Below are 72,089 nucleotides of genomic sequence, written 5' to 3' on the forward strand. Positions count from 1 at the left end.
CGAAATAATGGATCGTGAGGTTAAGAGACTTAAACAAAACAAGATACCGATTGTTAAGGTTCGATGGAATGCTCGTAGAGGACCCGAGTTCACCTGGGAGCGTGAATATCAGATGAAGAAGAAATACCCGCATTTATTTCCAGAAGATACGTCAACACCTCCAACTGCTTAAAATTTCGGGACGAAATTTATTTAACGGGTAGGTACTGTAGTGACCCGAACTTTTCCATGTTTATATATATATATATATTAAATGAAATTGTTATTTACATGATTAAGTGTTTCCAATATGTTAAGAAATCAAACTTGTTAAGACTTGATTAATTGAAATAGGTTTCATATAGACAATTGACCACCCAAGTTGACTGGTGATTCACGAACGTTAAAACTTGTAATAACTATACGATGACATATATATGATTATATATATAGTTAACATGATTTTATTATAAGTATGTATCTCATTAGGTATTTTAACAATGAGTTATATACATAAAAATGAGACTATTAATTTAAGAAACTCGAAAACGATATATATAACGATTATCGTTATAACAACGTCTTACTAGGTACATATGAATCATATTAAGATATTGATACACTTGGTTAATTTTGTTAAATGATAAGTAAATATATTATTAAGTGTATTAACAATGAAATACATATGTAAAAATAAGACTACTAACTTAATGATTTCGAAACGAGACATATATGTAACGATTATCGTTGTAATGACATTTAACTGTATATACATCATACTAAGATATATTATATATCATAATATCATGATAATATAACAATTTAACATCTCATTTGTTATAATAAACAATGGGTTAACAACATTCAACAAGATCGTTAACCTAAAGGTTTCAAAACAACATTTACATGTAACGACTAACGATGACTTAACGACTCAGTTAAAATGTATATACATGTAGTGTTTTAATATGTATTCATACACTTTTGAAAGACTTCAAGACACTTATCAAAATACTTCTACTTAACAAAAATGCTTACAATTACATCCTCGTTCAGTTTCATCAACAATTCTACTCGTATGCACCCGTATTCGTACTCGTACAATACACAGCTTTTAGATGTATGTACTATTGGTATATACACTCCAATGATCAGCTCTTAGCAGCCCATGTGAGTCACCTAACACATGTGGGAACCATCATTTGGCAACTAGCATGAAATATCTCATAAAAACACAAAAAATATGAGTAATCATTCATGACTTATTTACATGAAAACAAAATTACATATCCTTTATATCTAATCCATACACCAACGACCAAAAACACCTACAAACACTTTCATTCTTCAATTTTCTTCATCTAATTGATCTCTCTCAAGTTCTATCTTCAAGTTCTAAGTGTTCTTCATAAATTCCAAAAGTTCTAGTTTCATAAAATCAAGAACACTTCCAAGATTGCAAGTTTACTTCCAAGTTTTCTAAATCCATTCCAAGTAATCATTCAAGATCAAGAAACCTTTGTTACTTACAGTAGGTTATCTTTCTAATACAAGGTAATAATGATATTCAAACTTTAATTCAATTTCTATAACTATAACAATCTTATTTCGAGTGGAAATCTTACTTGAAATTGTTTTCGTGTCATGATTCTGCTTCAAGAACTTTCAAGCCATCTAAGGATCCTTTGAAGCTAGATCTATTTTTCTCATATCCAGTAGGTTTATCCAAGGAACTTGAGGTAGTAATGATGTTCATAACATCATTCGATTCATACATATAAAGCTATCTTATTCGAAGGTTTAAACTTGTAATCACTAGAACATAGTTTAGTTAATTCTAAACTTGTTCGCAAATAAAAGTTAATCCTTCTAACTTGACTTTTAAAATCAACTAAACACATGTTCTATATCTATATGATATGCTAACTTAATGATTTAAAACCTGGAAACACGAAAAACACCGTAAAACCGGATTTACGCCGTCGTAGTAACACCGCGGGCTGTTTTGGGTTAGGTAATTAAAAACTATGATAAACTTTGATTTAAAAGTTGTTATTCTGAGAAAATGATTTTTATTATGAACATGAAACTATATCCAAAAATTATGGTTAAACTCAAAGTGGAAGTATGTTTTCTAAAATGGTCATCTAGACGTCGTTCTTTCGACTTAAATGACTACCTTTACAAAAACAACTTGTAACTTATTTTTTTGACTATAACCCTATACTTTTTCTGTTTAGATTCATAAAATAGAGTTCAATATGAAACCATAGCAATTTGATTCACTCAAAACGGATTTAAAATGAAGAAGTTATGGGTAAAACAAGATTGGATAATTTTTCTCATTTTAGCTACGTGAAAATTGGTAACAAATCTATTCCAACCATAACTTAATCAACTTGTATTGTATATTATGTAATCTTGAGATACCATAGACACGTATACAATGTTTCGACCTATCATATCGACACATCTATATATATTTCGGAACAACCATAGACACTCTATATGTGAATGTTGGAGTTAGCTATACAGGGTTGAGGTTGATTCCAAAATATATATAGTTTGAGTTGTGATCAATACTGAGATACGTATACATTGGGTCGTGGATTGATTCAAGATAATATTTATCGATTTATTTCTGTACATCTAACTATGGACAACTAGTTGTAGGTTACTAACGAGGACAGCTGACTTAATAAACTTAAAACATCAAAATATATTAAAAGTGTTGTAAATATATTTTGAACATACTTTGATATATATGTATATATTGTTATAGGTTCGTGAATCAACCAGTGGCCAAGTCTTACTTCCCGACGAAGTAAAAATCTGTGAAAGTGAGTTTCATTATTCCCTTTTTAAATGCTTTCGCAATATATATTTTTGGGACTGAGAATACATGCGCTGCTTTATAAATGTTTGACGAAATAGACACAAGTACTTAAAACTACATTCTATGGTTGAATTATTAAACCGAATATGCCCCTTTTTAGTCTGGTAATCTAAGAATTAGGGAACAGACACCCTAATTGACGCGAATCCTAAAGATAGATCTATCGGGCCCAACAAGCCCCATCCAAAGTACCGGATGCTTTAGTACTTCGAAATTTATATCATATCCGAAGGGTGTCCCGGAATGATGGGGATATTCTTATATATGCATCTTGTTAATGTCGGTTACCAGGTGTTCACCATATGAATGATTTTTATCTCTATGTATGGGATGTGTATTGAAATATGAAATCTTGTGGTCTATTGTTACGATTTGATATATATAGGTTAAACCTATAACTCACCAACATTTTTGTTGACGTTTAAAGCATGTTTATTCTCAGGTGAATACTAAGAGCTTCCGCTGTTGCATACTAAAATAAGGACAAGATTTGGAGTCCATGCTTGTATGATATTGTGTAAAAACTGCATTCAAGAAACTGATTTCGATGTAACATATTTGTATTGTAAACCATTATGTAATGGTCGTGTGTAAACAGGATATTTTAGATTATCATTATTTGATAATCTACGTAAAGCTTTTTAAACCTTTATTTATGAAATAAAGGTTATGGTTTGTTTTAAAAATGAATGCAGTCTTTGAAAAACGTCTCATATAGAGGTCAAAACCTCGCAACGAAATCCATTAATATGGAACGTTTTTAATCAATAAGAACGGGACATTTCAGAAAAAAGCTCGAAGAAGTAATATATAACAATTATCGTGTTTTTCGAGCGTATGTTGAGGTTTTAGATATTAGGGTTTATATATTAGGGTTTAGAACTTTAGGGTTTAGGGTTTAGATTTATGTTTAGATTTAGGATTTAGATTGAGTTTTTAACAAGAACGGTTTAGAGTTTAGGGTTTAGGGTTTGGTGTTTTGGGTTTACGGAATAAACCCAAAACACCAAACCCTAAACCCTAAACTCTAAATTGGGCTAAATTTTACTTCACAAAATATGAATAAAAAACGTTCACATTCTTCACGAACAATATTATCTTGAATGTTATTTTTGTCAATCGTTTTCCCGCCTAAATAATAACATTCATCACGAAGTGTCTTTTCTAAATGTTCATATTTTCGTGTGATCTTGATGCCAAAAAAAAAATCCAAAAAAAAACAAAACAAAAAAAAATTTGCTTCCCCCGATTGATTACTTCCCCATTGATCCTGCCTATATATATATATATATATATATATATATATATATATATATATATATATATATATATATATATACATATTTGAGAAGATCTTTAAGTGACATATTTACCAATATAACTAATAGACAAAATTTGTCTTATTTGTTATAAATAGTACTATTTAGTTTTTCACTTTTTACAAATCTAACCTCTAACTTTCATTAAAATACAAATCAAACTCCACACTTTATACTTATATTCTAAATTATTATTTATCTCAATTCTAACACCAAAAATAATGAATAATAACACCCACCATGCTTTACCGGCTTGTACACTGCGCTCAAATTGTAGGACACACATAGGCCAAGACTAGGCTATTTTTTTATTTTATTTTTTGGGTCCAACGATAAAAGAAGCAACTTTCTTAAAAGGAACAACCCTTCAATGCTACCAAAAGATGTCGAAAAACATTCTTTTTTTACAAAATAGATCAACTAACTTTAACGCTAAAAGAAGCAACTTTCACAAAAGGAACAACCCTTCAATGTTAGATGTCGAAATGTTTTATTTTTTTACAAAATAGATCAAGACTTTTTTATTTTTAACTCGCATTCAAAACGGAGCCCCCGGCGCTAAGCGAGGGCTCCATAACTAGTTATAAATTAATGGACTAAATTGATAAATAAATTATTTGTCGAGAGATCATAGATGAAAATTGACACACACACACACACACTTGTTGTAGGTTAGCAGGTTTGGATGACATCACTCCTTGTTTGATACTCTTTGGAAGACCATCCATATAGAGTTCAACCCTTTGAGATTCGGGGTTCACGAGGTTGGGACACATTAAGGATAGCTCGGCGTATCGTTGATTGTAGGCCTTGAGATCGTTTCCGACCGCCTTTAAAGTCCTTAGCTCTTGTTCGAGCTTTCGGGTTTCTTCACGAGGGAAAAATTCGACGATCATTCTCTCTCTCAAATCGGCCCAAGAGAGGGCGTGAGCTTCATCGGTACCCACCGATTGTACATACGTGTTCCACCACGTGAGGGCGATACCGGCAAAGGTGTGGGTGGAATATTTGACCTTGTCTTGGTCTCGACAACCGCTTATGCTAAAGACGGCTTCCGTTTGCTCAAACCATCGGGTGAGCACGACCGGTCCCCCGGTTCCATCAAAAGTGTGAGGTTTGTACCCCATGAAGGATTTGTAGGAGCACCCTTCGTTTGAGTTACCGGCTCCATTGTTGTTGTTGTTGTGGTTGTTGTTATTGTTGGAGGAGTGATCGGCCATGGCCGCTTCCACGGCGGTGGCTATCATTCGTTGTAGAGCTTGTTCGGGAGTCTCATGGCGTGGCACACGACGAGGAGGCATTGTTCCTTCAAAACACAAGAATACCGTTGATTAGTATTCTTAATAATACTAACCGTGATATGGAATAAGGATAGAGAAAAATTTTCCTTGACTCGCCTTAAATTCTTTATGTCATAATGTCGGAATGTTCATATGAGTCACCGTAATATAATCCCGGAAATTATATTACCCTAATTCATATGTGCATTCGACACTAATTCATATAGTCAAGGTGGCACATCAATTAAATTAAGTAACGTGAGATTAAGATTGAATAAGAATTTGATGTGATAGACGAGTTCGAGTAAAATGCACAAGTAGTCAAGTAATTCCTACTTCAAGTCTATATGCCGGTTGTAGTCTAGACTCACCAATGTACCCTATGACTCGGGGTTGACACCAATGAACTCTAAATCCCTACAACCAACGCTCTGATACCATCTGTAGCGACCCGACCAAATCATGTTTGACGGCGCCGACTACTTCGGTCCCGTAGCGTGGTCATAAGTCTTTATCATGACGTTTGACCAAAATATGTCGCATCTATTTCATAAGTAAAAGGATGTTTCAAGTTTACAAATGTAGTTCAAAGACTAGTTACATTACAATGTTTAACGTACGAATGAAACCTATGCGACACAATTTAAAGTAGTCAAATGACGCTCCAACTATGCATGTATACTCGACATCCAAGCAAGTATCAAAAAGAGTGCGGAAGCATGTATCAAGTAGCTTTCAAGGACCTGAGAAAACATATAGAAAACTGTCAACGAAAACGTTGGTGAAATCATAGGTGTTTTAGTAAACGTTGCATTTGAACCACAAGATTTAATATAATATGATTATCAAAATCATTTGCATTCCAAAGTTGTTATATTGTTTCGCGGGCACCCAATTATCAAACTTAACTGTTTTGCACCCTTTGCGTAGTGTTAGAACATACACTAGACCCGAAAATATATTTCATCCGCTAACGGTAGGGAACCGTCCGAATGAGGCTCGTCAAGCCCATGTGATCACATAATATAAGTTCACGTTTACACCCTGCAAGTGTAACTAATGATAATTGAATTGAGGCTTTTTGTTCAAACCCGTACGTGGAATGTTCGTTTTCGTACTTGTGTTTAATGTATAAAAGTATGATACGTATATGTTTCTCATCCCATAGTTTAAAGCATAAAAGTTGTTTGAAAGATGGGACTATGATCTCACCTTGAGTGCACGTATGAAAAGTACTTCACAAAGTAACGTGTGCGAAGGATAGTGCTAGTCTTGACCTAAACAAATAGGTTGTATCAATAACGGTAAACACGATAGGTCAAAGATGTTCAATTAGTCCTACGGCTCGTTACGACTCGATTATGTAGCATGTGAAATCAAATTGTCAAGTTTCATGCAAGATACAAGTATAGAAACAAGTTAGGAAGGTTGCATAATCATTTGGTTAAGTTTGACAAAAAGTCAAACTTTGGTCGGTCAAAGTCAACGAAAAAGTCAACACGTTCGGGTCGGGTCCCGAACTATTTTTCTGAGGTTTTTAATCATGTATGAGCATGTTAGAACAAGTTACATGTGAATCGGAGGTGCGTAGCATAGCAAACATTATTCAAAAATTGACAAAGTTGGACAGACCACTTTGGCGCGCCGCGCGGGTATATGGCTTGCCGCGCCATTACCTGTGCAGAGAATTCTGGCAGTTTTTAAGTTTTATGCACGAACCTAACTTCAACCAATCACCATTTATGACTCGCAAACAACCAAAGTATGTATCTTATATCATCGGAAAGGTATTTTGACAAGGAAAACAACTAAATACATTTCATCCATCACATTTACTTTTATAACAACCAAAACCACATTCAAAGCTCCTCATTAAATGCACTCAAGTTCATAAATGAAATTCGATGATTCGGCAACCAATTTACATGAATGATATGCCGTTTCGAAGGTGATCAAGCATACAATACAACCTAACACTTACAAATAACATTTCATGTCATTCAAAGCATCAAAAGTTCATTTCAAGTTCATCAAACCCTAACCCAAATCCACCAAAACCAATAATCAAGTTTATGAAGTTTTCTAAAACAACCTACACATCAAATTGAAGCTAGTGCTACTAGTAACACATTTAATACTTGCACTTTACCATAACAACAACATTTAAGCAACCAAATTACCAAATCAAACACGCCAAAGTTTATGTTCATGCTAGTTACTTCAAATAACGAAATCGAGCATATAAATCATATAATCATGTTAGACTTGAGCCATAGACACTAATTAACAACTTTATAAGTTAAAAACATCAAGAATACAAAATCTAGTGATTTTAGAAAGTTACCCAAACTTGATGAAATCGGTATGGAATCGAAGAGGAAGATGAGAGGATTCCGTATATGCAATTTGTTTAGATGGATGCTTGCTCGATTTGATTTGGATGATGAATCCTTGAAGTGGTGTTTGAGAGATTTGGTGAAAGTATTAGAGAAAATGGAAAAAGAAAAGGAAATAAATGAATGGATGAGAGTGAAGGGTTGACTAGTTGACCTAGTCACCTCTTTGCTCTCTTGGCAACAATGGTCCCTCTAGTTCGGTTGCGGGTGCGTGAATTACCTAAACGAGATATTTTAAAACGCGTATTAACGAGGGATGTCATAATCATATAACGGACTTTAAATAGTTAAACGGAAAAGTAAACGGAAAAAGGCGGGATGTTACATTACCTACTCCTTAAAAGAAATTTCGTCCCGAAATTTAAGTAGGCGTAGCAGTCGTTGTTTCTTCCTCGGGATCTTGCGTTTCCGGAGCCAGGAATAAATGAGGGTATTTCTTTTGCATTTGATCTTGCCTTTCCCAAGTAAACTCGGGTCCCCTTTTGGCGTTCCAACGGACTTTAACAATCGAGATTCGGCTTTGTTTCAATGTCTTGACGGAGGTGTCCACAATTTCAACCGGTTCCTCCACAAAATGAAGTTTGTCATCAATAGTAAGTTCCTCGAGAGGGATGACGATATCGGGTTCGGCAAGACACTTTTTCAAGTTAGATACATGGAAGGTAGGATGAACGGAGTTTAATTGAGGCGGAAGATCTAAACGATAAGCAACGGTTCCAATACGCTCCAAGATTTCGAAAGGACCAATATACCGCGGATTTAGCTTCCCGCGTTTCCCAAAACGGATTACACCTTTCCAAGGTGCGAATTTTAGCATGACGCGGTCACCGACTTGAAATTCAAGGTCGTTGCGTCTTTTGTCGGTATAGCACTTTTGACGACTCCGGGCCGTCCGAAGCCTATCTCGGATTTGAACGATCTTTTCGGTGGTTTCTTGAATGAGTTCGGGTCCGGTGATTTGTACGTCGCCTACTTCGGCCCAAAAAAGAGGAGAACGGCATTTTCGGCCATATAATGCTTCTAATGGGGCGGCTTTTATACTCGCGTGATAACTATTGTTGTAAGAGAACTCGGCGAGAGGTAAGTGCTTGTCCCAAGCTTTTCCAAAATCAACCACGCAAGCTCGTAACATGTCCTCTAAGGTTTGAATTGTACGTTCGCTTTGTCCATCGGTTTGAGGATGATATGCGGTGCTCATGTCTAAACGCGTTCCCAACGCTTCTTGCAAGGTACGCCAAAATCTAGAAACAAAACGGCCATCTCGGTCGGAGATAATCGATAAAGGTACACCGTGTCGGGCTACGATCTCCTTGATATAAAGTCGTGCAAGTTTCTCCATTTTGTCGGTCTCCTTCATGGCGAGAAAGTGTGCGGATTTGGTGAGACGGTCAACAATAACCCAGATGGTATCATAACCGCCCGTTGTTTTTGGTAGTTTGGTGATAAAATCCATTGTTATTCTTTCCCACTTCCATTGCGGGATTTCGGGTTGTTGAAGTAATCCGGACGGTCTTTGGTGTTCGGCTTTGACTTTGGAACATGTCAAACACTTGGAAACATAAGTAGCTACGTCCCTTTTGATGTTCGGCCACCAATATAGTTGTTTAAGGTCGTGGTACATCTTATTGGCACCGGGGTGAATCGAGTATCGTGACTTATGGGCTTCATCTAAAATAAGGCTTCGTAGGTCCCCATAACTAGGCACCCAAATCCTTCCGGCGTAATATCGGAGTCCGGTCTCCCTAATTTCGAATCGAGAGACGAGAATGTTCAAGAGCTCGTGTGAAAGGTTTTCATCCTTGAGAGCCTCATCTTGGGCTACCCGAATTTGGCTATTAAGGTTTGTGTGGATGGTGATGTTTAAGGCTCGGACACGAAGAGGCACCGCTCTTTCTTTTCGACTTAAGGCATCGGCTACTACATTTGCCTTCCCGGGATGGTAACGAAGCTCGCAATCATAATCGTTTAAGGTTTCAATCCACCTTCGTTGTCTCATGTTTAGTTGCTTTTGGTCGAAGATGTGTTGGAGACTTTTGTGATCGGTAAAGATAGTACTCTTGGTTCCATAAAGATAGTGTCTCCACATTTTAAGTGCAAAGACAACGGCTCCGAGTTCAAGATCATGTGTCGTGTAGTTTCGTTCATGAATTTTGAGTTGTCGAGAAGCATAAGAAATGACTTTCGTTCATTGCATCAACACACACCCAAAACCATGTTTCGAGGCGTCGCAATACACAACAAAATCGTCATTGCCTTCGGGAAGTGACAAGATAGGAGCGGTGGTTAGCTTTGTTTTCAAGATTTGAAATGCGGATTCTTGTTCGGTCGCCCAATTGAATTTCTTTCCCTTGTGAGTTAAAGCGGTTAGAGGACGAGCAACCAAAGAAAAATCCTTGATGAATCTACGGTAGTATCCGGCGAGACCCAAGAATTGACGAATGTGAGTAGGAGTAGTGGGAGTCTCTCATTTACTAATGGCTTCGATTTTCGTTGGATCGACTTTAATACCTTGGTCACTTACAACATGACCAAGAAATTGAACTTCCTTTAACCAAAATTCACACTTGGAGAATTTGGCATAGAGTTGTTCTTGTCTTAAAAGTTCAAGCACAAGTCGGAGGTGTTCCTCGTGTTCTTCTTCGCTTTTTGAATAGACTAAAATATCATCGATGAACACGATAACGAATTTGTCAAGATACGGTTTGCACACGTGGTTCATAAGATCCATGAACACCGCCGGTGCGTTAGTGAGACCAAATGGCATTACAAGAAATTCATAACTACCATAACGAGTTCGGAAAGCGGTTTTGGAGACATCTTCCCCCTTAACCCTCAATTGATGATAACCCGAGCGGAGATTGATTTTTGAATATACACAAGACCCTTGTAGTTGATTAAAGAGGTCATCGATGCGAGGAAGAGGATATCGGTTTTTAACCGTCAATTTGTTTAGTTCACGATAATCAATGCACATTCGTAGGGATCCGTCTTTCTTTTTAACAAACAAAATCGGAGCGCCCCAAGGTGAATGGTTAGGTTGGATAAAACCACGATCAAGTAGTTCTTAGATTTGACTTTGCAATTCTTGCATTTCGGATGGAGCGAGCCTATATGGTGCACGTGCTACGGGTGTGGCTCCCGGAATAAGATCGATTTGGAATTCAACCAGTCGATGAGGTGGAAGACCCGGCAATTCGTCGGGAAATACATCGGAATAGTCACTAACAATTGGCACATCATCGATGTGCTTCTCATCGGACTCGACTTTCTTAACGTGAGCAAGGATCGCAAAACAACCCTTATAGAGTAGTTTTCTAACTTTAATGCATGAAATAGGTTGAGTCCGGTGCAACTCTTATCGCCATAGACGATCAAGGTTCACCATTCTCGATAGGAATTCGAATTGCGTTAAGATCACAAAGGATGTGAGATTTCGTTTTGGCTAGCCAATTCATACCGATTATTACATCGAAACTTCCTAGTTCCATGGGTATCAAGTCAATTTTAAACTCATTACCCAAAATGTTTAACGTACACCCCCGATAATATGTGTCGGCACTCAATAGTTTTTCGTTGGCCACTTCAATGGTATAAGTGGTATCTAGTGGAAGTGGTGGAGTATTAAAAGAATGAGTCAAAGTCTTGGATACAAAACTCTTATCGGCACCCGAATCGAATAAACAAGTAACATAAGTGTTGTGGAGGAGAAACGTACCCGTGACTAATTCATTGTCATCTCGGGCTTCCTCGGTGTTGATGTTGAAAGCTCGTCCGCGTGTGTTGGTGTTGGTTTTCTTCTTCGGACACGCATTTCTAAAATGACCCGTTTGGCCACATTCATAACAAGTACCCGATTTTGGTGCATTGGGCACCTTTTGAGCGACGGGGGCGGCACTTCTACAATCGTTGGCCACATGACCACCCCTTTGGCACCGGTGGCAAAATAGATTGCTACATTCACCATAGTGGTGTTTGTGGCATTTGTTGCAAAATGGTTTGTTTCCGCCATAACTTTTCTTGGCGTCGGAGGTGAAAGGCTTTTTGGTGAAGTTGTTGTAGTTGTTGCTTGATTGGGGGGCTTCCCATTTTCTTTTGTTGCCGCCCGATTTATCCTCGGCCTTAGGTGCCGGAACTATGATTTCGTCAACCGTTTCGATCAATTGGCGGGCCATGTTCAAAGCTTGTTGTAGGTTAGCGGGTTTGGATGACATCACTCCTTGTTTGATACTCTTTGGAAGACCATCCATATAGAGTTCAACCCTTTGAGATTCGGGGTTCATGAGGTTGGGACACATTAAGGATAGCTCGGCGTATCGTTGATTGTAGGCCTTGAGATCGTTTCCGACCGCCTTTAAAGTCCTTAGCTCTTGTTCGAGCTTTCGGGTTTCTTCACGAGGGAAAAATTCGACGATCATTCTCTCTCTCAAATCGGCCCAAGAGAGGGCGTGAGCTTCATCGGTACCCACCGATTGTACATACGTGTTCCACCACGTGAGGGTGATACCGGCAAAGGTGTGGGTGGAATATTTGACCTTGTCTTGGTCTCGACAACCGCTTATGCTAAAGACGGCTTCCGTTTGCTCAAACCATCGGGTGAGCACGACCGGTCCCCCGGTTCCATCAAAAGTGTGAGGTTTGCACCCCATGAAGGATTTGTAGGAGCACCCTTCGTTTGAGTTACCGGCTCCATTGTTGTTGTTGTTGTGGTTGTTGTTATTGTTGGAGGAGTGATCGGCCATGGCCGCTTCCACGGCGGTGGCTATCATTCGTTGTAGAGCTTGTTCGGGAGTCTCATGGCGTGGCACACGACGAGGAGGTATTGTTCCTTCAAAACACAAGAATACCGTTGATTAGTATTCTTAATAATACTAACCGTGATATGGAATAAGGATAGAGAAAAATTTTCCTTGACTCGCCTTAAATTCTTTATGTCATAATGTCGGAATGTTCATATGAGTCACCGTAATATAATCCCGGAAATTATATTACCCTAATTCATATGTGCATTCGACACTAATTCATATAGTCAAGGTGGCGCATCAATTAAATTAAGTAACGTGAGATTAAGATTGAATAAGAATTTGATGTGATAGACGAGTTCGAGTAAAATGCACAAGTAGTCAAGTAATTCCTACTTCAAGTCTATATGCCGGTTATAGTCTAGACTCACCAATGTACCCTATGACTCGGGGTTGACACCAATGAACTCTAAATCCCTACAACCAACGCTCTGATACCATCTGTAGCGACCCGACCAAATCATGTTTGACGGCGCCGACTACTTCGGTCCCGTAGCGTGGTCATAAGTCTTTATCATGACGTTTGACCAAAATATGTCGCATCTATTTCATAAGTAAAAGGATGTTTCAAGTTTACAAATGTAGTTCAAAGACTAGTTACATTACAATGTTTAACGTACGAATGAAACCTATGCGACACAATTTAAAGTAGTCAAAAGACGCTCCAACTATGCATGTATACTCGACATCCAAGCAAGTATCAAAAAGAGTGCGGAAGCATGTATCAAGTAGCTTTCAAGGACCTGAGAAAACATATAGAAAACTGTCAACGAAAACGTTGGTGAAATCATAGGTGTTTTAGTAAACGTTGCATTTGAACCACAAGATTTAATATAATATGATTATCAAAATCATTTGCATTCCAAAGTTGTTATATTGTTTCGCGGGCACCCAATTATCAAACTTAACTGTTTTGCACCCTTTGCGTAGTGTTAGAACATACACTAGACCCGAAAATATATTTCATCCGCTAACGGTAGCGAACCGTCCGAATGAGGCTCGTCAAGCCCATGTGATCACATAATATAAGTTCACGTTTACACCCTGCAAGTGTAACTAATGATAATTGAATTGAGGCTTTTTGTTCAAACCCGTACGTGGAATGTTCGTTTTCGTACTTATGTTCAATGTATAAAAGTATGATACGTATATGTTTCTCATCCCATAGTTTAAAGCATAAAAGTTGTTTGAAAGATGGGACTATGATCTCACCTTGAGTGCACGTATGAAAAGTACTTCACAAAGTAACGTGTGCGAAAGATAGTGCTAGTCTTGACCTAAACAAATAGGTCGTATCAATAACGGTAAACACGATAGGTCAAAGATGTTCAATTAGTCCTACGGCTCGTTACGACTCGATTATGTAGCATGTGAAATCAAATTGTCAAGTTTCATGCAAGATATAAGTATAGAAACAAGTTAGGAAGGTTGCATAATCATTTGGTTAAGTTTGACAAAAAGTCAAACTTTGGTCGGTCAAAGTCAACGAAAAAGTCAACACGTTCGGGTCGGGTCCCGAACTATTTTTCTGAGGTTTTTAATCATGTATGAGCATGTTAGAACAAGTTACGTGTGAATCGGAGGTGCGTAGCATAGCAAACATTATTCAAAAATTGACAAAGTTGGACAGACCACTTTGGCGCGCCGCGCGGGTATATGGCTTGCCGCGCCATTACCTGTGCAGAGAATTCTGGCAGTTTTTATGTTTTATGCACGAACCTAACTTCAACCAATCACCATTTATGACTCGCAAACAACCAAAGTATGTATCTTATATCATCGAAAAGGTATTTTGACAAGGAAAACAACTAAATACATTTCATCCATCACATTTACTTTTACAACAACCAAAACCACATTCAAAGCTCCTCATTAAATGCACTCAAGTTCATAAATGAAATTCGATGATTCGGCAACCAATTTACATGAATGATATGCCGTTTCGAAGGTGATCAAGCATACAATACAACCTAACACTTACAAATAACATTTCATGTCATTCAAAGCATCAAAAGTTCATTTCAAGTTCATCAAACCCTAACCCAAATCCACCAAAACCAATAATCAAGTTTATGAAGTTTTCTAAAACAACCTACACATCAAATTGAAGCTAGTGCTACTAGTAACACATTTAATACTTGCACTTTACCATAACAACAACATTTAAGCAACCAAATTACCAAATCAAACACACCAAAGTTTATGTTCATGCTAGTTACTTCAAATAACGAAATCGAGCATATAAATCATATAATCATGTTAGACTTGAGCCATAGACACTAATTAACAACTTTATAAGTTAAAAACATCAAGAATACAAAATCTAGTGATTTTAGAAAGTTACCCAAACTTGATGAAATCGGTATGGAATCGAAGAGGAAGATGAGAGGATTCTGTATATGCAATTTGTTTAGATGGATGCTTGCTCGATTTGATTTGGATGATGAATCCTTGAAGTGGTGTTTGAGAGATTTGGTGAAAGTATTAGAGAAAATGGAAAAAGAAAATGAAATAAATGAATGGATGAGAGTGAAGGGTTGACTAGTTGACCTAGTCACCTCTTTGCTCTCTTGGCAACAATGGTCCCTCTAGTTCGGTTGCGGGTGCGTGAATTACCTAAACGAGATATTTTAAAACGCGTATTAACGAGGGATGTCATAATCATATAACGGACTTTAAATAGTTAAACGGAAAAGTAAACGGAAAAAAGGCGGGATGTTACATTACCTACTCCTTAAAAGAAATTTCGTCCCGAAATTTAAGTAGGCGTAGTAGTCGTTGTTTCTTCCTCGGGATCTTGCGTTTCCGGAGCCGGGAATAAATGAGGGTATTTCTTTTGCATTTGATCTTGCCTTTCCCAAGTAAACTCGGGTCCCCTTTTGGCGTTCCAACGGACTTTAACAATCGAGATTCGGCTTTGTTTCAATGTCTTGACGGAGGTGTCCACAATTTCAACCGGTTCCTCCACAAAATGAAGTTTGTCATCAATAGTAAGTTCCTCGAGAGGGATGACGATATCGGGTTCGGCAAGACACTTTTTCAAGTTAGATACATGGAAGGTAGGATGAATGGAGTTCAATTGAGGCGGAAGATCTAAACGATAAGCAACGGTTCCAATACGCTCCAAGATTTCGAAAGGACCAATATACCGCGGATTTAGCTTCCCGCGTTTCCCAAAACGGATTACACCTTTCCAAGGTGCGACTTTTAGCATGACGCGGTCACCGACTTGAAATTCAAGGTCGTTGCGTCTTTTGTCGGTATAGCACTTTTGACGACTCCGGGCCGTCCGAAGCCTATCTCGGATTTGAACGATCTTTTCGGTGGTTTCGTGAATGAGTTCGGGTCCGGTGATTTGTACGTCGCCTACTTCGGCCCAACAAAGAGGAGAACGGCATTTTCGGCCATATAATGCTTCTAATGGGGCGGCTTTTATACTCGCGTGATAACTATTGTTGTAAGAGAACTCGGCGAGAGGTAAGTGCTTGTCCCAAGCTTTTCCAAAATCAACCACGCAAGCTCGTAACATGTCCTCTAAGGTTTGAATTGTACGTTCGCTTTGTCCATCGGTTTGAGGATGATATGCGGTGCTCATGTCTAAACGCATTCCCAACGCTTCTTGCAAGGTACGCCAAAATCTAGAAACAAAACGGCCATTTCGGTCGGAGATAATCGATAAAGGTACACCGTGTCGGGCTACGATCTCCTTGATATAAAGTCGTGCAAGTTTCTCCATTTTGTCGGTCTCCTTCATGGCGAGAAAGTGTGCGGATTTGGTGAGACGGTCAACAATAACCCAGATGGTATCATAACCGCCCGTCGTTTTTGGTAGTTTGGTGATAAAATCCATTGTTATTCTTTCCCACTTCCATTGCGGGATTTCGGGTTGTTGAAGTAATCCGGACGGTCTTTGGTGTTCGGCTTTGACTTTGGAACATGTCAAACACTTGGAAACATAAGTAGCTACGTCCCTTTTGATGTTCGGCCACCAATATAGTTGTTTAAGGTCGTGGTACATCTTATTGGCACCGGGGTGAATCGAGTATCGTGACTTATGGGCTTCATCTAAAATAAGGCTTCGTAGGTCCCCATAACTAGGCACCCAAATCCTTCCGGCGTAATATCGGAGTCCGGTCTCCCTATTTTCGAATCGAGAGACGAGAATGTTCAAGAGCTCGTGTGAAAGGTTTTCATCCTTGAGAGCCTCATCTTGGGCTACCCGAATTTGGCTATTAAGGTTTGTGTGGATGGTGATGTTTAAGGCTCGGACACGAAGAGGCACCGCTCTTTCTTTTCGACTTAAGGCATCGGCTACTACATTTGCCTTCCCGGGATGGTAACGAAGCTCGCAATCGTAATCGTTTAAGGTTTCAATCCACCTTCGTTGTCTCATGTTTAGTTGCTTTTGGTCGAAGATGTGTTGGAGACTTTTGTGATCGGTAAAGATAGTACTCTTGGTTCCATAAAGATAGTGTCTCCACATTTTAAGTGCAAAGACAACGGCTCTGAGTTCGAGATCATGTGTCGTGTAGTTTCGTTCATGAATTTTGAGTTGTCGAGAAGCATAAGAAATGACTTTCGTTCGTTGCATCAACACACACCCAAAACCATGTTTCGAGGCGTCGCAATACACAACAAAATCATCATTGCCTTCGGGAAGTGACAAGATAGGAGCGGTGGTTAGCTTTGTTTTCAAGATTTGAAATGCGGATTCTTGTTCGGTCGCCCAATTGAATTTCTTTCCCTTGTGAGTTAAAGCGGTTAGAGGACGAGCAACCAAAGAAAAATCCTTGATGAATCTACGGTAGTATCCGGCGAGACCCAAGAATTGACGAATGTGAGTAGGAGTAGTGGGAGTCTCCCATTTACTAATGGCTTCGATTTTCGTTGGATCGACTTTAATACCTTGGTCACTTACAACATGACCAAGAAATTGAACTTCCTTTAACCAAAATTCACACTTGGAGAATTTGGCATAGAGTTGTTCTTGTCTTAAAAGTTCAAGCACAAGTCGGAGGTGTTCCTCGTGTTCTTCTTCGCTTTTTGAATAGACTAAAATATCATCGATGAACACGATAACGAATTTGTCAAGATACGGTTTGCACACGCGGTTCATAAGATCCATGAACACCGCCGGTGCGTTAGTGAGACCAAATGGCATTACAAGAAATTCATAACTACCATAACGAGTTCGGAAAGCGGTTTTGGAGACATCTTCCCCCTTAACACTCAATTGATGATAACCCGAGCGGAGATCGATTTTTGAATATACACAAGACCCTTGTAGTTGATCAAAGAGGTCATCGATGCGAGAAAGAGGATATCGGTTTTTAACCGTCAATTTGTTTAGTTCACGATAATCAATGCACATTCGTAGGGATCCGTCTTTCTTTTTAACAAACAAAATCGGAGCGCCCCAAGGTGAATGGTTAGGTTGGATAAAACCACGATCAAGTAGTTCTTGGATTTGACTTTGCAATTCTTGCATTTCGGATGGAGCGAGCCTATATGGTGCACGTGCTACGGGTGTGGCTCCCGGAATAAGATTGATTTGGAATTCAACCGGTCGATGAGGTGGAAGACCCGGCAATTCGTCGGGAAATACATCGGAATAGTCACTAACAATTGGCACATCATCGATGTGCTTCTCATCGGACTCGACTTTCTTAACGTGAGCAAGGATCGCAAAACAACCCTTATAGAGTAGTTTTCTACCTTTAATGCATGAAAGAGGTTGAGTCCGGTGCAACTCTTATCGCCATAGACGATCAAAGGTTCACCATTCTCGATAGGAATTCGAATTGCGTTAAGATCACAAAGGATGTGAGATTTCGTTTTGGCTAGCCAATTCATACCGATTATTACATCGAAACTTCCTAGTTCCATGGGTATCAAGTCAATTTTAAACTCATTACCCAAAATGTTTAACGTACACCCCCGGTAATATGTGTCGGCACTTAATAGTTTTCCGTTGGCCACTTCAATGGTATAAGTGGTATCTAGTGGAAGTGGTGGAGTATTAAAAGAATGAGTCAAAGTCTTAGATACAAAACTCTTATCGGCACCCGAATCGAATAAACAAGTAACATAAGTGTTGTGGAGGAGAAACGTACCCGTGACTAATTCATTGTCATCTCGGGCTTCCTCGGTGTTGATGTTGAAAGCTCGTCCGCGTGTGTTGGTGTTGGTTTTCTTCTTCGGACACGCATTTCTAAAATGACCCGTTTGGCCACATTCATAACAAGTACCCGATTTTGGTGCATTGGGCACCTTTTGAGCGACGGGGGCGGCACTTCTACAATCGTTGGCCACATGACCACCCCTTTGGCACCGGTGGCAAAATAGATTGCTACATTCACCATAGTGGTGTTTGTGGCATTTGTTGCAAAATGGTTTATTTCCGCCATAACTTTTCTTGGCGTCGGAGGTGAAAGGCTTTTTGGTGAAGTTGTTGTAGTTGTTGCTTGATTGGGGGGCTTCCCATTTTCTTTTGTTGCCGCCCGATTTATCCTCGGCCTTAGGTGCCGGAACTACGATTTCGTCAACCGTTTCGATCAATTGGCGGGCCATGTTCAAAGCTTGTTGTAGGTTAGCAGGTTTGGATGACATCACTCCTTGTTTGATACTCTTTGGAAGACCATCCATATAGATTTCAACCCTTTGAGATTCGGGGTTCACGAGGTTGGGACACATTAAGGATAGCTCGGCGTATCGTTGATTGTAGGCCTTGAGATCGTTTCCGACTGTAGTGACCCGAACTTTTCCATGTTTATATATATTAACTGAGATTGATGTTTATATGATTAAATGTTTCCAACATGTTAAGCAATCAAACTTGTTAAGACTTGATTAATTGAAATAGGTTTCATATAGACAATTGACCACCCAAGTTGACCGGTGATTCACGAACGTTAAAACTTGTAAAAACTATATGATGACATATATATGGATATATATATAGTTAACATGATACTATGATAAGTAAACATATCATTAAGTATATTAACAATGAACTACATATGTAAAAACAAGACTACTAACTTAATGATTTTTAAACGAGACATATATGTAACGATTATCATTGTAAAGACATTTAATGTATATATATCATATTAAGAGATATTCATACATGTTAATATCATGATAATATAATAATTTAAAATCTCATTTGATATTATAAACATTGGGTTAACAACATTTAACAAGACCGTTAACCTAAAGGTTTAAAAACAACACTTACATGTAACGACTAACGATGACTTAACGACTCAGTTAAAATGTATATACATGTAGTGTTTTAATATGTATTTATACACTTTTGAAAGACTTCAATACACTTATCAAAATACTTCTACTTAACAAAAATGCTTACAATTACATCCTCGTTCAGTTTCATCAACAATTCTACTCGTATGCACCCGTATTCGTACTCGTACAATACACAGCTTTTAGATGTATGTACTATTGGTATATACACTCCAATGATCAGCTCTTAGCAGCCCATTTGAGTCACCTAACACATGTGGGAACCATCATTTAGCAACTAGCATGAAATATCTCATAAAATTACAAAAATATGAGTAATCATTCATGACTTATTTACATGAAAACAAAATTACATATCCTTTATATCTAATCCATACACCAACGACCAAAAACACCTACAAACACTTTCATTCTTCAATTTTCTTCATCTAATTGATCTCTCTCAAGTTCTATCTTCAAGTTCTAAGTGTTCTTCATAAATTCCAAAAGTTCTAGTTTCATAAAATCAAGAATACTTTCAAGTTTGCTAGCTCACTTCCAATCTTGTAAGGTGATCATCCAACCTCAAGAAATCTTTGTTTCTTACAGTAGGTTATCATTCTAATACAAGGTAATAATCATATTAAAACTTTGGTTCAATTTCTATAACTATAACAATCTTATTTCAAGTGATGATCTTACTTGAACTTGTTTTCGTGTCATGATTCTGCTTCAAGAACTTCGAGCCATCCAAGGATCCATTGAAGCTAGATCCATTTTTCTCTTTTCCAGTAGGTTTATCCAAGGAACTTAAGGTAGTAATGATGTTCATAACATCATTCAATTCATACATATAAAGCTATCTTATCCGAAGGTTTAAACTTGTAATCACTAGAACATAGTTTAGTTAATTCTAAACTTGTTCGCAAACAAAAATTAATCCTTCTAACTTGACTTTTAAAATCAACTAAACACATGTTCTATATCTATATGATATGCTAACTTAATGATTTAAAACCTGGAAACACGAAAAACACCGTAAAACCGGATTTACGCCGTCGTAGTAACACCGCGGGCTGTTTTGGGTTAGTTAATTAAAAACTATGATAAACTTTGATTTAAAAGTTGTTATTCTGAGAAAATTATTTTTATTATGAACATGAAACTATATCCAAAAATTATGGTTAAACTCAAAGTGGAAGTATGTTTTCTAAAATGGTCATCTAGACGTCGTTCTTTCGACTGAAATGACTACCTTTACAAAAACGACTTGTAACTTATTTTTCCGACTATAAACCTATACTTTTTCTGTTTAGATTCATAAAATAGAGTTCAATATGAAACTATAGCAATTTGATTCACTCAAAACGGATTTAAAATGAAGAAGTTATGGGTAAAACAAGATTGGATAATTTTTCTCATTTTAGCTACGTGAAAATTGGTAACAAATCTATTCCAACCATAACTTAATCAACTTGTATTGCATATTATGTAATCTTGAGATACCATAGACACGTATACAATGTTTCGACCTATCATGTCGACACATCTATATATATTTCGGAACAACCATAGACACTCTATATGTGAATGTTGGAGTTAGCTATACAGGGTTGAGGTTGATTCCAAAATATATTTAGTTTGAGTTGTGATCAATACTGAGATATGTATACACTGGGTCGTGGATTGGTTCAAGATAATATTTATCGATTTATTTCTGTACATCTAACTGTGGACAACTAGTTGTAGGTTACTAACGAGGACAGCTGACTTAATAAACTTAAAACATCAAAATATATTAAAAGTGTTGTAAATATATTTTGAACATACTTTGATATATATGTATATATTGTTATAGGTTCGTGAATCAACCAGTGGCCAAGTCTTACTTCCCGACGAAGTAAAAATCTGTGAAAGTGAGTTATAGTCCCACTTTTAAAATCTAATATTTTTGGGATGAGAATACATGCAGGTTTTATAAATGATTTACAAAATAGACACAAGTACGTGAAACTACATTCTATGGTTGAATTATCAAAATCGAATATGCCCCTTGTTATTAAGTCTAGTAATCTAAGAATTAGGGAACAGACACCCTAATTGACGCGAATCCTAAAGATAGATCTATTGGGCTTAACAAACCCCATCCAAAGTACCGGATGCTTTAGTACTTCGAAATTTATATCATATCCGAAGGGTATCCCGGAATGATGGGGATATTCTTATATATGCATCTTGTTAATGTCGGTTACCAGGTGTTCACCATATGAATGATTTTTATCTCTATGTATGGGATGTGTATTGAAATATGAAATCTTGTGGTCTATTATTATGATTTGATATATATAGGTTAAACCTATAACTCACCAACATTTTTGTTGACGTTTTAAGCATGTTTATTCTCAGATGATTATTAAGAGCTTCCGCTGTCGCATACTTAAATAAGGACGAGATTTGGAGTCCATGCTTGTATGATATTGTGTAAAAACTGCATTCAAGAAACTTATTTTGTTGTAACATATTTGTATTGTAAACCATTATGTAATGGTCGTGTGTAAACAGGATATTTTAGATTATCATTATTTGATAATCTACGTAAAGCTTTTTAAACCTTTATTGATGAAATAAAGGTTATGGTTTGTTTTAAAATGAATGCAGTCTTTGAAAAACGTCTCATATAGAGGTCAAAACCTCGCAACGAAATCAATTAATATGGAACGTTTTTAATCAATAAGAACGGGACATTTCAGTTGGTATCCGAGCGTTGGTCTTAGAGAACCAGAATTTTGCATTAGTGTGTCTTATCGAGTTTGTTAGGATGCATTAGTGAGTCTGGACTTCGACCGTGTTTACTTGAAAAATGATTGCTTAACAAATTTTGTTGGAAACTATATATTTTTAACATGTGAATATTATGTGATATATTAATCTCTTAACGCGTTTGATATTATGTGATAGATGTCTACCTCTAGAACAAGTCCCATTGACTCACCTAATAATAATGAAGAGTCAAATGTAAATTGGAATGATTCGTGGACTGATTCACAAGTTCCCGAAGAGGAACCGGAAGAAGAGTCGGAACCGGAAGAAGAATCGGAACCGGAAGAAGAATCGGAACCGGATGAAGAAATAGAACCGGTGGGGGAAATAATAAAACGGTTAAGTAAAAGAAAATCCTCAACTAACCGACCAAGGTTAATTATGGTCAATGGTGTTTCCGCCAAGGAAGCAAAATATTGGGAGGATTACCAATTCTCCGATGAATCGGATTCCGACGAGAATTCCGATGATGTTATAGAAATTACCCCAACTGAATTTAAAAAGGCAAAAGAAAATAATAAGGGAAAGGGCATAAAAATAGAGAAATCTAATTCCAACCCCGATGAAATTTATATGTATCGTCAACCCCCGAAGTCCTTAAGTTGTAACAATGACCCGGGAACCTCTAAACCACCAGGTTTTTCTAAACCAATGTGGATAACGACGGCTCGTATTAGGGGAAAATCATATATCCCTAGAAACTTGGCAAAACGAACCAAAACCGAAGAAGAAGAAACAAGCGAGTCGGAATAAGATAGTTGTATTCATGTGGTGTAATATATGTAATGTAGTGTGCTTATGCTTTATGATATATGTAAAAATTGCTTGTATTAATAAGTATTTTTTTTTATGAATCTAACTCTTGTCTATTTTACAGTATAAAAACGCAAAATGGATAGACAACCCAATATTTTAAGAGACCTACCCGGAGACATGATTGATGAAATCTTGTCTAGAGTCGGTCAGAATTCCTCGGCACAACTATTTAAGGCGAGATCAGTTTGTAAGACATTCGAAGAACGTTCCAAGAATGTCTTGGTTTATAAGAGACTTTCGTTTGAAAGATGGGGGATATCACATTGGGAAACCCATAAGTTACGATGTGTTTACTTTGACGCATATATTGCGGGGAACCCAAATGCTATTTTACGCAATGGGTTAAGAAATTATTTTGACTCAATATATCCGAATATTGGACTTCGTGATTTAGAAAAAGCGGCTAACATGCAACATAAAGAAGCATGTTATGCTTACGGATTAGTAATGTTCGCTTCTCACCAAAGTGAGAACAAGAACATCGGGCTACAACTATTAAACAAAACGTTCCCACAAGTGACGGAGTCGGTAATTGGGGTAAGAAATGAGGTTTTTAGATTGTTACGGGACTGTTGGACATTACGTAACCCTCGTCCCTTTGACGACGTTACAACACGCTGTCTTATCAACGGCCATAACGGTTATGTTGCACAAGACCAAGGATGGGAAGTAGTCCTAGTAAAACCAGAATGCATGACTTGTTTCTGGACGTATGAATTACGTGTCTTTATTGCCTTTGCTGAACGACTTGTGTACTAGCTAGAATTATCTTCACAACTATCTTGTATCAAAGTTATTGTGTGCTATATTTCATGCTTTATGTAAAATAAGCGGTATTGTAAGTTTGTAAAATATTGTATAAAAGTTTGAACGCGAAATATTATTACAATCAGTTTTTCATATAGAATTGTAGTAGTTGAATTGTATATTAGCTACTAAGTATGAACTTAACAGGTAGGTACTACCCGAATTTAAACTTATAAAACGCTAATATGAAGAAAAAGCTTTTATAAATGAGTTCATATTATGCTACGAAATACTATTAACTACTCTTAATATTCTGTATGATTAACTTGTTCCATTTAACTATTTTGAAGGAAATGGCACCGACTACTCGACACACCGTGAATATGAATGAAGAGGAATTCCGTACTTTTCTAGCTTCAAACATAGCCGCAGTACAGGCTGCGCTACATACCAACAATAACCTTGGATCTAGCAGTACAGGAAATCGTGTAGGATGCACCTACAAAGAATTCACTGCCTGCAAACCTTTGGAATTTGATGGAACCGAAGGACCGATCGGATTGAAACGGTGGACCGAGAAGGTTGAATCGGTGTTTGCCATAAGTAAGTGTACTGAAGAGGACAAAGTGAAGTACGCTACGCATACCTTTACAGGTTCTGCGTTAACATGGTGGAATACCTATCTAGAGCAAGTGGGACAAGACGATGCGTACGCACTACCGTGGTCAGCATTCAAGCACTTGATGAACGAGAAGTACCGTCCCAGAACCGAGGTCAATAAGCTCAAGACAGAACTTAGAGGGTTACGAACCCAAGGATTTGATATTACCACGTACGAAAGACGATTCACAGAATTGTGCCTATTGTGTCCGGGAGCATTCGAAGATGAGGAAGAGAAGATCGACGCGTTTGTGAAAGGATTACCGGAAAGAATCCAAGAAGATATAAGTTCACACGAGCCCGCCTCCATACAACAGGCATGTAGAATGGCTCACAAACTAGTGAACCAGATTGAAGAAAGAATTAAAGAACAGACCGCTGAAGAGGCCAATGTGAAGCAAGTCAAAAGAAAGTGGGAGGAAAACGGTGATAAGAATCACCAATACAACAACAACAGCAATTATAACAATAATCGCAACAACTATCCTAACAATCGCAACATCAATCGCAACTACAACAAACGGCCCAACAACAACAACAACAACAACAACAACAACCACAACAATCATCTTAACAACAATAATAACCGCAACAACAACAACAATCAGAAGCAGCTATGCCAAAGGTGTGAAAAGTATCACTCGGGGTTCTGCACCAAATTTTGCAACAAGTGTAAAAGAAATGGTCATAGCGCGGCGAAGTGTGATGTCTACGGACCAGGGGTTAACAGAACGAAAGGAACAAATGGTGTCGGAACGAGTAATGGCGGAGCAAGTAGTGTCGGAGCAAGTTATGCCAATGTAGTTTGTTATAAATGTGGAAAACCGGGCCACATTATTAGAAATTGCCCGAACCAGGAGAACACGAATGGACAAGGCCGCGGAAGAGTTTTCAATATTAATGCGGCAGAGGCACAGGAAGACCCGGAGCTTGTTACGGGTACGTTTCTTATTGACAATAAATCTGCTTACGTTTTATTTGATTCGGGTGCTGATAGAAGCTATATGAGTAGAGATTTTTGTGCTAAATTAAGTTGTCCATTGACGCCTTTGGATAGTAAATTTTTACTCGAATTAGCAAATGGTAAATTAATTTCAGCAGATAATATATGTCGGAATCGAGAAATTAAACTGGTTAGCGAAACATTTAAGATTGATTTGATACCAGTAGAGTTAGGGAGTTTTGATGTGATAATCGGTATGGACTGGTTGAAAGAAGTGAAAGCAGAGATCGTTTGTTACAAAAATGCAATTCGCATTATACGAGAAAAAGGAAAACCCTTAATGGTGTACGGAGAAAAGGGCAACACGAAGCTACATCTTATTAGTAATTTGAAGGCACAAAAACTAATAAGAAAAGGTTGCTATGCTGTTCTAGCACACGTCGAGAAAGTACAAACTGAAGAAAAGAGCATCAATGATGTTCCCATCGCAAAAGAATTTCCCGATGTATTTCCGAAAGAATTACCGGGATTACCCCCACATCGATCCGTTGAATTTCAAATAGATCTTGTACCAGGAGCTGCACCAATAGCTCGTGCTCCTTACAGACTCGCACCCAGCGAGATGAAAGAACTACAAAGCCAATTACAAGAACTTTTAGAGCGTGGTTTCATTCGACCAAGCACATCACCGTGGGGAGCTCCTGTTTTGTTTGTCAAGAAGAAAGATGGTACATTCAGGTTGTGTATCGACTACCGAGAGTTGAACAAACTTACCATCAAGAACCGCTACCCACTACCGAGAATCAATGACTTATTTGATCAACTACAAGGCTCGTCTGTTTATTCAAAGATTGACTTACGTTCCGGGTATCATCAAATGCGGGTGAAAGAATATGATATTCCAAAGACTGCTTTCCGAACACGTTACGGTCATTACGAGTTTATGGTCATGCCATTTGGTTTAACTAATGCACCAGCTGTGTTCATGGACCTTATGAACCGAGTGTGTGGACCAGACCTTGACAAGTTTGTCATTGTTTTCATTGATGACATACTTATTTACTCAAAGAATGACCAAGAACACTGTGAACATTTGAGAAAGGTGTTAGAAGTATTGAGGAAGGAAGAATTGTACGCTAAGTTTTCAAAGTGTGCATTTTGGTTGGAAGAAGTTCAATTCCTCGGTCACATAGTGAACAAAGAAGGTATTAAGGTGGATCCGGCAAAGATAGAAACTGTTGAAAAGTGGGAAACCCCGAAAACTCCGAAACACATACGCCAGTTTTTAGTACTAGCTGGTTACTACAGAAGGTTCATCCAAGACTTTTCCAGAATAGCAAAACCCTTGACTGCATTAACGCATAAAGGGAAGAAATTTGATTGGAATGATGAACAAGAGAAAGCGTTTCAGTTATTGAAGAAAAAGCTAACTACGTCACCTATATTGTCATTGCCTAAAGGGAATGATGATTTTGTGATTTATTGTGATGCATCAAAGCAAGGTCTCGGTTGTGTATTAATGCAACGAACGAAGGTGATTGCTTATGCGTCTAGACAATTGAAGATTCACGAACAAAATTATACGACGCATGATTTGGAATTAGGCGCGGTTGTTTTTGCATTAAAGACTTGGAGGCACTACTTATATGGGGTCAAAAGTATTATATATACCGACCACAAAAGTCTTCAACACATATTTAATCAGAAACAACTGAATATGAGGCAGCGTAGGTGGATTGAATTATTGAATGATTACGACTTTGAGATTCGTTACCACCCGGGGAAGGCAAATGTGGTAGCCGATGCCTTGAGCAGGAAGGACAGAGAACCCATTCGAGTAAAATCTATGAATATAATGATTCATAATAACATTACTACTCAAATAAAGGAGGCGCAACAAGGAGTTTTAAAAGAGGGAAATTTAAAGGATGAAATACCCAAAGGATCGGAGAAGCATCTTAATATTCGGGAAGACGGAACCAGGTATAGGGCTGAAAGGATTTGGGTACCAAAATTTGAAGATATGAGAGAAATGGTACTTAGAGAAGCTCATAAAACCAGATACTCAATACATCCTGGAACGGGGAAGATGTACAAGGATCTCAAGAAACATTTTTGGTGGCCGGGTATGAAAGCCGATGTTGCTAAATACGTAGGAGAATGTTTGACGTGTTCTAAGGTCAAAGCTGAGCATCAAAAACCATCAGGTCTACTTCAACAACCCGAAATCCCGGAATGGAAATGGGAAAACATTACCATGGATTTCATCACTAAATTGCCAAGGACTGCAAGTGGTTTTGATACTATTTGGGTAATAGTTGATCGTCTCACCAAATCAGCACACTTCCTACCAATAAGAGAAGATGACAAGATGGAGAAGTTAGCACGACTGTATTTGAAGGAAGTCGTCTCCAGACATGGAATACCAATCTCTATTATCTCTGATAGGGATGGCAGATTTATTTCAAGATTCTGGCAGACATTACAGCAAGCATTAGGAACTCGTCTAGACATGAGTACTGCCTATCATCCACAAACTGATGGGCAGAGCGAAAGGACGATACAAACGCTTGAAGACATGCTACGAGCATGTGTTATTGATTTCGGAAACAGTTGGGATCGACATCTACCGTTAGCAGAATTTTCCTACAACAACAGCTACCATTCAAGCATTGAGATGGCGCCGTTTGAAGCACTTTATGGTAGAAAGTGCAGGTCTCCGATTTGTTGGAGTGAAGTGGGGGATAGACAGATTACGGGTCCGGAGATTATACAAGAAACTACCGAGAAGATCATCCAAATTCAACAACGGTTGAAAACCGCCCAAAGTCGACAAAATAGCTACGCTGACATTAAAAGAAAAGATATAGAATTTGAAATTGGAGAGATGGTCATGCTTAAAGTTGCACCTTGGAAAGGCGTTGTTCGATTTGGTAAACGAGGGAAATTAAATCCAAGGTATATTGGACCATTCAAGATTATTGATCGTGTCGGAACAGTAGCTTACCGACTAGAATTACCTCAACAACTCGCGGCTGTACATAACACTTTCCACGTCTCGAATTTGAAGAAATGTTTTGCTAAAGAAGATCTCACTATTCCGTTAGATGAAATCCAAATCAACGAAAAACTTCAATTCATCGAAGAACCCGTCGAAATAATGGATCGTGAGGTTAAAAGACTTAAGCAAAACAAGATACCAATTGTTAAGGTTCGATGGAATGCTCGTAGAGGACCCGAGTTCACCTGGGAGCGTGAAGATCAGATGAAGAAGAAATACCCGCATCTATTTCCAGAAGATTCGTCAACACCTTCAACAGCTTAAAATTTCGGGACGAAATTTATTTAACGGGTAGGTACTGTAGTGACCCGAACTTTTCCATGTTTATATATATTAACTGAGATTGATGTTTATATGATTAAATGTTTCCAACATGTTAAGCAATCAAACTTGTTAAGACTTGATTAATTGAAATAGGTTTCATATAGACAATTGACCACCCAAGTTGACCGGTGATTCACGAACGTTAAAACTTGTAAAAACTATATGATGACATATATATGGATATATATATAGTTAACATGATACTATGATAAGTAAACATATCATTAAGTATATTAACAATGAACTACATATGTAAAAACAAGACTACTAACTTAATGATTTTTAAACGAGACATATATGTAACGATTATCGTTGTAAAGACATTTAATGTATATATATCATATTAAGAGATATTCATACATGATAATATCATGATAATATAATAATTTAAAATCTCATTTGATATTATAAACATTGAGTTAACAACATTTAACAAGACCGTTAACCTAAAGGTTTAAAAACAACACTTACATGTAACGACTAACGATGACTTAACGACTCAGTTAAAATGTATATACATGTAGTGTTTTAATATGTATTTATACACTTTTGAAAGACTTCAATACACTTATCAAAATACTTCTACTTAACAAAAATGCTTACAATTACATCCTCGTTCAGTTTCATCAACAATTCTACTCGTATGCACCCGTATTCGTACTCGTACAATACACAGCTTTTAGATGTATGTACTATTGGTATATACACTCCAATGATCAGCTCTTAGCAGCCCATGTGAGTCACCTAACACATGTGGGAACCATCATTTAGCAACTAGCATGAAATATCTCATAAAATTACAAAAATATGAGTAATCATTCATGACTTATTTACATGAAAACAAAATTACATATCCTTTATATCTAATCCATACACCAACGACCAAAAACACCTACAAACACTTTCATTCTTCAATTTTCTTCATCTAATTGATCTCTCTCAAGTTCTATCTTCAAGTTCTAAGTGTTCTTCATAAATTCCAAAAGTTCTAGTTTCATAAAATCAAGAATACTTTCAAGTTTGCTAGCTCACTTCCAATCTTGTAAGGTGATCATCCAACCTCAAGAAATCTTTGTTTCTTACAGTAGGTTATCATTCTAATACAAGGTAATAATCATATTCAAACTTTGGTTCAATTTCTATAACTATAACAATCTTATTTCAAGTGATGATCTTACTTGAACTTGTTTTCGTGTCATGATTCTGCTTCAAGAACTTCGAGCCATCCAAGGATCCATTGAAGCTAGATCCATTTTTCTCTTTTCCAGTAGGTTTATCCAAGGAACTTAAGGTAGTAATGATGTTCATAACATCATTCAATTCATACATATAAAGCTATCTTATTCGAAGGTTTAAACTTGTAATCACTAGAACATAGTTTAGTTAATTCTAAACTTGTTCGCAAACAAAAATTAATCCTTCTAACTTGACTTTTAAAATCAACTAAACACATGTTCTATATCTATATGATATGCTAACTTAATGATTTAAAACCTGGAAACACGAAAAACACCGTAAAACCGAATTTACGCCGTCGTAGTAACACCGCGGGCTGTTTTGGGTTAGTTAATTAAAAACTATGATAAACTTTGATTTAAAAGTTGTTATTCTGAGAAAATTATTTTTATTATGAACATGAAACTATATCCAAAAATTATGGTTAAACTCAAAGTGGAAGTATGTTTTCTAAAATGGTCATCTAGACGTCGTTCTTTCGACTGAAATGACTACCTTTACAAAAACAACTTGTAACTTATTTTTCCGACTATAAACCTATACTTTTTCTGTTTAGATTCATAAAATAGAGTTCAATATGAAACTATAGCAATTTGATTCACTCAAAACGAATTTAAAATGAAGAAGTTATGGGTAAAACAAGATTGGATAATTTTTCTCATTTTAGCTACGTGAAAATTGGTAACAAATCTATTCCAACCATAACTTAATCAAATTGTATTGCATATTATGTAATCTTGAGATACCATAGACACGTATACAATGTTTCGACCTATCATGTCGACACATCTATATATATTTCGGAACAACCATAGACACTCTATATGTGAATGTTGGAGTTAGCTATACAGGGTTGAGGTTGATTCCAAAATATATTTAGTTTGAGTTGTGATCAATACTGAGATACGTATACACTGGGTCGTGGATTGATTCAAGATAATATTTATCGATTTATTTCTGTACATCTAACTGTGGACAACTAGTTGTAGGTTACTAACGAGGACAGCTGACTTAATAAACTTAAAACATCAAAATATATTAAAAGTGTTGTAAATATATTTTGAACATACTTTGATATATATGTATATATTGTTATAGGTTCGTGAATCAACCAGTGGCCAAGTCTTACTTTCCAACGAAGTAAAAATCTGTGAAAGTGAGTTATAGTCCCACTTTTAAAATCTAATATTTTTGGGATGAGAATACATGCAGGTTTTATAAATGATTTACAAAATAGACACAAGTACGTGAAACTACATTCTATGGTTGAATTATCGAAATCGAATATGCCCCTTGTTATTAAGTCTGGTAATCTAAGAATTAGGGAACAGACACCCTAATTGACGCGAATCCTAAAGATAGATCTATTGGGCTTAACAAACCCCATCCAAAGTACCCGATGCTTTAGTACTTCGAAATTTATATCATATCCGAAGGGTGTCCCGGAATGATGGGGATATTCTTATATATGCATCTTGTTAATGTCGGTTACCAGGTGTTCACCATATGAATGATTTTTATCTCTATGTATGGGATGTGTATTGAAATATGAAATCTTGTGGTCTATTATTATGATTTGATATATATAGGTTAAACCTATAACTCACCAACATTTTTGTTGACGTTTTAAGCATGTTTATTCTCAGATGATTATTAAGAGCTTCCGCTGTCGCATACTTAAATAAGGACGAGATTTGGAGTCCATGCTTGTATGATATTGTGTAAAAACTGCATTCAAGAAACTTATTTTGTTGTAACATATTTGTATTGTAAACCATTATGTAATGGTCGTGTGTAAACAGGATATTTTAGATTATCATTATTTGATAATCTACGTAAAGCTTTTTAAACCTTTATTGATGAAATAAAGGTTATGGTTTGTTTTAAAATGAATGCAGTCTTTGAAAAACGTCTCATATAGAGGTCAAAACCTCGCAACGAAATCAATTAATATGGAACGTTTTTAATCAATAAGAACGGGACATTTCACCGACCGCCTTTAAAGTCCTTAGCTCTTGTTCGAGCTTTCGGGTTTCTTCACGAGGGAAAAATTCGACGATCATTCTCTCTCTCAAATCGGCCCAAGAGAGGGCGTGAGCTTCATCGGTACCCACCGATTGTACATACGTGTTCCACCACGTGAGGGCGATACCGGCAAAGGTGTGGGTGGAATATTTGACCTTGTCTTGGTCTCGACAACCGCTTATGCTAAAGACGGCTTTCGTTTGCTCAAACCATCGGGTGAGCACGACCGGTCCCCCGGTTCCATCAAAAGTGTGAGGTTTGCACCCCATGAAGGATTTGTAGGAGCACCCTTCGTTTGAGTTACCGGCTCCATTGTTGTTGTTGTTGTGGTTGTTGTTATTGTTGGAGGAGTGATCGGCCATGGCCGCTTCCACGGCGGTGGCTATCATTCGTTGTAGAGCTTGTTCGGGAGTCTCATGGCGTGGCACACGACGAGGAGGCATTGTTCCTTCAAAACACAAGAATACCGTTGATTAGTATTCTTAATAATACTAACCGTGATATGGAATAAGGATAGAGAAAAATTTTCCTTGACTCGCCTTAAATTCTTTATGTCATAATGTCAGAATGTTCATATGAGTCACCGTAATATAATCCTGGAAATTATATTACCCTAATTCATATGTGCATTCGACACTAATTCATATAGTCAAGGTGGCGCATCAATTAAATTAAGTAACGTGAGATTAAGATTGAATAAGAATTTGATGTGATAGACGAGTTCGAGTAAAATGCACAAGTAGTCAAGTAATTCCTACTTCAAGTCTATATGTCGGTTGTAGTCTAGACTCACCAATGTACCCTATGACTCGGGGTTGACACCAATGAACTCTAAATCCCTACAACCAACGCTCTGATACCATCTGTAGCGACCCGACCAAATCATGTTTGACGGCGCCGACTACTTCGGTCCCGTAGCGTGGTCATAAGTCTTTATCATGACGTTTGACCAAAATATGTCGCATCTATTTCATAAGTAAAAGGATGTTTCAAGTTTACAAATGTAGTTCAAAGACTAGTTACATTACAATGTTTAACGTACGAATGAAACCTATGCGACACAATTTAAAGTAGTCAAAAGACGCTCCAACTATGCATGTATACTCGACATCCAAGCAAGTATCAAAAAGAGTGCGGAAGCATGTATCAAGTAGCTTTCAAGGACCTGAGAAAACATATAGAAAACTGTCAACGAAAACGTTGGTGAAATCATAGGTGTTTTAGTAAACGTTGCATTTGAACCACAAGATTTAATATAATATGATTATCAAAATCATTTGCATTCCAAAGTTGTTATATTGTTTCGCGGGCACCCAATTATCAAACTTAACTGTTTTGCACCCTTTGCGTAGTGTTAGAACATACACTAGACCCGAAAATATATTTCATCCGCTAACGGTAGCGAACCGTCCGAATGAGGCTCGTCAAGCCCATGTGATCACATAATATAAGTTCACGTTTACACCCTGCAAGTGTAACTAATGATAATTGAATTGAGGCTTTTTGTTCAAACCCGTACATGGAATGTTCGTTTTCGTACTTGTGTTCAATGTATAAAAGTATGATACGTATATGTTTCTCATCCCATAGTTTAAAGCATAAAAGTTGTTTGAAAGATGGGATATGATCTCACCTTGAGTGCACGTATGAAAAGTACTTCACAAAGTAACGTGTGCGAAGGATAGTGCTAGTCTTGACCTAAACAAATAGGTCGTATCAATAATGGTAAACACGATAGGTCAAAGATGTTCAATTAGTCCTACGGCTCGTTACGACTCGATTATGTAGCATGTGAAATCAAATTGTCAAGTTTCATGCAAGATACAAGTATAGAAACAAGTTAGGAAGGTTGCATAATCATTTGGTTAAGTTTGACAAAAAGTCAAACTTTGGTCGGTCAAAGTCAACGAAAAAGTCAACACGTTCGGGTCGGGTCCCGAACTATTTTTCTGAGGTTTTTAATCATGTATGAGCATGTTAGAACAAGTTACGTGTGAATCGGAGGTGCGTAGCATAGCAAACATTATTCAAAAATTGACAAAGTTGGACAGACCACTTTGGCGCGCCGCGCGGGTATATGGCTTGCCGCGCCATTACCTGTGCAGAGAATTCTGGCAGTTTTTAAGTTTTATGCACGACCCTAACTTCAACCAATCACCATTTATGACTCGCAAACAACCAAAGTATGTATCTTATATCATCGGAAAGGTATTTTGACAAGGAAAACAACTAAATACATTTCATCCATCACATTTACTTTTACAACAACCAAAACCACATTAAATAGTTAACAACCAAAGTATGTATCTTAAAAAGCGTATTAACGAGGGATGTCATAATCATATAACGGACTTTAAATAGTTAAACGGAAAAGTAAACGGAAAAATGCGGGATGTTACACACACACACACACAAATTTCTTTTCTCAACTCACTCTTCCTTCAACTAGATATCAATATTTAAATAGGAATACAAACTTTTTCCATCAAAAATACACATCGAGGATAGAAAATTTACAAGTGGATAACATGATACCGATTAGAGTATCAAAGTTAAGGAATGGTGAGCACCCTCAAGTCTCCCTATTGTTCTGCCTTCGCTTTTAGTGATGTTTGGGTATATGTCAATATACTTATACTATGGATATTACCAAATGGCTTATAGGTTAGCGATATTAAGTCTCGCCGTGAATATACTGGTGTATTAATTCGTGTTAGATGTCTGCCTTGTCGTTATAAAACATATATATTATATATTATCTTTCTTATCTATAATAAGAAAACTATTATGACATCATTAGGTATCAAAAAAAAAACTCACGTGTAAAAAGCTCCACCATTAGATCTCTTTTTTTAATTTTAATCCTATCCATTTAAATACAGAATGGTGTCATTGTAAGGGAGATGATATATCCACCTTTCATTTTACTTCTTCCACTCAAAATTCCTAAATTGCCATTAATGATAAACTTTCTAAGATTCTACTCGGTAGTTATCGAGACTAATTACCCTCTCACCCTTATTATTACGAAAAAAATTATGTTATCGATACAAAGTAACTACCATCAACGTGGTACAGTTATCTTCTGATGGAAGTGGTACAGTTAACTCAAAAAAAAAATAATAATAATAAATAAATAAAAATAAAAACGGTCTTTCTCTGGTCAAACCCAACTATGTCTGTAATTAGGCTTCCAAAGTAACGAATTATAACCAGATCAATTCAATATGTTGGCAAGGCAATCTCAAGGGTTTATCTAATATGGAATTTCGATCTTCATGATTGAAGATGAATTTTCGACTCGAGATGAATACCCTACTCAAATCCGCTGCACAGTCAAAATACTTGGTCTGATATTTTTGTACAAATCATTCATTAATGCGTTAACTTCAATCTTTATTTAGCTCTAAGCCTCTAATCCACAATCACACATTCACATTCAGTCTGATGTTTTTTTTGTTGTGATGTTGCTACGTTACAAAAATACGCAGTAAAGATACCAGACGCAAGCTGGGTTCGCAAAATCGTTATCGCTAATTTTTTTATTTTGATTTGATGCTTCCGTTTTAGTTTGTACTAAAATGAATTATGTACCAAATTATTGAAATTATAGTCGTGTTTGTTGAATGTTGATCAAGTATTGATCTGTTAAAGATCAAATGCTTTTTGGTTGATTTTCAATAATAACCAATTAAAAGCTATAAAAAAATCCATGAAAGCTACGTTGGTTTGAAGAAACTGGACGATGAAGGTTTTTATTGGGTGTATTCCTAATCTTGAAGGTATAATTTAGTATAACTTTCATTCATTTAGTTTGAAGTGTTTATATGCTACTTTCTACTGCTATTCAATGTTATGTTGATGATTATTATTTGTGTTAATTGGTATTTGTCACAATCTTATTAACCTGATTTTGAATTCAAATCTGTAATGGGCGTAGTCGAAAATGTGGTTTGTTACATTTTGGTTTGTTTTGTTAATCAGTGGATTAACGAATCGTCGAATATAACGAGACTACCGAAAAGCCTCATTATATTGAAGATGGCCATTGGATTTATGTGTATTGGTTTGTTCATACTCCTCCCCTGTTGGTTTGTCCTACATTTGGGTTATAAGTGTATTGAATGGTGACAAAATCGATTTGATAATTTTAGGTTTGGTAGTTTTATTCATAAATTTAGGATTCATAAATTATGTATAATGTTTTTGTAATTGTTACTCTTGATTCTCTCACCTATAAAGTTATGATCATTTTGAACAATAATAGTAATTGTTGCTCAACCTGAGTAGGCATTGCAGTTCCTGGTAGAGTTCGAGCTGCACTAAAATCAGACCTTAAAATGCTGAAGAATCTGTAGAAGTTTTAGTCATTTAGGTTATTATTTTCAGTTGCTATTGTTGTATGTATGAGTTGGGTTTTGAAACATTTCAGAACATCTAAGAAAGAAAGATCAATAAGCATTGTTACATTATGTGACAACACTACATCACTTAGTGTAATCAGTTGGGTTTTGAAACTGTGTGTTATTGGGTATAGTAGATATGTGTAACGGGTTGCATCTGTTGTTGTGTTACTTTTTTATTTTTAGCACACTTAGCCTTATGTCTTGTACTGCAATTCGCGTAATTCCAGTTTCACACTTATTTTTTGCTTCTCATACTATAGTCTGAGAAGGTTTTATGGTAAATGTTTTCTTTATTGTAAGATAGTTTGATGCATTTATTGGTAGGATAAATATTGCAAGTTATTTTGTAAGGCTTATTCATGATATTAATGATCTATACCATTCTACATACTATGTCGTACCTATGGATTTACCAGCAATATAGTAATCTGGCTTTATTGGATTTACCAGCAATATGGTACTCTGGCTCTATAGGATCTACCGGGACTGATTATAGAAAAAGGCTCAAATCACTGCAGATATGTTACTCGAGTATGGCGCAATCATGGGGTTCTTTCCTTTAGTCCTGTAAAAGTAAGCTAACTTGCACCTCCTGCCAAGTTTGTTCAAAAAATAGTCTGAAAGCATTGTACATGGGTCTTGTCAATTTGTCAATGTATTGTTCAAAATATTGTTTGTTTATGCTCCATTTATAAACTTTTGTTAATGTTTTTGAACCTGATCATGTATCTTATTAACACAACAACAACAACAACAAAACCCAATACCACATAAGTGGTGTATGGGGAGGTGAGATGTAGACAATCCTTCCCCTATCCGAGAATAAAGTCATTTATCCACCTAGAGTGAAAACACTCAAAAGATGATAAAATCATCCCTCTCTCTATTCGACGGATAGAGAGATTGCTTTCGAGTGGACCTCCGGCCAATAAGTAGGAAAAAGTTTTTAAAAAAATAAAATAAAATAAAAAATAAAATTGAGACGCCATGAAAATGGTAAAATCAAATTTCCATGGGTTTTAAATCATGGCTGAAATTTAATTTAGGCTCTAAGAGTCAGTCAAGTCGCTAATAAATCGACGCTTGCTGTTGACTCAATAACTAGAGCCCAATGTATCTTATTAAGTTTATGATATATCCATTGGTTTGAATTTTAGTAGTCATCATTGAATTGTTAACATTATTATTACTATGTAGTAGTCAAATGTCTAATGTTATGTTATTGGGGATTTGTTTGGAAAATCTAAAGATCTGTTGCAGATGTCAACAAAGTCGGCTTGTGATATTGCCTTGGTATAAAATGTCAAAACATGTTTATACATGTTAGACTGTTTGGGGTCAAGTGTGTAAAGAATGAGTTGTGTTAATATATGGTATGGTATGAAAGTGATCATTGTTTCTAGCCATCACACAATAATTTGTTATTATAGACGACATAAATATGCTTGAATGCCAATTTTTTGAGTTTATGTGTTATTGAATAATGACAACACAAGTATTAAATTGTAGGTTTGACCTTATCAGGTCAAGTGGCCCAATGATCAATAACTGTGTGTACTCAAACTTGGGTTAATCACCCTACTATGTATAATACATTGTAGTATATATAAACATTAACCAGTTGTTGGTAATCACGTCTTCACCCTTGACCTTTTTTATGTGTATCTTTTGAATCAAAAGTTTACCTACTAGCAAACGCGGTGTAATTCTTTCGTTTATAACTTGTCACAATTCATACTCATTTACTTTGTGTGTCTAATTTTAATGTTCTTGATATTTATTATTCAACATATATTGCACTACTATTACAGTATTACTTATATCAATAGCATAAATAACTTATTAAAAATATTTTTAGAATGATGGATGATAGAATACTCGCGAATGCGCGGGTTATAAACTAGTATTATGGATATTAGATTATCATCTCATGAGAACAATTAATAACTAATTTCAATTACCTAAGATCAATTTCTCAAGATATTATATGTTGAAATTATCCGCTGCTTTTATAAAAAGTATGAAAGTTTGAATGAATTTCACAGTATATTGACACACATATTTCAGTTTCACGGTATCATCTCCCGAGAACAATTCATAATCATAGATGGATAGATTATATGCCAACCGCAGATCTTATTTGTACAACCACCAAATATAGAATTTTTATAATAGAGTATTTCTCTATCTTCTGTCAACCATTCAATCAAAACCAACCATCCCAACTGTAAAGACCAAAAATGGCGGGTGCGGTTGTTATGATTACAAGACTAATTCATCTCAATCATCGTCGCCAAACCCTGAAACCCAAATCCCTATCATCATCATCATCATCATCATCATCATCATCACTAATACTTTTATCTCACCATCATCAATTCATCAAGTTTCCCTCTTTTGGTCCACCTTCCACCACTATGTCTGTTTCGGCCGTCACTCCAACCACCAACCTACCACCACCACTTGTTCAACACAACCCCCAAGGTACCCTTGTTTATTTCTTTCTTTCTTTATTTGTTTCTTTTACCTCAGACTTTTCACCTTTATTTCCTTTAATTATTCAATAATTCAAGATTGATTGATAATTCATCCTAACTTCCTAGTACTAGCTTTATTATAGATTGATTGACTAATATGTGGGATGTTTGTATTGTGGGTGTTGTGAAAAAAAAAAAAAAAAAAAAAAAAAAAAAAAAAAAAAAAAAATAGGTTGTTGGTCAGAATTCGCTAATAATGTTTCTGGGGAATGGGATGGTTTTGGAGCTGATTTTAGTGTTGATGGTAACCCCATTGAGCTTCCTGAAAACGTAGTACCTAATGCTTATCGAGAATGGGAGGTTCAAGTCTTCGATTGGCAGACTCAGTGCCCAACTCTTGCACAACCCAATAACTCATCCCTCATCTACAAGTTAGTTAAACTGCTTCCTACTGTTGGTTGTGAAGCCGATGCAGCCACACGATATACTATAGATGAGAGGATCATAGGAGGTGTAGATAACATGGTTTCTTCATTTGCTTATCATCCCACTGGATCTTACACTGCTGTTTGGGACTCAACACCAAATAGAACTTCTTCTTCTACTTCTTTCACGAAACTACTTGAATTAGAGCATTGTTTGATCAATCCTAACGATAAAGAATCACGGGTTAGGATTGTTCAAATTGTGGGTGTTGAAGACAACCAGAACCACAAGAAGATAGTGTTGAAAAACATCAAAGTGTTTGTTGAGCAATGGTATGGCCCTTTCAGAAACGGGGAACAACTAGGTGGGTGTGCAATACGTGATTCTGCTTTTGCTTCCACACAAGCTCTTTGTGGTTCACAAGTGTCAGGCGTCTGGGAAGTTTCAAACTCTATAGCTACCTTCCAAGACGACTCTCCCATTGTGAGTTACTGAGTTTATTTATTTAGCTTAATTAATTACATCATGTTGAATGTTTACTTTCTTGATATATTTATATATAATGTGGGGATGATGCATGCTTTGATTAGCAATCACTTCATTTCATCTAATAATTTTGACAGGCCATTCTTCAACAACTTGTGACAGTTGATGGTATACACAAGGAAGTAAGAGACCAACAGAATTTGGTATTGCTTCCAAAAAACTTGTGGAGCTCAATACAATACGACGGAGAGCAAACTTGCTGTCAAGTTGGATGGTTGTTGGAACCAGGGCGTGCTATTACATCAAGCTGCATCTTTTCAGGAAATGCCAAGTTAAAAGTAACTAACTAATCCTTCCCTTCAAATCATCAAATTTGTTCTTTCTTTCTTTCATTTCTACAATAAATAAATAATGATGACTTTTCAATAAACATGTAAGCACGCATCTGGTTTCTTTTCTTTTGCAGGAAATTGTAACTTCATCCGAAACTGCAACTCCTGGACCAGCAGAACTGTAGCACTCTCGATTATGACTCAATTTTTCTTGATGGAGGGAGATTGGCGTCTGTTAGGTTTGCATGTAATACTAGCTAGATTTTGGAGCTGTAATTGCAATCTGAAGAAATTTCTTAAAATAAGCATATAGAACACCAAACATGTTGAATTATATGGAACTCTCTCTCTCTCTCTCTCTCTCTCTCTCTCTCTCTCTCTCTCTCTCTCTTTTCTTTTCTTTTTTTCTCTTTTTCTCATGTCTGTAAGTAGGGGTGTTCATCGGTTCGGTTTTCGGTTTGTTCGGTTTATTCGGTTCGGTGTATTCGGTTTTGAAATTTTTTTAGGCAAAACCGAAAACCGAACCGAAAACCGAATTCAAAGTTAAAACCGAACCAAACCGAAAACCGAATTCAAATTCGGATTCGGTTCGGTTTTCGGTTAAAACCAAATATTATGAAAAAACTGAGAACTTTGGTAGTTTAATTGTAGCGTTACTGATGTCTTAGTTATTTATATCCTAAAACACTGACGTATTATTAAATTATCAAGAATTCGATGATGATGATTTATTAATATTTATAGCTTAATTATGACGTTTACTGCTTCTCTTATTAAGAATAAGAACATAATAATTTAAGTAACATAATTATAATGTGAGCTACCAAATCTTCATATGGGTGAGAATATATTTTATTGATTGGATTCCAAATTATAATGAAACTAAAACATAAATATACAAATTAAATATATAAAAATTTTGAATTCGGTTTTGAAATCGGTTTTCGGTTAAACCGAATTCAGAATTTTCAAAACCGAAAACCGAATTCAAATTCGGTTTCGGTTTGACGCGATCCGAAAATCATTTATCAAATTCGGTTTGGTTTTTTTCCGGTTTGGTTTCGGTTTGGTTTTCGGGTTCCACGGTTTCAAACCAAATACTGACCACCCCTATCTGTAAGATAAATCATATATATGAATTACTGAAACACAAGAAGAATGGGCATAAAGTTTAAGTGAAAGTTACTACTTAAATCAAACAGGTACAACTTACAAGAATAAATAAATTATGCACTCGTTGAAAGTTCTTACAACAACTTGAGAAACAATACACCAACTTAAAACAAAAACACACGTTCAAGCATAAACATCCACAGCTTTCGAATCAGTTGTCCTACTCCTCCTATTATCGTCCTGCCACTCAATCTGCAACATACATGTATATATGAGTCGCATGCTGTGTTGTTTATATACAAGTTTGTTTCAAGAACAAAAGAAGCCACATACCTGTAGACGGTAGTAATGTTTATATAAAATTACAAGAGAGCCCCTGGTGCGTCTCTCATGCTCATATTCAGACTGTTGCGCATTGTTCTTCTTCCAACTCCTGCATTTCCTTTCGTCATCATGGCCACAAATTCCCCATAGTCAATCCTTCCATCCTGTATCATAATAAACAAACCCATCAATCAATCATTTCATATTTTCTTTTTCTTTTTCTTAAATAGATAGAATAGATAAATATAATAATCGAGTTCAAAGTAATACTACAAGTATTATTACATTCGGAGTGACTTACGTTATCTTGGTCAACTTCTTTGATGATATCCTCCACAAGAAAATCAGTCATATTGTGATCTGCACAAGCTTGCTGAAGTTCATCAACCGTTATATATCCACTTCCATCTTTGTCAAAATACCGGAATGCAGCCACAAGGTGTTCCTCTCTTTCGAGCTTGTTCAGATGAATAGTAGCAGCTACAAATTCCCCATAATCAATTGTCCCACTGTTATCTACATCAGCCTGAGGAACATCCACATGACGCATCAGCAGATTAAATACATGAACAATTTCATGGCCTAAGTAAGAAACGATCAACCTTACCGCATCCATAAGGTCACGTATCTCTATATCTTTTAATGTGGAACCAAACTTTCTTAAACCAGCTTTCAGTTCATCAAATGTTATTGCACCACTGTTATCAGTATCCATTGCCTTAAACATTTCCCTCAGACCAGCTATTTCCTCTTCGGACAGGCTTTCGGCTATAACCTGGACCCAAACAAGAAAATATTAAAGATTAATGTTGCATAAAGCAAATACTATCTTTCAGTCATGCAAGTGAATCATTCATCCAATCCAGTGTAGAAAAATCAGATCATTAGAATAATAATATGAACTTACCCGCAAAGCCATTTTCTTCAACTTATTCATTGCAGAGAACTGCTTTAAACGAGAAAGAACAGCTGGATCCAGTGCTCTATCAGGAGCAACACCATTTTCACAAATCCAAGGATGACCTGCAATATTCATTCAGATAATTTTATTTTTAACTTTTACAATCATGATGGTAACAAATACTAATAATAATTTTTGAATCAAAAGAAGCACACAAGACATTATAAAAATAGTATAGTACTCCATAGAAGTAATATAAAATGATTATCAAAACAAGTAGGGAGGGAGAACATACAGAGAACTTCATGAGCAGTTAAGCGATCTGAAGGCCGAGAGCACAACATCTTGCGAATTAGATCCTTTGCACTGTCAGATATAAGGGGCCATGGGTCTGAATCAAAGTCTATGTATCCCTTCAAAACTGCGTCAAATATCCCCTGTTGTGTTTCTACAACAAATTGATTAATAAAATTAATAAATTTAAAATTATTCAGATTCAGATTAATGATGAATAATAGATAGACAAGTAAAACTGGTGGGACCCCATTCAATACATACATACATACGTACCAGCCCAAAACGGAGGCACACCACTGAGTAGTATGTAAAGTATCACCCCTGCAGTCCATACATCTGCTTCTGGACCATAATGCTTCAAAAGTACTTCAGGTGCCACATAATACGGGCTTCCTACCACGTCTGTGAAAATTTGACCTGAAAAGAAACGAGAATAAGCAAATTTTCTTTTTAAGATAATAAAAAATAAAAAATAAAAAAAAATGGTAAACAAGAATATACCTACCTGGTTTGAAGAAAACAGATAGTCCAAAATCAATGGCCTTGAGGGAGAAATCATCATCTTTGTTAACCAACAAGAAATTTTCTGGTTTTAAATCTCTGTGCATAACCCCAAGGGAGTGGCATGCTTCAACAACACCAACAATGATTTTTGTGAGCTCAGCAGCCTTCCTCTCACTATAATGTCCTCTCTGTATGATCCTGTCAAACAATTCTCCTCCATTGCAGACTTCCATAACAATATGAACGTACAATTGATCCTCATACGCACCCTTAATCGTCACTATGTTCTTGTGTCCTGCCAAATGGTGCATTATCTGAATCTCTCTCCTAACATCCTCCAAATCCTCTTTCGAGATCAACTTACGTTTTGATATCGATTTACAAGCATAATCTATTCCAGTTGCAATCTCAGTGCACAAATACGTAGTACCGAATTGACCCTGTCCTAACTTTTGACCTAACGTGTACACATCACGAATGTTTTCGGTCTTATGACCAAGAACGTAATAAGCTTGATTCGAACGGCTCATGGTATTGTTATCTTTCTTGGGAACAACAGGTAGTAGGGTGGGTTTGGGATCCTTTGAATATTCTTGGGCTATAAGTTGTTGAGATATTAAACTAGTGGGTGAGTTGTAATCCAAAGAGGAGTTGTTAGATAAAACGGAAGATGGATTTTGATCTTCAGGCTTATTAATTAAGCCCCCCGGCGTGTCTTTTATTCCAAAAGATCCACGGCATGTATTGCCCATAAAATCAACTGCTTCTCATCAAAATTAAATTTAACTTGCTGCATATACATACATACAAACATACATACATACATACATAATATTAATAATAGTATTAAAGTTTTTTTTAATAAAAGATCTGGTAATAAATCAAACAAGTGATCATGAGTTAGATAGCAAATGTAAACGGACTTGAAATTTACTGATGTCAAACAGAACCCAGCCATATGATTGAACATCAGAATGAACAAAGTAAGAAAAAAATTACATTAATCTTTACAAGTATAGTGTTGCAGATCTATCTAGTAGTAGTAATGAAAGTACCTGATCCTGATGGATGAAGAATATGCTTAGTGGAACTGTGATCAGATTAAGCCACAATATAATATAATGATATAATTGGCGAGTCAGTGTTGAGACAACCATAAATATAAATAAAAATAAAACAATAAAAAAGTGAGTAAATAAATAAAAAAAGAGTAGGAAGGCTCGTATGTTATTGCTGAGAAGGAACACAAGAGGTGGTGGAAGATTGGTGCTGAGTGCTGACCAGCTTACTCCTACTCACCAAACCAATGTCTCTCGTCTGACTTCAATTCCTCTATCCACAACTAATTTACATATGACTACCTCATACTATTGACCAAGTCCCAACTAGTCCACAATTATCAGTCGACTGGGAAGTTTCAAACTCTATATAGCTACCTTCCAAGACTCCGAGTTAGTTTATTTATTTAGCTTAATTAATTACATCATGTTCAATATTCACATTTTTTTTTCTTTTTCATATATTTAACAACCATTTCATTTCATTTAATAATTAATAATTATAATAATTTTGAAAGGCCATTCTTAGAATAAGCATATAGAAGAACACAAACATGTTGAATTATATGGAACTGTCCTCTCTTTCTTTCTTTTTTTCCTCTTTTTCTCATGTCTGTATGGTAAAACATATATATGAATGACCGAAACACAAGAAGAATGGGCATAAAGTTTAGTTGATTGCCAAGTTCCTACTTAGATCAAACAGGTACAACTTACAAGAATAAATAAACTATGCACTCGTTGAAAGTTCTTACAACAACTTGAGAAACAATACACCAATTTAAAACAAAAACACATGCTCAAGCATAAACATCCACGGCTTTCGAATTAATTGTCACACCTCCTATCCCGCCGTTCAATCTGCAACATACATGTATATATGAGTCCCATGCTATGTTGTTTATGTACAAGTTTGTTTCAAGAACAAAAGCCACATACCTGTAGAAAATAGTAATGTTTAAAGAAAATTAGAAGACAGCCCCTGGTGCGTCTCTCATGCTCATATTCAGACTGTTGCGCATTGTTCTTCTTCCAACTCCTGCATTTCCTTTTGTCATCATGGCAACAAATTCCCCATAGTCAATCCTTCCATCCTGTATCATAAACAAACTCATCAATCAATCAATATTTTCTTTTTTAGTTTTTCATAAATAGATAGATAGACATAATCGAGTTCAAAGTAATACTACAAGTATTATTATATTTGGACTTACGTTATCTTGGTCAACTTCTTTGATGATATCCTCCACAAGAAAGTCAGTCATATTGTGATCTGCACAAGCTTGTTGAAGTTCATCAACGGTTATATATCCACTTCCATCTTTGTCAAAATACTGGAATGCGGCCACAAGGTGTTCCTCTCTTTCGAGCTTGTTCAGATGAATAGTAGCAGCTACAAATTCCCCATAATCAATTGTCCCACTGTTGTCTACATCAGCCTGAGGAACATCCACATGACACATCATTAGCAGATTAAATACATGAACAATTTCATGGCGTAAGTAAGAAACAGTCAACCTTACCGCATCCATAAGGTCTCGTATCTCTATATCTTTTAATGTGGAACCAAACTTTCTTAAACCGGCTTTCAGTTCATCAAATGTTATTGCACCACTGTTATCAGTATCCATTGCCTTAAACATTTCCCTCAGACCAGCTATTTCCTCTTCGGACAGGCTTTCGGCTATAACCTGGAACCCAATAAATAAATAATAAATAATATATATATATATATATATATATATATATATATATATATATATATATATATATATATATATATATAGGGGCAGGATCAATGGGGAAGTAACCAATCGGGGGGAAGCAAATTTTTTTTTTTTTTCGTTTTTTTTGGAATTTTTTTTTCCCGGTATCAAGATCATACGAAAATATGAACATTTAGAAGAGACACTTCGTGATGAATGTTATTATTTAGGCGGGAAAACGATCGACAAAAATAACATTCAAGATAATATTGTTCGTGAAGAATATGAACGTTTTTTTTTTTCATGTTTTGTGAAGTAAAATTTAGCCCGATTTAGAGTTTAGTGTTTAGGGTTTAGGGTTTAGAATTTAGCCCGATTTAGTTATTCGGAATCTATTAGGGTTTAGCGTTTAGATTTAGGGTTTAGATTTAGGATTTAGATTGAGTTTTTAACACGAATGGTTTAGAGTTTAGGGTTTGGGGTTTTGGGTTTAGAGACTAAACCCAAAACACCAAACCCTAAAACCTAAACCCTAAACTCTAAATCGGGCTAAATTTTACTTCACAAAACATAAAAATAAAAAAATAAAAACGTTCATATTCTTCACGATCAATATTATCTTGAATGTTATTTTTGTCGATCGTTTTCCCGCCTAAATAATAACATTCATCACGAAGTGTCTTTTTTAAATGTTCATATTTTCGTGTGATCTTGATGCCTGAAAAAAAAAACGAAAAAAAAAAAATTTGCTTCCCACCGCTTCCCCCCGATTGTTTACTTCCCCATTGATCCTGCCCCTATATATATATATATATATATATATATATATATATATATATATATATATTCAAGATTAATGTTTCATAAAGCAAATAAAATCTCTCTCTTTCAGTCATGCAAGATTAATGTTGAACTAATATGAACATACCCGCAAAGCCATTTTCTTCAACTTATTCATTGCAGAGAACTGCTTCAAACGAGAAAGAACGGCTGGATCTAGTGCCCTATCAGGAGCAACACCATTTTCACAAATCCAAGGATGACCTGAAATGAAATATTCATTTCAGATAGTCTTCTTAACTATTATAATCATGATGACGACCTGTAACAGATACTAATACTAATACTATTACTAATAATAATGTTTGAATCAAAAGAAGCACACAGATAAGTGCTCACGGGCATTCTAAAAGTAGTACTCCACAGTATTAGTATTAGTATATGATTATCAAAACAAGTGGGGAGGGAGAACATACAGAGAACTTCATGAGCAGTTAAGCGATCTGAAGGCCGAGAGCACAACATCTTGCGAATCAGATCCTTTGCACTGTCGGATATAAGGGGCCACGGGTCTGAATCAAAATCTATGTATCCCTTCAAAACTGCGTCAAATATCCCCTGTTGTGTTTCTGCAACAAATTAATTAACTAATAAATAAAATATATTTATATTATTTTCAGGTTTTTGATGATAAAAATATAGACAAGTAAGTAAACTGCTGCGACCCCACTTAATACATACTGTATGTAACATACATACATACATACCAGCCCAAAATGGAGGCACACCACTGAGTAGTATGTAAAGTATCACCCCTGCAGTCCATACATCTGCTTCTGGACCATAATGCTTCAAAAGTACTTCAGGTGCCACATAATACGGGCTTCCTACCACATCTGTGAAAATTTGACCTGAAAACAAACGAGGATAAGCAAAATTTATTTAGTACATCATGAATTTGCTGCAATTTATTTATATTATAGTTTAAACTTTATTTAGCTTTATTGATATAAAAAAAAAAAAAAAATGGTAGATGTACCTACCTGGCTTGAAGAAAACAGATAGTCCAAAATCAATGGCCTTAAGGGAGAAATCATCATCTTTGTTAACCAACAAGAAATTTTCTGGTTTTAAATCTCTGTGCATAACCCCAAGGGAGTGGCATGCTTCAACAACACCAACAATGATTTTTGTGAGCTCAGCAGCCTTCCTCTCACTATAATGTCCTCTCTGTATGATCCTGTCAAACAATTCTCCTCCATTGCAGACTTCCATAACAATATGAACGTACAATTGATCCTCATACGCACCCTTAATCGTCACTATGTTCTTGTGTCCTGCCAAATGGTGCATTATCTGAATCTCTCTCCTAACATCCTCCAAATCCTCTTTCGAGATCAACTTACGTTTTGATATTGATTTACAAGCATAATCTATTCCCGTTGCAATCTCGGTGCACAAATACGTAGTACCGAATTGACCCTGTCCTAACTTTTGACCTAACGTGTACACATCACGAATGTTTTCAGTCTTATGACCAAGAACGTAATAAGCTTGATTCGAACGGCTCATGGTATTGTTATCTTTCTTGAGAACAACAGGTAGTAGGGTGGGTTTGGGATCCTTTGAATATTCTTGGGCTATAAGTTGTTGAGATATTAAACTAGTGGGTGAGTTGTAATCCAAAGAGTTGTTGTTAGATAAAACGGAAGATGGATTTTGATCTTCAGGCTTATTAATTAAGCCCCCCGGTGTGTCTTTTATTCCAAAAGATCCACGGCATGTATTGCCCATAAAATCAACTGCTTCTCATCAAAATTAATTTAATTTGCTGCACACACATAATACATACATAATATTAATTATAGTATTAAAGTTGTTTTAATAAAAGATCTGGTGATAAATCAAACAAGTGATCTTGAGTTTAGCTAATGAAACTGAAAGAAAAAATGTTGTAAACGGAATATAAAGACTTGATATTTACTGATGACAAACAGAACCCGGCCATATGATAAACACATCAAAATGAACAAAGTAAAACAGTTAGATGAATCCTTACAAGTATAGAGTTGCAGATCTATCTAGTAGTAACTAAAGTACCTGAGATCCTGATGGATGAAGAATATACTTAGTGGAACTGTGATCAGAAGAAGATGATTGAGCCTCAATATGATGATATAATTGGTGAGTCAGTGTTGACAACCATAAAACAATATATAATAATAATAAATAAATAAATATAAAAGAATAGGAAGGCTCGTATGTTATTGCTATGAAGGAACAGAAGAGGTAGTGGTGGTGGAAGATAAGTGTCGAGTGCGGACCAGCCTACGCCTACTCACAAAACCCATGTCTCTCGTCTGACTTCAATTCTTCTATCCACAACTAATTTACATATTACTACCTCATACTATTGACTAAATCCCCACTAGTCCAAACTTTACTAACAAAGTACTCCGCAGTAACTATCAAATCTATTATCTATAATCTATCTATTATCTATTATCTATTATATTATATTATATATGCTATGAAAATGGCAATGGAATGACATCACTTCTTAATATTTACCTTAGCTTACAAAAATAAGAGGGACACATGGCACTTTTCTAAACCTCATGCTTACATCATCCATTTAATTTAATTAAATTAATTTTTTTAAAGAATGTAATATGGAGTATTCTAAATTAATTCTAACTAGTTTAAGACCCGCGAATTCGCGGGATTATGAAAAAAAATATTTTAATGGAGTTATTGCTTTAAAGAAGTATATGTATATAGTTGGTATACATACAATATGCGATATATGATACGTTGAACGCGAAAGCTGATGTATTCTATTAAATCATTCTCTATATTGTAAGCAATATACAAAAAAAAATTGAAGAAAAGGAGGCTTCACAAAATTTATGGCAGTATTAATGTTGCAGAAAAGGAGGCTTCACAAAATTTATGGCACTAGAGACTCGGTCACATGAGTGAGAAAGGGTTGTCTACCCTAATAAAGAAGGAGCTTATCAATGTAGACAAGGATGTTGCACTAGATTCTTGCAATCATTGTCTGTTTGGTAAGCAGCATAGAGTCTCGTTTAATTCCTCTTCAACGAAAAAATCAGAGTTACTCAGTCTGGTACACTCTGATGTTTGCGGTCCCTTGGAGGTTGAATCAATTGGCGGCAATCGATACTTTCTGACGTTTATCGATGATACTTCTCGAAAGGTGTGGGTATATTTCTTACGGACGAAGGACCAGGTGTTCGATTACTTCAAACAGTTCCATGTCATGGTAGAACGTGAGACAGGAAAAAAGTTAAAGTGTCTTCGATCCGACAACGGCGGTGAATACTCTTCCAGACAGTTCGATGCCTATTGCAGATCATATGGCATCCGACATGAGAAGACGGTCCCACGTACCCCTCAACATAATGGTATAGCAGAAAGAATGAACCGAACAATCATGGAACGTGTTCGGAGCATGCTCAGTATGGCTAAGCTGCCAAAGCCATTCTGGGAAGAAGCAGTCAGAGCCGCTTGTTATTTGATCAACCGATCTCCATCAGTACCACTGAATTTTGAAGTTCCGGAGAAACTTTGGTCTGGAAAGGATCCATCATACTCTCACTTAAGAGTATTTGGATGTTTGGCGTACGCACATGTATCCAAGGAGCTCAGGCAGAAGCTGGATGCAAGGACCACTCCATGCATATTCACAGGCTATGGAGATGAAGAATTTGGATACAGATTATGGGATCCAAAGGAGAAAAAGGTGATCAGAAGTAGGGACGTGGTGTTCCATGAAAGCCAGACAATAGAAGATATTGAAAAACCCACAATATCTCAGAAGTCAAATGTTGCTGCTCAGGTGCCAGAGGCAACAACAGAATCATTCATGAGAAATGAATTTTCAGTGCAAGAAGAAATGCCAGAAGTAGAAGATAATGAGGAAAATGACGGTGCTGAGCAGGGGGAGCCACAACCCCATCTGCCAGACGTTCCAGCACCATCACAAGGTCAAGATGATGGTGGAACTCCTCAGAATGTTCCAGAAGTTCGTAGATCTGAACGAGGTCGGATTCCATCTAGTAGATATCCAGAATCCGAGTACCTTCTACTTACTGAAGATGGAGAACCGGAGAGTTTTCATGAAGCAGTAACTCATAAGGATAAAGAAAAATGGTTGCTCGCAATGCAGGATGAGATGGATTCTCTGCAGAAAAATCAAACTTATGAGATTGTAGAACTTCCACGCGGGAAGAAGGCACTGAAAAATAAATGGGTGTTCAAGCTGAAAAAGGATGGTAGCGGAAAAGTGGTGAAATACAAAGCACGACTTGTAGTCAAAGGATTTCAACAGAAGAAAGGGATTGATTTTGACGAGATATTTTCACCAGTAGTCAAGATGACTTCAATTAGAGTCATACTTGGATTGGTCGCAAGTATGAACTTGGAGCTTGAACAGATGGATGTAAAGACAGCTTTTCTTCATGGAGATTTACATGAAGAAATTTACATGGAGCAGCCAGAAGGTTTTGAGGTTTCAGGAGATAATCTCGTAAGCAAGCTGAAGAAAATTTTGTACGGTTTAAAGCAGGCACCTAGGCAGTGGTACAAGAAGTTTGACTCGTGCATGGTGAGTCACGGGTACAAGAAAACTGCAGCAGATGAGTGTGTCTACATTCAGAATTTTTCTGAAGGAGATTTCGTTGCTCTTCTACTTTATGTAGACGATATTTTGATCGTAGGAAAAGACGTAACGAAGATCAACCAGCTGAAGAAGGAACTCTATAAGTCTTTTGACATGAAAGACTTAGGACAGGCTCAACAGATTTTGGGAATGCAGATAACCCGAGATAGGAAGAATAAAAGGTTATGGCTATCTTAGGAGAAGTATATTGAACGAGTGCTTTCACGTTTCAATATGAACAATGTCAAACCTGTTAGCATTCCATTAGCTAACCATTTCAAGTTAAGCAAGAGTTCTTGTCCCTCATCCAAGGAAGAGATCGGGGAGATGTCGTCAGTACCATATTCTTCAGCAGTTGGAAGTTTGATGTATGCGATGGTGTGTACAAGGCCTGATATTGCTCATGCAGTGGGAACGGTGAGTCGTTTTCTCTCGAACCCCGGGAAAGAGCATTGGGATGCAGTAAAATGGATTATCAGATATCTTAAAGGTACAAAGAATCTATGTCTTTGTTACGGGGGAGCTGATCCAATCTTGGAAGGCTATACAGATGCGGATATGGCCGGAGATCCTGATAGTAGGAAATCTACTTCAGGATTCATTTACACTTTTGCAGGGGGAGCTGTTTCATGGCAGTCAAGACTACAGAGGTGTGTTGCATTATCCACAACTGAAGCAGAGTATATTGCTGCCGCAGAAGCTGGAAAAGAAATGTTGTGGTTAAAGCGTTATCTCCAAGAATTTGGAATCAAGCAAAAGGAGTACAAGGTACATTGTGACAGTCAGAGTGCTCTAGATTTGAGCAAGAACTCCATGTACCATTCCCGTACAAAATATATTGATATTCGCTATCATTGGATACGCGAGGTAATTAATCGACAACTGTTGAGACTAGTGAAGATCCATACAAAGGAGAATCCTGCGGATATGTTAACAAAGGTGGTGACTCGAGAGAAGTTGGAGTTATGCAGAGACATAACTGGAATGTTCGTGGATTCGGCTGGAGGGGGAGAATTGAAAGTTTCCAGCCTACAATCTAGAAGCTCACCTTCTAGATGTTCAAAGTAGCCTTCTTTGAACACCATGTAGAAGAAGCAAAGTTGAACACGATGACGGCCGCCCACCATCTCCGTTCACACCCTTCCACCGCCATAGAATTCTTTGAACACCATGTAGAAGAAGCAAAGATGAACACGATGACGGCCGCCCACCATCTCCGTTCACACCCTTCCACCGCCATAGAATTTTTACTATAAATAGAGGTGCAAACCTCAATTGTAAATCATCCCAAATCATTCAGAGAAGTGTAGTCACAACCTAGAGAGTGTGTGTGAGCTTGAGAGTTTTTTTTGTAAGAGTTTTGTAATACTCTGTAAATCTATTCTTGTGAGTAATAGAGTTGTTTTTCTCTCAAATTTATATCTCCCAACGTCCAGGCGATCCCCTCTTCCTAACACTTATTACAGTATCAAATTACTATAACTCATGTAATCATAATTGACACTAATTTAATGAAGTTTTATCAAAGTTCTGTAAGTATCAACCCAACCCGTAATTGACCCATACCAAAAAATCAACCAATTTTTTCCATAGCTCGAGGTGCCTGAACCGCCCATATTACCTTATTTACATTTAGTAGATTCCCAATATAAAATGTTCACCCTTTTCGCACAAGTATAAATAGTATAACCCGAATCAAATAATCATCTATGAAACTTGGCTTACATATTTGTTCATGATCATCACACCCGATCTTTGCATTTTGTCTATAAACCAATCTATGCAATGGAAAATGGCACCTTTAAAGGATACAATTTGTTTAAGGTGCTTCTAGTGTTTGTATTGAAATTTGTGTTACCTGATTTTTGTGTTACACGCCAACCGGTACCTTTCCTTCATCAATCAAAGAAGTGATATGAGATTTGTTTAACAGTATTATGCCGCCAACATTACTGTATCAGCAGCAGAGCCTCCACCTCTTCCTTTACACACTATTGAGCATTCAAAGTTGCATTCTCTCAAGAAACAACCATGTGAAATAATGGCATTCCTGATCTAGAAGTTGAGGAAAAAACTTTTTATCATAAGTGGTTATCTAAGAGCTAATAAATGAAAAAAACTGAGATAGATACTTACAATCGAATCAAACCCTCAGGAAAAGAAAGTAGAAGGTAGAAAGTAGATTGAAGTCAGCGAAAAACATAGTAAATATAAGAGACTTGACATGAAATAATAAAGCCATTTTAAGAGTAATATGCTAGGAACAATTTCTTGACATGAAATAATATAGCCATTTTAAGAGCAATATGCTGGGAATAATTTGTTATGTAAAAAAAGAAGAAAAAATAGACCTTTTGAATTAAGTTAAAGGCACTGCCATTCCCATTGAAATGACTCTTGCTAATACATTTATAATTAATAATCTGTCAGCATGTAGTAGTAATGGTCTATGCATGTGCACCATTCCAATTATATCCCTATCAATGAAGCCAAATAGACACGAGGGAAAAAAGAATCGAACTTCTTACATATTCTTTTTCATTGAAACTTCTTAACATATACCTAAAACCAACCAAACAAATATTGATCAGTGACGAAGTAACAAACAATCTTGATATTAGAGGTGAATATTTTCACCCATTTAATTATAATTATGCAAGGGTCAATTTGGATTTTTCACAATCTCCAAGAGGAAAAATGGGTTAGAAATAATCTTTAGTGTATCAGTAAGCATATAAATACATGCAATGAAAAAAAATTAGCTATAGATACTCACCTTAAATATTCATAAATATAATGGTTAATATCATCTTCATCCTTCCATTAATTTACCATCCTAGAAAGAGATATTGTGTTGGCGCAACTTGTCAACCACGAGAAAACCAAATGCAAATATTAGGTGTTTTCATGCTGAAGCAACGATTCGTATAAGCCCTGCAAGAAAACCCATGGTTAGTGTCTCATGTGTAACAAATGACAGTCAGACTAATAGACTATGATAATTAAAGGAAAAAAAGAGTGGTGGCCATAACGACCCATTTGGCTAGAATGGTTCATGCGTCTCATATCCAACAGTCTGGTTCAATGTCATCTCGAATACCTATAACAATCTAGGCATGTTGACAATCCCTCCATAAAAGAGAGAAACATGATATAGAAATGAATGGATGTCAACATTTTGGATACTTTAATTACACACACCAAGTTTCTGCTTAAAATGAATTGAAACCAAGAGGTAGAGGAAAAGACGAGTTGACAAGGAAGTTAGATGAAATGCCCCGTTCATATTAATTATAAACGTTTCATATTAATTGGTTTCTTTGCGAGGTTTTGACCTCTATATGAGACGTTTTTTAAATCTTGCATTCGTTTTTAAAAATAACCATAAACTTTATTATTGAATAAAGGTCTTAATGACATAATTTAGATTGTCTATCAAAGACAATCTCCTCAAATAAATAAGTTTTTACACAACCTATTACAATATGATCAAATATATTACAACAAATACTCCGAATGCAAGTTTAAACAATATAAACAATTATGCCGACTCCAAATCTTGACCTTGGGTTGGCATACGACAGCGGAATCGTTTTTAATATTCACCTGAGAATAAACATGCTTAAAACATCAACAAAAATGTTGGTGAGTCATAGGTTTAATTTCTATATAATAATCATAACATTTAATAAGCCACAAGATTTCATTTAATTAAATGCGCAGGATCATTACAACTGCAAAAATCATTCATACGATGAGTCGCCTGGTAACTGACCTTAACATAGAGCGCTTAAGATATCTGGCATCATACATTCCACTAATCAAATGTATGACAAGAACCCTTCGAAGTACTAAAGCATTTCCACTATTCGAAAATGGGGGTGGTTGGTGCCCGTAGATCTACCTTTAGGATTCGCGTCAATTAGTGTTTTTCACTAATTCTTAGGTTACCAAGCATAATAATAATAAGTACAGATATCCAGTATAACAAAACAATCGTAGAATGTAGTTCCATGAACTTGTGCTTATTTTGTAAAACATTTATAAATTTTGCATGCATTCTCATTCCAAAATAATTTGGATAGTAAAAATGGGACTATAACTCACTTGTGATGATTTTCGAATAGATGGTGATAAGACTTGGCCTTTTGACAAATTCACGAACCTATTAATAATATTCTTTTGTCAAGATATATATATATATAATTAATATTCCATACTTATGATACTTGTGATAATTTTAATTGTCCATTGTTAGTAGTCCAACGTTCGTAGTCCAATAGTCCAATAGTATAAATATATATATAAATATAAATGCGTATATTGTGTTAGAATTCACTAACACTATAATATATTGTCTTAATATAATAAGACACATAATATGTATATTGTCTGAAGTAATCCGCGACCCATTGTATACATGTCTCAGGCTCGATCACAACTCAAAGTATATAATATTTTGAAATCCACTTTGACCCACAGCTAACTCGAGATTACTTCCAATGGTGTCTAATAGTTCGTTCCAATAATATATATAGAAGAAGTCAAAATGATATGTCAAAACTTTGTATACGAATCCACGGTGATCAAGCATTATATATATATGGTGCCTTACGATCTTATTAAGACTATAATATATTGTCATAGAACTTAATCACGACTATTATAAATTGTATTTCCATAAGTTAAGGAACAAGACATGTATAAATACATGTAGGATACAAGGTAAGTTAGCTAGGATAAGGTTAGCATCCATTTTTATAAATCATGTCCGTAGCTAAAAATTAAGAAAAATATCCAATTTTGTTTTACCCATAATTTCTTCGTTACAAATCCGTTTTGAGTGATTCGAGTTGCCATGGTTTCGTATCGAACTCAACATTATTAATCTTAACAGAAAAAGTATAGGTTTATAGTCAAAAATACAGCTTAGGTGTCAAATAAGAGAAGATAGTCATATCCGTCGTAAGAACGACATCTTGATGACCCTTTTGAAAAACATACTTCCACTTAGAGTTTAATCATGGATTTTGGATATATTTCATATCCATATAAAATAAAATTTTTCACCAAAGAAAATCTTTTAATTCAAAGTTTAAGATAGGTTGTTAAAATTAAACCCAAAACAGCCCCCGTTCGACTAAGACGACGTATATTCGATTTTAAGGTGTTCTTCGTGTTTACAAGTTTTATATCCTTATGTTAGCTTGACATACTGTCATAATACATGTGTTGAAGTTTTTTAAAAGTCAAGTTAGAAGGATTAAGTTTGTTTGCAAACAAGTTTAGAAATAATCTAAACTATGTTCTTGTTATTATTAGTTATAAACTCAAAATAAGATAGCTATATGAATACGAATCGAATAAGATTATGAATAAGGTTACTACCTCAAATCAAATGAATAAAGTTGCTGAGATAGAAGTGATATTCTTGATCTTGGAAGAGTTGTTGGCTTGGTTTAAAAAGATTGGAAGTGATCTTCTTGATTTTGATGGAGTTCTTGAAGTGTTCTTGAAATGGTTTTCTTATGATGATTATGTGTTGGTTTTTGAAGCTAGTTCTCCATGGATTTTTGCTGAGATGATTAGAGAGTTTTAAGGTTTAAGAGTGTTGGTTTTAGATAGCAAATACTTAGAATAAAAATGGAAATGGAATGAGTATGTGTGTGTGCATTATGATACGTGAATTATGGGGTAGAAATAAGGGTTCCTAGTTTGTAATTTTATGTAACAAGTCAAGCTAGGCCCCAAGTTGGTTAATCATGCACAGAAGAGAACAAATGAGCTGATTAGGATCTGATTGTGATGGTATTTTGATGTGTATATACTAATAGGATATACATCTAAGAGTTGTGTATGATAAGGGTATACATACCGAATGAATACGAATAGAATTCTTGATAAAATTGAATGAGAAAATGAGTATAGCTATCTTTATTGAGTATAATTATATTGATATATGTTATTAAGTCTTTCAAAAGTGTATTAATACATATTAATACAATACATATATATACATTTTAATTTAGAAGTTATTACAACGTTAATCGTTACATATATGTATATAGTCTTGAAGTCTTTAAGTTAGTAATCTCATTTTATGTATATAACCAATTGTTATTATATATAATGAGATACTTAAATATCATTTTAACAAATCATAAGTATATATATATATATATATATATATATATATATACATCATTATATAATTATTTCAAATTATGACGTTCGTGAATCGTCAGACAGACTGGGTGGCCAAACGTTTGTATAAAATTCATTTCAAATAACAAATTCTTAATGAGTTTGATTGCTTAACATGTTGGAAACCTTAATTATGTAAATATTAATCTTCTATATATTAGCGGCAATGATGTGCGAAAAGTGGTATATGAATTATCGTATGGAAAATACCGGTTTTAGAGATTGCTACACACTAACGGGCAGTGTACCCGATCGTGTAGTAGTATAGTAACTGGTTTAGTTCCGTGTATCGTTCCAAGGACAGTTATATCAGTCAAACTAGAATTAGAAACTATATTATGATTAACTAAGTGAATGAAAGTTAAAAGTACAAGTTTTATGTTTTGGTGGCTATTTAACGATTTAGCCAAATCAAAGAAGGTTAAATGTAAAAACAATATTTTTGTCTTTTAAGTTTATGAAATGATAATAAGTGCAAATAAAGCAAGTAAGATAGTTTTAAAATAAATCAAAGAGATGAAATGTTTATCTAGATATTTTACCCTCGGTATTGGATGTAAATTAGATATTAAGCCCTGATTGAATAATTATGTGTGTAGTTATCTAATAGGTTCACTAAGAGTTCTCTCGGATAAACACGCAAATACAATAACAAGATCAAGGGTTCCCTTTTCACTATAGTTCTTGTATTTGTAATCAAATAATTATAAGTATGCTAATCACCTAAATCGACTCGCCAAGAGTTCTCTTTAGCAAGTACTCAAACTAGAATTACTAAGCGAGGGTTCCCTATTACTTAGACCTTTTCGTTTGTGACTAGTTGATCAACAAGATCAAAGACTTGAATAACAATTGTCTTTGCGTTCGCTCTACACAATTCATTCCTATTTTGTTTAACCGTTTTAATCTAGTTTACCCCCTTGGTCCGGTTTAGCAAACAATCAATCTAAGACAAGTTGATTGTAAATCAATATGATACATCAACAAGAGTTCTCTTTATCAACAACATATTAATTAACTAGATACAAATGATTTTAACAACAATAAGCATGGTTCTTAATTCAAGCTTCAATCTATCACGCATAATACATTCAATCAATAAGATTACATCCAATACCTTGGTTATTAATCTAGACAAACATTATAGAAACTAGCCAACAATCATGGTAACAGACAACAATACAATCAAATTATTAACTGAAATCATTGCTGAGAACAAGTAAATAACCTACAAGAACAAGAGTTCTTGGATGAAGAAGATGTTGATGGATGATGCCTTGATGTTGTGCCTCTTCAAAGAGTTTGGAATTCTCCAAAATGCTCTTCAAAATCGCCTCTAAAACTCTCTGGTGCGTAACTCTCATGAAACAGTCCCAAAAATGAACCTTTAAAGTGGAGAAATTAGGTAAAAAGCAGAAAAGTCGGGTACACCTACTACGGGACGTCGTCCTAAAAGGCAGGACGGCGTCCCGGTATAAAGGGCAAGACGGCGTCCCGGTTCCCTTAGACGGCGTCCCAATTCAAAGGCCAGGACGGCGTCCCGAATAACTAGACGGCGTCCTGGTGGGCTTTTAGGCACTGTTTCGTTTTCTTTTTAATTTTAGTTCATTTGGACGAACCCTAACATATCGGAAGCCTTGTTTTATCATTTTAGAGTGCTATCTTGACCCTAACTCGTATCGGGATCGACCAATGTCATAAATCACCAAAATTCTTTGCAAATCATTCTTCCGATACAAATTCGCGCATCTTGTCTTATCACTTGTAGATCACCTTCATTATCTTCGATTATAGAGCGTTTTAAGTGATATTGCGATAGATATATATGATGTTATTGAGCAATATCAAAACACCCCACACTTAAACCTTGCTTGTCCTCAAGCAATTCTTTCTTTACAACGTAGAACAATATCAAACATAATCACACAATATAGATTACAAACATTACATGAATCACTCGAAGCATACGAAACACACACGTTGATATGAAACACAACTCACACTATATGAAACACACGCTTTAAGTAACACACTCACGCTATATACACTATGGAAACACACGCTTTAAGTATAGTACACTTTTATTGAAATCACACGCACGCTTTATACACAATGGAAACACACACACATTTTTGGTAGATTAGAGCCAAGTATCCGAAAAATTTGATCCTAGGGAAATCAGGACCTTGATGAAAACGTTTTATGGTTTTGAAAATATCATGCTAGTTTTTAATACTAGACACGTTTTCCGATTTTGTCGGATTTTTGAATTTTGAAAAAAAATGAGTGCGGGTTTCCCGCTATTGGTCAAGCCAATCCCTCCCACGGTACCTAACATCATGAGATGTCGGTAGAAAATAATGTGCTTAGGAGGATACACATTACGTCCGGATATCATTGATAATCATGAGGTAATTATCTAATCCGTTAAGTCAATCATAAAGATTGAAGTTCATCAGGCTTAAAAGCTGATATATTACCTTTCCGGAGGTTATCCACTGGGAATCTGATCAATCACTGACAATTTGTGTATCATGGTGCGCTTTCCATTTGGCTAGTAAATCTCCCTCATTGAAATAAGCTTTGACTACCAGTTTCCCTGTTTGATGTTGAGGCCTGGTAGATTTCCAGTCGATTTTAGCAATGACTTTTCAAGACTTTTCGTCACCCTACAACTGGTCTGGACTACAACTTCTGAAATAAATCAGCAAGTGTGTCGTTCGGGAGACTTGACTCCCTTTAGGATGGAATGGATACATCCTGTATGGTCATAATAAGTGGTCGGACGCAACATTGTCCTTGTTAGGAGAAACAATGAGGATCGCCCTTAGGGTTTTTGATCTGGCGCGAGATCCGGTTTCCGACCACGCTATACAATCACCGCTCTCTCACGGTTTACACTCGTTTTGGTACAAGTGACCTACAAGTTAGCTCACTAAACTAGTAGGATTTTCACTCAAAAAATTGAATGATGGAGCAACTTCAAAGACTATTAATAATTTAAAATGTAAACCAACATTTATTTTCTAGATTTTAAAACCATAATGTGTATAACGTGATTTTTGGGCTTTTAATCGTTTTTAAGGCTACTTGAAAATTTTAAAAATTTTTAAATAAGCTTATAATCAATTAAGTTTATAAAATATCTTTTAAAAATTTATATTTATAACGGAAATTCGGTTGTTAAACCTGATCTTAATCCGTCGATAAATTTTAAAATCAATTTTATAAAATTTAACCTTTTACAAGTTATGTTGCCTTGAACGCCTTAATTTTAGTAAAACGAGTTCCCGATAAATTTCTACTCCCCACCCCACACTTGAGATCATGCAAGGCCCTCATTGCATGAAATCAGAAAAAGGATTAAATTTAGAGGGCAAAGTGATAGGGTGATTGTAGAAATTTCCAATTTTTAACCTGTAAATCGTGGAACAAGTAGACGGATGCCGCTGAACTTACTGCCAGCATAAGATCATCGTCTAGTCCGCGATTATCATCATACACACATCATAATATCAAATGTCGCTGAACTTAATGCCAGTCTTTGAAGTTCAATCATGCTGCAAAAAATAAACAAACCACACAAAGCATATAAAAATAACGGTGTTTTTACAACCACATCCGTTTATCAAACCACACCATTAGTACATTATTACAAACCGAAAATATCTCAAAACACATCACACAAATTAAATTGTCTCAAAACAAAGTACAAAATGATCCAATAGGCACGCAGGCCTAGTTATCAAACGGCCAAAAATAATTACCCGAACCATCTCTGTACGGGCGTCCCTGTGGATATTGCTGCTCAAATCTGTTCCGAGCATCCTGCAACGCAGCGGTATTATCATAAATCGGGTGAGGTGGAGGTGGGTTTTGAGGATCCGTGTAATATTGGGGTGTCAGACGTGTCGTCCCATAGTACTGCTCGGGGTTGGAATAAAACAACTCTGAGTTATGGTTATTCCAATCAATACCATAACTCATCCATCCCTGATCGTGCACTTGAGCAATCTGTCGTTGCTCCATTCGCTGCTGACTATCCCACATTCTATCGTTGTGCATCCTTTGTTCGTTCGGGCTCAACCTCATGTTATTAACACTACCAACCAAACTGTCCCAACTTGATTGGGACGGATGCCACGGAACCTGTTCACCAACATTAGTTTGTGCCTCCATTTCCGCCTCCTCTTCCTGCTGCTGCTCTTGCTGAACACCACTGTCACCTGCACCAACTGCACAAAAGGCACCAAATGCCCATTTCTATCTTTCATAATGATTTCAGCATTAATATAAAAAACCTTTTTTAATGGTTTCATTACGCTCGTGTACTCCTGTAATCTACTGAAATCAATGTTAAAATGTCGGGCAATTCGGGTGATGTAGTGGCCTCCCAGAAGTGGCTTCCGTAGCCGTGTCTCAGTCGCAATGGCAAGGAAATAATTACCGATTAGCCCAGGAATGTCGGTATAGGAACCCCGCTTGATTTGAACCATAATCCACAAATCTAATGTTTTCACCTTCTCATTACCCTCAATCCTCGCATTAAACGTGCATGCGATGAGTCGATGAAGCAGCCTATCATCCCGGGCTGCGATTTCGTTGTACCTGTGCTTGCTTGATCTAAAATGTGCAGGCGCAATATTTGGCTTACAAATTCTGCGCCAATAAGAGGTGTCATCAAAAACATGCCGGCCAACGTAATCAGAAGCCCGCAAATATTCACCTAACTGATTATCGGTGAATTCCTCAAAAATTCCCAGAACTCTACAAAGCTGTAAACTGCTTATACTCCTATCTTGGCCCCCGAGACGAAACTGTAGAAACTCATTCGATAAATAATCGCTGACATTGCTAAACCGCATGGTAGAGTAAAATTCTTTAAGCAGCACCGGATAGATTGGTTCATTGATGCTAGAAACCTGTTCCCAAACGTGGGTGACTACTCTACCGTAAGGAATGGCGAGTAAATTAGTAACATGTCGGCGCATGCCCGCCTCCTCCAATGGCCCCCAGAAAAAATACCAAGTGGCATTAATCGGCCTACGGTTTATTCTCTCAAACGTTTCGGTGTAGTCTTCGTCGTTCTGAACCTGTGTTAACCAAACTCGAGGATCGTTTAGATCCTCCTCCGCTTCTTCTCCGGAAGACGATGATGAATGATGTTGTTGTTGTGGTGGTGGTGGTTGTCGTGGAGGAGCTAAACCTGATGGCCTACCTCTTTTAGCCGGTCCTCCTCTGCTTGGTTGTCCCTGCAAAACATTATACACAAAACCAAAAGAACATAGAAACCGTTGTGTTAATGTTAGCTAAAACATAACCGAGTAGCAGGAGAACTTAATCATTCAATTCCTAGTTCAAAAGTATTATGATTCATTTACACCAAAAGTGCATGTTCACAAGTTTATACCAGAGTCAACCAAAGTCAACTTGAATTCATTAACACACTTTCAAAAACGAAAATCACAACTTAACAAAGTAGCACAAACTTAGGACCTAAAGGATTCAAGTATGTTGTGTCATAGGTCATAGCATTTAACCTTGCATACTAATCATATTCATCACAAATCATAGTGCAATTTTCACAATTTTTTTTTATCTCAAATGACCATCTTAACACATACATTATGGCATTCCATTCCCTTATTTGATTCAACATGACCTTACAAATAAAAAACAAGCATACACATTTCATAAATTCATTATAATTCATCATATGCTTAGAAATTTACTAATATTCAAAAAAAATGACCCGGCCAAATTGACATCAACATCACCAACACAATCAAATACTTCACAAGAATCATAAACATCATACAATAACTCATCATCACAAATTAAGTACCCTAAATTCGGATTTAAAATCTTCAAACCCTAGTATCATGAATAAACCCCTAAGAACAATTAATCTTTGCAAAATAAACACACAAGGGCAATTTAAACATCTAAGGTATGTTAATCTTAACAATAATCATGCAAATCAAACACCCCACACTAATCTTTAACCAATTTATAGATATAAACGTATAATTTAAGTAATTGATAAAGAAAAGTGAAGAAATGTAGAATCCATACCCAAAAGTTCATGATTTCAAGCTTGAAATTGAAGAGGAAATCGCGAATTTGAAGTAGAAATTAGGGTTCTTGAAGAGTGGTTCGGGTTTTGGGAGAGAAAAATAGAGAAGAGTGTGTTTTGTGGATAAGAAATGAGTGGGATATGGTTTAAAACGCGTATTTGTTTCTGACTCAGTGGTTCGAGACGGCGTCTCGGGATACAAGACGGCGTCTTGATCTTTAGAGTGGGACGGCGTCTAGGTCAGGACGGCGTCCCGGTTTGTATAATGGGACGGCGTCTAGCTTATTGGGACGACGTCCTGTAACACTAAAACTCACTGACCTGATTTTCTGAGTCATTTGCGTTTCGGGGTCATACGTTAATCATTTTGTACCAAACAAAAATTTATCGCGCACACAATACAAACCTAATTACAAATGTGAACCATTTTTTTTTACGAGTCGTTCACCAAACTCGTCCCCGTTTTGATTTAGGCGTTTTTCTTGAAGTTGAGGCTAACCTCATCCTCAATTTCCAGGGGTCCATCAACGTAGTGTTTGACCCGGTGGCCATTCACTTTAAAAATATCACCTTTCCAGTTTACCATTTCGACTGTACCATAAGGGTACACCTTTCTAACAACAAAAGGTCCCGTCCATCGGGACTTAAGCTTTCCGGGTGATAACTTGAAACGGGAATTATAAACAAGGACACGATCGCCTTCCATGAATTCCTTTGGACGTTTCAATCTTTTGTCGTGCCATTGTTTGGTTTTTTTCTTGTAAATTAGAGAGTTGTCATAGGCTTCAAGCCTCAACTCATCTAATTCATTTAGTTGGGTCAAACGTAACCGACCCGCTTCTTGGTGATCCAAATTGCATGCCCTTAGCGCCCAATGTGCTTTATGTTCAATCTCCAACGGGAGATGGCATGCTTTTCCGTATACCATACGGAAAGGAGTTGTTCCAATCGGTGTTTTGTAGGCCGTGCGAAAAGCCCACAATGCATCGTTTAACTTGGTTGACCACTCTTTGAGATTGGCACCAACGGTCTTTTCAAGTATGCGTTTTAATGACCGGTTGGTGTTTTCTACTTGCCCACTCGTTTGGGGATGATAAGATGTCGAAATTTTATGGATTACTCCATATCTTTTCAACACCTTTTCCAATTGCTTATTGCAAAAGTGGGTGCCCCGGTCACTTATAAGAGCTTTTGGTGTGCCGAACCTAGAGAAAAGTTCCATCAAAAAGTTTACCACTACTCGGCCATCATTTGTTGGTAGAGGTTTTGCCTCCGCCCATTTAGAAACATAATCTATGGCGACAAGTATGTAGAGGTAAGAATGAGATTTTGGAAAGGGGCCCATAAAGTCAATTCCCCAAACATCGAACACCTCGCATACTTGGATGCTTTGTTGAGGCATTTCATCCCGTTTAGTTATTTGACCGACCCGTTGGCACGCGTCACAAGCTTTACAAACAGCGTAGGCATCTTTGAATATTGTAGGCCAATAGAAACCGGCCTCATAAACTTTCTTCCCCGTGATTTGAGGACCAAAGTGCCCACCTGTTGGACCAAGGTGACAGTCAAGCAGAATTTCAGTGCATTCATTCCCCGAAACACACCGACGGATTATCCCATCGGGACACTGTTTAAAGAGATATGGGTGTTCCCAAAAATAGTATTTTAAGTCACTAAAGAATTTCTTTCTTTTCTGGTGTGACATACCGGTTTCTAGGAATCCACCCGCAAGATAGTTGGCAATGTCTACAAACCATGGATCATTAATTTTCTCAACTCTCATGAGATTTTCATCAGGAAAATTATCTTGGATAACGGTCTCATGTAGAACCCCAAGATTCGGGTTCTCAAGTCGAGAAAGGTGATCGGCAGCTAGGTTTTCGGCACCCTTTTTATCTTTTATATCGATGTCGAATTCTTGCAAAAGCAAGACCCAACGTATTAAACGGGGTTTAGCATCTTGCTTAGAAAGAAAGTACTTTAAAGCCGAGTGGTCTGTGTAGATAACCGTCTTTGCTAGCACCAAATAGGATCGGAATTTGTCAAACGAAAAGACGATTGCAAGGAGTTCCTTCTCGGTGGTAGTGTAATTAAGTTGGGCTCCTTGCAGTGTCTTACTAGCATAGTAAATGGGCTTGAAATGTTTTTCTATTCTTTGCCCCAAGACGGCACCAATAGCAAAGTCACTGGCGTCACACATAAGTTCGAATGGTATTGACCAATTCGGCGATATGAGAATCGGTGACTGCGTGAGCTTTGCTTTAAGAAGATTAAAGGCGGTAAGACACTCGTCCGTAAAGACAAATGGAGCGTCCTTCTCAAGAAGTTTGTTCATGGGGGTTGCAATTTTGGAAAAATCTTTAATGAACCGCCGGTAAAAATCGGCGTGCCCCAGAAAACTTCTAACACCTTTCACATTCGTTGGTGGTGGTAATTTGGCTATTACTTCCACTTTAGCCCGATCCACCTCAAGACCTGCACAAGAAATTTTATGACCCAATACAATTCCCTTTTTTACCATAAAATGGCATTTTTCCCAGTTTAGTACAAGATTTGATTCTTCACACCTAATCAACATACGCTCAAGATTTTTAAGACATGAGTCAAAAGAATCACCGAAGACTGAGAAGTCATCCATGAATACTTCCATAAAATCTTCAATCATGTCATGAAAAATAGCCACCATACATCTTTGGAAGGTAGCAGGAGCATTGCATAAGCCAAAAGGCATACGTCGATAGGAGAAAGCACCATAAGGACATGTAAAGGTCGTTTTCTCTTGGTCCTCGGGTGCTATAGGGATTTGGAAATATCCCGAGAAACCGTCAAGAAAACAATAAAAATTCTTTCCCGCTAATCTTTCCAACATTTGATCAATGTAAGGAAGGGGAAAATGGTCTTTTCGGGTAGCATCATTTAATTTCCTGTAGTCGATGCATACCCTCCAACCCGTGATAGTCCTGGTAGAAATTAATTGGTCGTTTTCATTTGTGACAACGGTCATGCCACCCTTTTTGGGCACGCATTGGACCGGACTCACCCAAGGACTATCCGAAATTGGATAAATAAGACCCGCATCTAGGAGTTTTACAATCTCCTTCTTAACAACTTCTTGCATATTGGGGTTGAGTCGCCTTTGTCTTTGTACACACGGCTTATAGTTATCTTCCATTAATATCTTATGTGTACAATAAGAGGGACTTATACCCTTGATGTCATGAATTTTCCATGCTAGAGCCGTTTTATGGGCTTTTAACATGGAAACAAGCTTAGATTTCTCACTTACAGAGAGTTCGGATGAAATGATCACCGGGAGAGCAGAACCTTCTTGTAGGTAAGCATATTCCAAGTGACTTGGAAGTGGCTTTAGTTCCAAAACGGGAGGTTCTTCAATCGATGTTTTACATCGGTATTCATTCCCTAAATCCAACTTTCTGTACTCTTCATCATTTGGCTCATACCCGTTAGCCATCAAAGTGGTCAACATCTCCACTTCTTCCACCATTGTTTCATCATCACCTTCCGCAAAAATGCATTCTCCTGTACCTTTCAATTCTGGAAATTCCTGCAATAACTCCGAATACGTGTTTACGGTTTGCAAATAATAACATTGATCATCAGTAGACTCGGGGTATTGCAAGGCATGGTCAACGGAAAAGGTAACCTTCATATCCTCAATACTAAGGGTCAATTTCTGCCCATGAACATCTATCATAGCTCTAGCGGTATTGAGGAAAGGTTGACCTAATATAAGAGGCACACGTGTGTCCTCCTCCATGTCTAGAATTACAAAATCAGTCGGAAATACTAGGGTACCTACTTTTACTAACATATTCTCTAAAATTCCACGAGGGAATTTAACAGAGCGGTCTGCTAGTTGGATTGCCATTCGAGTTGGTTTCAGTTCCCCGGGGTTTAGCTTAACATATAATGAATAAGGCATTAAATTTATGCTAGCCCCTAAATCCGCTAATGCTTTAATGCATTCCAAATCTCCCAGGAGACATGGTATGGTAAAACTTCCAGGATCAGCTAACTTTTTCGGTATTTTGTTCATCAAAATTGCTGAACAATTAGCATTCATGGTGACGGATGAAAGTTCCTCCATTTTCTTCCGATTAGTAAGTAAGTCTTTTAAAAACTTAGCATACTTGGGCATACCTGAGATTACATCAATGAAAGGCATGTTTATGTTAATTTGTTTAAACATATCTAGAAATTTTGACCTTTCGGCCTCTAGCCTCTCTTGTTGTTGTTTTCTTGGGTATGGGAGCGGTGGTTGATATGGTTTCACTACGGGTTTTTCCCGTTCTTCCTTTTCAACCACTTTTTCTGGCTCCTTAACCGGTTCATCATTTTGGTTCAATGGAACCCTGAAATCAGAATTTTCGGGCATTTTTGGAGCATCGTATGCTAGACCACTCCGTGTGGTGATAACATTTGCGTGCTCGTTTCGTGGGTTTTTACTGGTATCGCCCGGTAAACTACCTGGTTTCCTCTCGCTCAGTAAATTGGCTAAACCACTCATTTGTTTTTCTAAATTTTGAATTGATGCTTGTTGGTTTCTAAATTGATGTTCGTTTTTCTCGTTGGTTTGGTTTATATTTGTGACAAGCTGAGTTTGTGATGTAATTAACTTTTCCAACATACTCTCTAAATTTGACTTTTTCTCTTCCTGTTGGGGTTTTTGGTAAAAACCCGGAGTTTGTTGTTGGAACCCACTACTTGACCCTTGTTGAAAATTGGAAGTTTGACCTTGAGGGTTGTAGGGGTTGTTAAAGTTCCGGTTAAATTGGGCTCTTCCCTGAAACTGGTTATTATTTCTTTGGCTTATGAAAGCCAATTCTTCTTTTTGAGCCATGGTTAACCCGGCATCACAATCTTTTCCTAAGTGGAGACCTCCACAGAATTCACAACCTACTTTCATACTATGGATTTCCTTGGTGATTTTGTCCATGTTTCGGACAACACCATCTATTTTTACACCTAGGGAGCTTAAGTCATCATAAGCACCGGCGCTTTGGACTTGAGCAGTTCGAGTAATTGGGCGTTCTTGATGCCACTCATGAGAATAATCGGCTAGTTTCTCGATTATCTCATAAGCCTCTTGCTCGGTTTTGTCCATAAGAGAACCACCGGCCGCTTGGTCAATTGAAATTCGGGTTGCTACATCACAACCTTTGTAAAAGATTTGGACCTTTTGAAAGGTATCCAAACCATGGTTTGGACAACCTCTTAGCATTTTGGAAAATCGATTCCATGCTTCGTACAGGGTTTCCATCGGCTTTTGACAGAATTGGGTAATTTCGTGTTGGAGTCTCGCGGACTTGGATGCTGGAAAATATTTCTTAAGAAATTTTTCCAACATACCATCCCACGTTTCTATCGTAGCCTCGGCCAATGAATCTAACCAACTTCGTGCTTCCCCTTGGAGTGTCCAAGGGAAAAGTCTTAATAATATGGCCTGGTCAGTTTCTGGTTTAAGTTTAAATACAAGACATATCTCTTGAAAGAGACGAATATGTTCGTTTGCATCTTCATTCGGACCACCACCAAATTGACACCTGTTATTAATCATTTGAAGAATAGGTCCTTTTATTTCAAAAGTTACCTCACCAGTAGGTGGAGTAATAGCACTACCTTGTCCGGTCCGGGTTGCTTTCATCTTTGCTGCCATTGATTGTCGTGGTACCAACGGTCTTTCTCCTTCCATTTCAAAATTTGGGGGTTGAACGGGTTTACCAAAGTCTGAATATCGAGGCTTGGTCGTACTTGATTCTGAATCAAAGGTTTCTTGCTTTGATGAAGATTCAAAAATTTCAAGTACTTCTTTTGAAATCCTACCAAGCTTTCTATCAGGTTCTGTAAACGGTGTAAGTAATGGAGATTCTGAACTTCGGGTATGTGGCATATGCGACCTATAAACTGTCAATCACACAACTAACAAAAATTATTAAACATACCGATTCTATAAGTTTAACAATCAAAGATTATTAAAAATTTAAAATAATTAAGAAACTACTTAATCACGAATCAGTTAATAATTCTATTTTGACACAAAACTGTCCCCGGCAGCGGCGCCAAAAACTTGATGTGCGAAAAGTGGTATATGAATTATCGTATAGAAAATACCGGTTTTAGAGATTGCTACACACTAACGGGCAGTGTACCCGATCGTGTAGTAGTATAGTAACTGGTTTAGTTCCGTGTATCGTTCCAAGGACAGTTATATCAGTCAAACTAGAATTAGAAACTATATTATGATTAACTAAGTGAATGAAAGTTAAAAGTACAAGTTTTATGTTTTGGTGGCTATTTAACGATTTAGCCAAATCAAAGAAGGTTAAATGTAAAAACAATATTTTTGTCTTTTAAGTTTATGAAATGATAATAAGTGCAAATAAAGCAAGTAAGATAGTTTTAAAATAAATCAAAGAGATGAAATGTTTATCTAGATATTTTACCCTCGGTATTGGATGTAAATTAGATATTAAGCCCTGATTGAATAATTATGTGTGTAGTTATCTAATAGGTTCACTAAGAGTTCTCTCGGATAAACACGCAAATACAATAACAAGATCAAGGGTTCCCTTTTCACTATAGTTCTTGTATTTGTAATCAAATAATTATAAGTATGCTAATCACCTAAATCGACTCGCCAAGAGTTCTCTTTAGCAAGTACTCAAACTAGAATTACTAAGCGAGGGTTCCCTATTACTTAGACCTTTTCGTTTGTGACTAGTTGATCAACAAGATCAAAGACTTGAATAACAATTGTCTTTGCGTTCGCTCTACACAATTCATTCCTATTTTGTTTAACCGTTTTAATCTAGTTTACCCCCTTGGTCCGGTTTAGCAAACAATCAATCTAAGACAAGTTGATTGTAAATCAATATGATACATCAACAAGAGTTCTCTTTATCAACAACATATCAATTAACTAGATACAAATGATTTTAACAACAATAAGCATGGTTCTTAATTCAAGCTTCAATCTATCACGCATAATACATTCAATCAATAAGATTACATCCAATACCTTGGTTATTAATCTAGACAAACATTATAGAAACTAGCCAACAATCATGGTAACAGACAACAATACAATCAAATTATTAACTGAAATCATTGCTGAGAACAAGTAAATAACCTACAAGAACAAGAGTTCTTGGATGAAGAAGATGTTGATGGATGATGCCTTGATGTTGTGCCTCTTCAAAGAGGTTGGAATTCTCCAAAATGCTCTTCAAAATCGCCTCTAAAACTCTCTGGTGCGTAACTCTCATGAAACAGTCCCAAAAATGAACCTTTAAAGTGGAGAAATTAGGTAAAAAGCAGAAAAGTCGGGTACACCTACTACGGGACGTCGTCCTAAAAGGCAGGACGGCGTCCCGGTATAAAGGGCAAGACGGCGTCCCGGTTCCCTTAGACGGCGTCCCAATTCAAAGGCCAGGACGGCGTCCCGAATAACTAGACGGCGTCCTGGTGGGCTTTTAGGCACTGTTTCATTTTCTTTTTAATTTTAGTTCATTTGGACGAACCCTAACATATCGGAAGCCTTGTTTTATCATTTTAGAGTGCTATCTTGACCCTAACTCGTATCGGGATCGACCAATGTCATAAATCACCAAAATTCTTTGCAAATCATTCTTCCGATACAAATTCGCGCATCTTGTCTTATCACTTGTAGATCACCTTCATTATCTTCGATTATAGAGCGTTTTAAGTGATATTGCGATAGATATATATGATGTTATTGAGCAATATCA

The 72,089-nt window shown here is 36.6% G+C and overlaps 3 protein-coding genes and 1 long non-coding RNA gene across 9 annotated transcripts; 2 read left to right on the forward strand and 2 right to left on the reverse strand.

Annotated features, from left to right (window-relative positions):
• The first annotated feature begins 34,876 nt into the window (after positions 1-34,876).
• LOC139855194 (uncharacterized) lies at positions 34,877-37,673 on the forward strand. The gene is made up of 2 exons (XR_011761385.1): positions 34,877-36,328; positions 37,403-37,673. It is a non-coding gene; the product is annotated as an uncharacterized lncRNA (long non-coding RNA).
• A 1,472-nt stretch (positions 37,674-39,145) lies between these two features.
• LOC139886381 (uncharacterized) lies at positions 39,146-41,318 on the forward strand. 2 transcript variants are annotated; one of them, XM_071870166.1, is made up of 4 exons: positions 39,146-39,436; positions 39,662-40,338; positions 40,479-40,679; positions 40,808-41,318. In XM_071870166.1, exons 1-4 carry the CDS (start codon positions 39,193-39,195, stop codon positions 40,856-40,858), a joined length of 1,173 nt encoding a protein of 390 aa, XP_071726267.1. In that variant the 5' UTR covers positions 39,146-39,192; the 3' UTR covers positions 40,859-41,318. The 2 variants fall into 2 exon arrangements, with proteins under 2 accessions (XP_071726267.1, XP_071726268.1); XM_071870167.1 differs by having other exon boundaries at positions 39,896-40,338.
• A 520-nt stretch (positions 41,319-41,838) lies between these two features.
• On the reverse strand, positions 41,839-45,081 carry LOC139886380 (calcium-dependent protein kinase 26). Of its 4 annotated transcripts, XM_071870165.1 has the most exons (9): positions 44,868-45,072; positions 43,814-44,602; positions 43,582-43,725; positions 43,307-43,459; positions 43,018-43,133; positions 42,718-42,885; positions 42,412-42,636; positions 42,120-42,274; positions 41,839-42,038 (listed from the first exon to the last, which is right to left on the reverse strand). In XM_071870165.1, the coding sequence occupies exons 2-8, from the start codon at positions 44,562-44,564 to the stop codon at positions 42,149-42,151; spliced, it is 1,683 nt and encodes a 560-aa protein (XP_071726266.1). In that variant the 5' UTR covers positions 44,565-44,602; positions 44,868-45,072; the 3' UTR covers positions 41,839-42,038; positions 42,120-42,148. The 4 variants fall into 4 exon arrangements, with proteins under 4 accessions (XP_071726266.1, XP_071726265.1, XP_071726263.1 ...); XM_071870164.1 differs by having other exon boundaries at positions 42,412-42,885; positions 43,814-44,572; positions 44,868-45,081; XM_071870162.1 differs by having other exon boundaries at positions 42,412-42,885; positions 44,868-45,081.
• A 447-nt stretch (positions 45,082-45,528) lies between these two features.
• LOC139886382 (calcium-dependent protein kinase 26-like) lies at positions 45,529-49,652 on the reverse strand. 2 transcript variants are annotated; one of them, XM_071870169.1, is made up of 9 exons: positions 49,457-49,647; positions 48,400-49,187; positions 48,124-48,267; positions 47,833-47,985; positions 47,505-47,620; positions 46,394-46,561; positions 46,085-46,309; positions 45,810-45,964; positions 45,529-45,731 (listed from the first exon to the last, which is right to left on the reverse strand). In XM_071870169.1, exons 2-8 carry the CDS (start codon positions 49,148-49,150, stop codon positions 45,839-45,841), a joined length of 1,683 nt encoding a protein of 560 aa, XP_071726270.1. In that variant the 5' UTR covers positions 49,151-49,187; positions 49,457-49,647; the 3' UTR covers positions 45,529-45,731; positions 45,810-45,838. The 2 variants fall into 2 exon arrangements, with proteins under 2 accessions (XP_071726270.1, XP_071726269.1); XM_071870168.1 differs by having other exon boundaries at positions 46,085-46,561; positions 49,457-49,652.
• Between the last annotated feature and the right edge of the window lie 22,437 nt (positions 49,653-72,089).

Source organism: Rutidosis leptorrhynchoides, chromosome 1, assembly GCF_046630445.1.
Source record: "Rutidosis leptorrhynchoides isolate AG116_Rl617_1_P2 chromosome 1, CSIRO_AGI_Rlap_v1, whole genome shotgun sequence".
Classification (NCBI taxonomy): Eukaryota; Viridiplantae; Streptophyta; class Magnoliopsida; order Asterales; family Asteraceae; genus Rutidosis; species Rutidosis leptorrhynchoides.

Excerpts from the sequence above, each read along its gene's own strand:
- LOC139886381 (XM_071870166.1), top strand. The coding sequence starts at position 39,193 with ATGGCGGGTGCGGTTGTTATGATTACAAGACTAATTCATCTCAATCAT. Across the intron at positions 40,339-40,478 it reads TCCAAGACGACTCTCCCATT|GCCATTCTTCAACAACTTGT; the intron begins GTGAGTTACTGA and ends TAATTTTGACAG. Across the intron at positions 40,680-40,807 it reads CAGGAAATGCCAAGTTAAAA|GAAATTGTAACTTCATCCGA; the intron begins GTAACTAACTAA and ends TTTCTTTTGCAG.
- LOC139886380 (XM_071870164.1), bottom strand. The coding sequence starts at position 44,564 with ATGGGCAATACATGCCGTGGATCTTTTGGAATAAAAGACACGCCGGGG. Across the intron at positions 42,886-43,017 it reads TGAAGAAAATGGCTTTGCGG|GTTATAGCCGAAAGCCTGTC; the intron begins GTAAGTTCATAT and ends GTTTGGGTCCAG. Across the intron at positions 42,275-42,411 it reads AAGAAGTTGACCAAGATAAC|GATGGAAGGATTGACTATGG; the intron begins GTAAGTCACTCC and ends ATTATGATACAG.
- LOC139886382 (XM_071870168.1), bottom strand. The coding sequence starts at position 49,150 with ATGGGCAATACATGCCGTGGATCTTTTGGAATAAAAGACACACCGGGG. Across the intron at positions 48,268-48,399 it reads ATCTGTTTTCTTCAAGCCAG|GTCAAATTTTCACAGATGTG; the intron begins GTAGGTACATCT and ends GTTTGTTTTCAG. Across the intron at positions 46,562-47,504 it reads TGAAGAAAATGGCTTTGCGG|GTTATAGCCGAAAGCCTGTC; the intron begins GTATGTTCATAT and ends ATTGGGTTCCAG.